Source organism: Falco peregrinus, chromosome 1 (assembly GCF_023634155.1).
Source record: "Falco peregrinus isolate bFalPer1 chromosome 1, bFalPer1.pri, whole genome shotgun sequence".
NCBI lineage: Eukaryota > Metazoa > Chordata > Aves > Falconiformes > Falconidae > Falco > Falco peregrinus.
The window spans coordinates 69,459,335-69,530,720 of NC_073721.1; the positions used below are offsets into that span (position 1 = coordinate 69,459,335).

At 45.7% G+C, this 71,386-nt stretch overlaps 1 protein-coding gene across 1 annotated transcript; it reads left to right on the forward strand.

Moving 5' to 3' along the window:
* Window positions 1-13,763: 13,763 nt before the first annotated feature.
* On the forward strand, window positions 13,764-45,332 carry EGLN3 (egl-9 family hypoxia inducible factor 3). The gene is made up of 5 exons (XM_055815767.1): window positions 13,764-14,507; window positions 35,208-35,327; window positions 39,359-39,495; window positions 40,195-40,268; window positions 41,618-45,332. The coding sequence occupies exons 1-5, from the start codon at window positions 14,151-14,153 to the stop codon at window positions 41,653-41,655; spliced, it is 726 nt and encodes a 241-aa protein (XP_055671742.1). The 5' UTR covers window positions 13,764-14,150; the 3' UTR covers window positions 41,656-45,332.
* The last annotated feature ends 26,054 nt before the right edge of the window (window positions 45,333-71,386 follow it).

A 71,386-nucleotide genomic window follows, 5' to 3' on the forward strand; every position in this document is an offset into this window, starting at 1 on the left:
AGTGTAGCAGCTCATAACATAAAAAGCCTTTTAATGTCATTAGGACTTTGAATTATGGACAGCAGCATTCAAAAAGCTTACCGGACACTTGACTGTGTGAAATTCCACTGAATGTGGAACAGACCTGCATTTAGATGGCTGTATCGGTGTGTAGGTCACCATTTCCATTGCTCTGTGTGGCCTCCTGGGAAGGGTTTGTGCTACTAGAAAGAAGTGTGCTAAATTATCAGCAGGATGTGTCAGTGCCAGGTAGATATGGGCATGGTGCACACGTGTCTCTACAGAAGCCAAGTAAATTCTCACAGCGTAATTCCTGTGCTTAGACCAACGGTTCTGTCGTGATTGCATCTCTTTCTCAGCTGTGACCCAGCAAAGCAAACTTATTTTCCCTGACCTTCAAGGCCTTTTGAAATTCACTGTGGATCCCAAAGCACAAAATAATACATAGTTTAACCATTATAGATCTAAATATACATGCACATAAGGACCCAGATCTTAACTATGCTCTTTGCTTCTTGGTGCATGCTTACTTTTATCTGCACTAAAATGTGTGTTATTAATGGGGTGACCCACTTTTGTCTGTAAAATAAGCCTATCCCCATCATCAATGATGTAACTATTCCTGGTCACATATTTAATAATACACATACTCTCAGACAGCTTGCTGCTGAAACAGCAGCTTACTTATAAGATGATCTTTAAAATGTCTGTTTATCTTTTCTGTATTTAATGGAGAAGGCATAGGAATTTTTAACAGAAACATCAAGAAAAAAAAAGAACATGAATCAATCCACTCTATGATCAATATATTATAAACTGTTGAGATTCTGGCCTCTAAAAAACTAATAACTCTGCCAGAAGAGAGATTCATGTTTTTCCCAAGAGTTTACTGAGGTCACATGCGAGATTTCAATGGGCTTTTTGTCAGGCAGTTTGTTCTTACATTTAAAAGGCAGAGTAGCTCCTGGGATATAACATGGCCTTAAGAATAGACTCCTGGTCCCCCAGGACAGACTCTATAGTACCTAGAGCAAGCCTAAAAACCCCAGTGTAATCAGCCTCTCGAATTACAACACAGCGTGGCACAGGTATTTGAGGTGGTTCCTCACCCCCAAGCCAGAAGACATAATCACATAATAATTCCTAGGTAAGCGAGGGTGCGGTCATTTGCTAAAATCTTTTTTTGCAAAACATAAACAACTTTTTCTTCCTTAGGGAAGAGAGAAAAGGAACAATTTTAAGGCTGGTGTTGGTTTTTTTTTTTCTTTCTTTCTTTTTTGTCAGGTCATAATGTCAGAGCATTCAGAGCACAGCAGTGCAGATAAGAGCCCAGATGAAGTTTCCGTTCACCACGAGACAATGGGGAGACAAGCTTAGTCATGAATGTTCTCGCAGTGTTTTTCTCTTCCTTCCATACACCCAGAAGAAACCAGATATTTTTCTCTGAAAATTGCTGAAGAACGAATCATGTAGAGGCTCACTTACTAGACAAAGCCTTGTACATGGGCCTAGAGCTCCGATCTCTGGGTATGGCAGTTACTGGTACCTGCTCAAACTTCCTTAAGTCAGGGTAAGACTTCACTGAAGATACTCGCTGCTTCCATCTCGTTTGAGCACCCACATTCCCAGAAGTGGTGTTGCTCTGTGATCTCCAGGCTTGACCTCCCTTGAGGTTTCTATTGAACCTCCACTGGGTTTTTGGCAGTAAATAGCTCCTTACCCTCTGACTTGTAAATCCTCAGAAAGGCAGTGAAGGAACTGCAAAATAAGATTGATCTGTTTATTAAGTAAGAATGACATTTTGAACTGAGCCCAATTACTGCAATTTCTGTGCAGGAAAGGCAGCTCAAAAGATCCCTGGTGGAAAAAAAAATTATGTTGTGGGACAAAACCACCCCTCTTCAAAAGCAGATTACAGTAACCATGTCTAGGGTTTTTATTTGGACATATCAATGTCCTGACATGCTAAACTTTTGTAGGCAAAAAGACAGTGAAAGAAAGAATTTAACATCAGCCTCTATGAACAAATTATTAAAAATATGAATTAAGTTCAATTAATCTGTTGTGACAGTGAATTAGAAGTAACTGGAACCTTGCTTTGGCCACAAGATGAGCTGTAGGAACATTGGCTTGTCTACCAAATTAATGCTTTAAATGTATGTGAATTAAATTATAAAAAACCCAACCCAAACAGCATTTTTAAATAAATGCTGATCCTCTTTGGTTAAAATATTTTTCACTCCTTTTGCTTTTATAACTAATTAGGCCAGACAGTTATCCCACAAGGTCTTTCTCCATTAAACCCCCTTAACTATCAGTGACGTCACCATATTGTGGCTGCAACACACAGACTCCTTTTCAGTTTTCCCATAGGACATCATAAACCACAATAAAAAATAATTTCAACAACTCTTATGAGAAAAGATATCAACACTATCTTTTTTTTCCCCCCAATACTTAAAATTCTTTAAAGAGTCTGTTTTTCCTACACACTACATGAAATTTTGGGTTTTCTTTTCTGCATTGCCTTCTGAAAGGTTTGCTGGGGAAATATACTACTCACTACTTGGAACAGCAAAGTATGTTTGAAAAAGCAAGTTTTAATTACAAGTGCAGTTTTTCTGCTGAGCTGCATGTGGTTTGTGAAAGGTGATGTCATTTGGCCAGCAAAGAGACTGGGAGCCCCATGTCAGAGATGGTAAAGCTGTGTCCACCCTATTCAAACACCAGGACAAGGACCTTGACGTTTAAGAGGAATAATGCAGTATTTGCCCAACGTGACCTGAAAGCTGTGCAAGTGTGATTGATAGCTACTGTAAACTCTGCTGTTAATTTTAAACTTATGATAATTACCTAATAACATTGATTTTTGTTGCTGTTATGTGGCCAGATAGCTTGCTGTCAACTGTTGAGTCAGAAAAAAGTTAAAAGAAGGCAAAAACTGCTTATCAGAAAATCAGAAATCTGAGCAAGAGGTAGCCACCCAGAAGATCCTCAGAAGTGCATGAGTATCAAGATCTTAATTAAGATATATTTACAAAAAAAAAGCAAGTCATAAAAGCAAGTCATATTTTAAGTTGAACAAAGTGTATGAGTTCTGCCATGAGTATGTTTGGAACTGTGTACAAACTCCTGACTGTAGTTTTATTTTAAGGCTGGCACTGCAACTATTTATATGTGTAAATTATTAATTTTATAACTTGATATGAACATGTATTTTACATTTTATGCACTCAAAGTAATAGGCAGTACTTGCTCAGAGTAACATCTGGCAAGAATCCTACAAAATAGATGAGTTTTATTAGAAACATTAATTTAGGAGAGGAAAACAAATCTTTGATACAAGTTTTATTAACAAACCATTCAGAAGAGAATTTAGGGAACAGTACTTTCATGGTTCTGCATTAGGAGGAAAAATTGCTTTAATTAGATATGGTAAGTGATCAATTCTGCATGCTACGATTAGGAGGACAGCTCTAGTAATTATATATACAGTAACGTGTCCAAGTCCATGAACATCTGTTCCTAATCATCAAACTCAGAATTTAGAAAAAGCTTACATTTATATTCATTTTGAATCACACAAACCCAAATCCAAAATATCTTGTTGTGATCTTTATGCAATAATGTCCACTCGATTTTTAATAAAATAAAAAAATAGCAAAGTATATGCCATATTTTAATTAATATAACCAAAAAAATATTTATGATACAGATTACAATTTAGGTAGGCAGAGGTACCACATTATTTATGGCCTGGCTATACACAACATGTATAATCATTAGTTGTTAGATTTTTTTTTTGACAGAATAATCATAAAATCATAGAATGGTTTGGTTGGAAGGAAATCTTAAAGACCATCTAGTTCCAACCCCCTGCCATGGGCAGGGACATCTTCCACTAGATCAGGTTGCTCCCAGCCCCATCCAGCCTGGCCTTGAGCACTGCCAGGGATGGGGAACCCACAGCTGCTCTGGGCAACCTGTGCCAGTGTCTCACCACCCTCACAGTACAGAATTTGTTCCTAACATCTGATCTAAATCTACCTTCTTTCAGCTGAAAGCCATTGCCCTATCGCTACATGCCCTTGTAAAAACTCCCTCTCCAGCTTTCTTATAAGCCCCCTTTAGGTACTGGCAGGCTGCTATAGGGTCACCTCGGAGCCCTCTCTTCTCCAGGCTGAAGAACCCCGACTCTCTCAGCCTGTCTTCATAGGAGAGGTGCTCCAGCCCCCTGATCATCTTCATGGCCCTTCTCTGAACTCGTTCCAACAGGTCCATGTCCTTTTGTTGAGGGCCCCAGAGCTGAATGCGGTACTGCAGGTGGGGTCTCACGAGAGTGGAGTAGAGGGGCAGAATCACCTCCCTTGACCTGCTGGTCACGCTTCTTCTGATGCAGTCCAGATTAAGGTTGGCTTTCTGGGCTGCAAGCTCACATTGCCAGGTCATGTTGAGCTTCTTGTCAACCAATGCCCCCAAGTTCTTCTCCTCAGGGCTGCTCCAAATCCATTCTCCACCCAGCCTGTATTTGTGCTTGGGATTGCCCTGACCCATGTGCAGCGCTTTGCACTTGGCCTCGTTGAACTTCATGAGGTTTGCACGGCCCCACCTCTCAAGGCTGTCAAGGTCCCTCTGGATGGTGTCCCTTCCCTCCAGTGTGTCAGCTGCACCACACAGCTTGGTGTCGTCAGCAAGTTGCTGAGGGTGCACCCAGTCCCAGTGCCCATGCTGCTGACAAAGATGTTAAACAGCGCCTGTCCCAGTACCGACCCCTGAGGAATGCCACTCGTCACTGGTCTCCACTTGGACATCGAAACATTGACCGCAACTCTTTGAGTTGAGCCAATTCCTTACCCACTGAGTGGTCCATCCATGAAACCCATGTCTCCAATTTAGAGACAGGGATGTCAGGTGGGATAGTGTTCAAATGCTCTACACAAGTCCAGGTAGATGACGCCAGTTGTTTTTTCTGTGCCCACAAACACTGTAACCCTGTTGTAGAAGGCCACCACATTTGTCAGGCACAATTTGCCCTGAGTGAAGCCATGTTGGCTGCCACCAATCACGTCCTTATTTTCCATGTCCCTCAGCATAGTTTCCTGGACGATCTGCTCCATGATCTTGCTGGGCACAGAGGTGAGACTGTCTGGCCTGTAGTCTCCTGGGTCTTCCTTTTTTCCCTTTTTAAAAACGGGGGTTCTGTTTCCCCTTTTCCAGGCAGCGAGAACTTCACCAAACTGCCATGACTCCTCAAATATGATGGACAGTGGCTTAGCCACTTCATCCGTCAGTTCCCTCAGGATCCGCGGATGCATCTCACCATGTCCCATGGACTTGAGCACATTCAGGTTCCTTAGATTGTCTTGAACCTGATCTCCTCCTAAGAGGGTGGTTCTTTATTCTCCCAGTCCCTGCCTTTGCCTTCTGCAGCTTAGGTGGTGTGGCTGGTGCGCTTGCTGGTGAAGACCAAGGCAAAAAAGTAATTGAGTACCTTAGCCTTCTCCATATCCCAGGTAACCAGGTCTGCCATTTCCTTCCAGAGAGGGGCCAGCTTTCCCCTAATCTTCCTTTCACCACCGAGGTATCCATAGAAGCTTTTCTTGTTGCCCTTGACATCCCTGGCCAGATATAATTTCATCAGGGCTTTAGGTTTCCTAACCTGATCCCTGGTTGCTCCTACAATTTCTCTGTATTCCCTCCAGGCTACTTGTTGTTGCTTCTACCTTCTGTAAGGCTTTCTTTCTGTGTTTGAGTTTCTCCAGGAGTTCCTTGTTCATCTGTGCATTTCATGGTCACTGCAGCCTAGGCTGCCCTTGAGCTTCACATTGCCCACCAGCCTCTCCTTGTTGGTGAGAACAAGGTCCAGCATAGCACCCCTCCTTGTTGGCTCCTCTGTCACTTGGAGAAGGAAGTTACTATCAACACATTCCAGGAACCACCTGGATTGCTTATGCCCTGCTGTGTTGTCTTTCCAACAGATATCAAGGTCGTTGAAGTCCCCCATGAGGACCAGGGCTTTTGAATGTGAGGCTGCTCCTTTCTGTCTATAGAGGGCCTCATCTGCTCGGTCTTCCTGGTTGGGTGGCCTGCAGCAGACCCCCACTACAATGTCACCTGTTCCTGCCCTCGCTTTAATCCTGACCCATAAGCTCTTTCCATCCCCAGGTGGAGCTCCATGCAATCCATCCATCTGGTCATTGACATAAAGGGCAACACCCCCTCCTCATCTCCCCCTGCCTGCCCTTCTTAAAAAGCCTGTATCCTTCCATTCCAACACTCCAGCCATAGAAGCCATCCCACCAAGTCTCCATGATGCCAATAAGATCACAGCCCTGCAGGTGTGCGTGCATCTCTAACTCCTCCTGCTCATTTCTCATGCTACGTGTGTTGATTTTGCACAGAGGCATTTAAGTTGGGCCCCCGATGAAGCTGACTTACTGGCTGGAGTGGCTGGAACTCCTCTGTGCTGCTTTTCAGGTGTTCTGCTGATGTGTGATTCCTCTCCAGGCTCTGGGAAGCTCTTGCTGGCACTGGCATCAAACTGGTAAGAGTGGGATGGATTGAAGTTCCTCTCCCCTGGCAACTTTAATTTAAAACCCTCTTCACCAGCTTGGCAAGCCTATGACTGAAGATGCTCTTCCTCTTCCCTGACAGATGGACCCCATCAGCCCCCAGCAGACCAGGTTTCTCAAAGCGAGTCCCACAGGCTGCATAGCCCAAACCCCTGGTTGTGACACCAGCCCTGTAACAATTTGTAGATTCACCAGATTCAACTGGTCCTTTCAAACCCCTTCCCTCTGGCTGGGAGGACTGATGAAAAAACTGCCTGTGCTCCAGAGTCCCTTACCGCCACTCCCAGGGCTCTGTGAGCCTTCTTGATGCTCCTCGGGCTGCTCCTGACTGTATCACTGGTGCCCACGTGAAACAGCAGCAGCAGGTAATAGTGGACTGCAGGAGGCTTGGTAGTCTCTCAGTGACGTATTGGTCAGAGAGATGTAACAAGAGACAGAATTCTTAAAAAAACCCCAAACAAACATAAAATCCACCAACAAAGAAAAAACAGAACAACAAACTAACCTGGACACCTCTGTTATCTCACTGACATTTCAGCAGGACAGTAAGTGCTAAAAGCCAACTGTAATCATCAGTACCAGCTAGAGATTTCCCAGAAATGAAGTTTGCCTGTACTGACAATTGCACAGTGGAGGCTTTAATTACAAACCCCAGATGATAAACTATTGCTCATTCATTGACTAACAGAACTGAAAAAGTAGAAAGTCTGATCCCTAAACTGTCCATTCCATCCCCAAAGAGCCCTTTTTTTTTTTTTTTTTTTTTTTTTTTTGAGAAAGGGGATTTTTGTTTACATCATATATTTATTGTTTTCCTTAGAAGCTGTGGGAGAATTAGAAATGTGAAAAATCAGCAGCTGCAAACCAGGAGGGAAGATATTTTAAACACTTTACCTCTTGCTTTCCTCCTCTTCACCTCTATTGACGCTAAATGACCAGTTAATGTCTTTGAGGAAGAAAAGACATAGGAAAGATTTCGAAGCCTGGTCTTTTCAGTAGAAATCTCTTTAATGTTAAGAACTTTGATTTCTGGTTAGGGCACTCTGACTTGACATCCTTGGCAATGCAGCTAACTCGGTTATGGCTTCAGTCTTCCGATCGGTGGATTATTGCTTTCCCAGACAGATTCCCTATTGTATTACAGTGCACCATTTGGGGCAGACTTATTTCTCTGTTGTCAGGATTTACTGTTTAATCCCAGAAACACTGAGATACACCTGGTAGCAAAGGATATGGTTTCTGGGAAGGAATATCTATTTTTAAAAGGTAATCATAATGGTATCTATGGTAATTTTCTATGTAATTTCAAATGTAAGTAGTGCCTTAGATGTAGTTCTTACCACTCCATATCAAAAGGGTAAGACAAACCCCTCTGAAACATGGAACCGTATATATGGATGTCTGTACGGTGAGATACCTAAAAGGGATGTTAGCAATTTAAATATCATTGAATCTTTGTTTTACAAAAATACTACGCTAGCAAAGTTTACTGCTTTCCCTTGTTTGCACTATTTACTTATGCCGTGACCCGGCAGGCTTCCCGCCTGCTACTCAGAGCAGGGAATCCACTTCAGCAGTTATGGGCCTGGGCGGCACAAACACATACTAGGACTCACAGAGTGATTAATACGAGTACTTTAATAAACACCATAAATCAATGCCCGCAAGCAAACCACCATCCTTATTAATATAATGCAGGCAGTGATCATATGTTGATCATCTTTGATAGGATTATAATAAGCAACACACAGAAAGGTAGGAAAAATAGACTACGGAGCTGATTAAAACTTCACAGTAAGCTACAAGCAAAAGAAAGTAAATAGACATACGACCTGCTCAGAGGGAAAGTGCAGTGTGGGGATGGTAGGGAATCTCAGGTGGGCTGAGAGGGCACTCCATCGAGTGCTCGCTGAGTCAAGATTTTATACCCTTGCAGTCCCATAGGCTTTTCCTATGGATAATTTCGATAAGCAAGACTTTTTTATCAATTTAGACAGAGCACAAGCTGTTAACAACACTGGATGTGTGCTCCCCCTGCCCTGATAGACAGTTTTTATCTCTTGGGTTTTGTTCCCTTTGCAGAGGGTGTGAGTGAGGCAGTGTTATCACATACGCACAGTGGGCATTGAGCCTCAGAAAGAAGTGACCCAGCCTACGCCCCATCCTGCTCCTTTCTCACAGCTCCAATGGCAGCTCCCTTCTTCAGCACACTTATTTTTTGTTTTTCCCAAACAGCAGCCTGAACCTTACAGCTGATAGCCATAAAATTAACTGCCAAGTGCTATATTGTCAGACCGTGCATTAATTGGGTGTACCATGCAACTTCGACTGTTCTACTTGCATTTTGCTCACTGGCTAACTCCCTGCAGGATGGTTTTGAACACCCCACAGCTCTTCAAACAGCTGACAGCTTGCCACAAACATCCATTCCTCCAGGAGAGATGCATGACAGGCCAGTAAAAGCTGCAAGCTTACAGTTCTGCATATCTCAGGGACTGCTAGAAGAAGATAGGGGCACTAAATCCCATCGGCTGGGAATCTCACTTCCAAAGGGCTATTTGTACACCTAGAAAGCTGCAGAAAGATTTTGAGAAAACACTCAGTTGTCACTGATTCTAGCTGAGCTCCCATAGTGCTAACAATGTCTTGGCTTTTCCCAAGACTAGGATTTGGAAGATAGTTACTGGTGCATCGGTTAGCGCGTGTTCACAGCCTACTACAGATGAGGCAATCTTTGGCAGATGTTAAGCCGAGTCAAAGCCTACCCTGAAGTTTTATCACACATTAACTGACTCTGAACCCCAGCGAAGAAAAGATGCCAGTGAGGGCTGAGGTATCAAATTGTTCATCCCTGCCCAAAGGGGTCAGTCCCGGTGGTCCCCATCCTTTCAGTGGATCTCATGGGACTTGACCCGAGGCGATTCAACTCCCTGACCTGGCAGACAGTGACTGGTCACTGTTTTGCTCAGGATTGCTTTTCTGCCACCTTAGCAGATGGGATTGGCCATGGAGGAGTCCAAAGTGTGCCAAAGCAAGTGCAAAGAGGGGTGTGGGGGAAGAGGCGCTGAGCGAGTTGCTAGATCAGCTCAAGCTGTGACACGTACTTTTGCCCTCACACCTGCTTTCAGTATGACATAATATGACAAAGGTGCTGACAAAGGAGTTCTGGCAAGTCTCACTGTTGTTGTCGGAGGAGACACCACACCAAAACACGGCTGCTCTGCCAGGAGCTGCTCCCTGCACAGCAGCAGAGGAACAGGTGCCAATGCCCCAACCGCTTCTGTGTAGAACTGAGCCCCCACTGAAGGTGGGTTTGAGGCTCTGAGCTTTGCACTTTTGAAGTGGCTGAGGTACAAACCCCACGTGTTCCCTTCTGTCAGCCCTGCGGAGGAGAGGCTGAAACCTGCAGCAGAGGGCTGGGAAGGGCAGGTGGGGTTGGTGGCCACTCAAGCAGTCACAGCAAGGTGTGCTGGTGTGTCATCCCTGTAAAAACACCGCCTGTCCCTCCGCCAGAGGGGTTGTCTAACCATACCAATGTTGTCAGAAAACTTCCTTCCGTAGGCAGGGCTTCAATTATTGTCTTACTAGATCTTGTGACACCAGCTCTACAAATCACATTATGAGCTTTAAAAAATACTATTTTTCAGTTTCTCGCTGCTACAAAGAATACACTTTCCTTCTTCCCTTTCTCTCGCTGGGGCCTTTGCAGTTGGGCTCTTGGCACTGAAGCAGTCTGGCTTTCCAAAAGGAAAAATTTGAAAACAAGATTCAAAATATTTAAAACTCACTGCCCTGAAGAAGTGGGAAGTGGTTCATCCGTAAACTCCACTGTCAAAATAAGTGTGTTACTGTGTAATAAGGTATCCAGGCTTTACTGACACTCATCAATTATTCTCATCCTCTGAAACAAACCTTCTTAAAATCATTCTGCCAGCACGCTAATGTCCTGGTTTAGTCTACTGAACTCTACTAATATGTACCACGGAGGCAGGTGGAAACAACAGGTATAGAGGACTCCAAAGTTTTGCAAATGAGATTCTAGAATGGAAAAGAAGAAAATATAGAATTAATTTTAGAAGGGAAAAGAAAAGTTTCTACAGTGCAAGAATAAACAGAGCTTTACATGGCAGAGGGATAGCTCATATATAATTGAATGATGTAGGATTTTTAATTAAAATGTGGTGACGTGACGCCTTTCATGGCTGTGATACACAGTAAACAAACTTTGTGCCTGTCCAAAGGTACAGGTGACATTGTGAGTTTCCTTATTTCACACCTTCATGCCTTTATTTGTGACCTGTGCAACACCCGTATTGTACGTGCTGCGTGATAGCTCTTGTCTGGGGAGCTGTGGAGTGGTCACAAGTGCTTGGGAAGGTTCAATGTCTGTTCCTGCTGCGCCTCTTCTGTTCCTCTGGGTGGTCCTTGTGCAGGATACTATACGTTGAGGAGTGCTTTGCCCCTTTATGGGCCATGACTTAGCTTGGGAGTTACTACAGTTGCAGCCCAGCACCTCTCTGCTCAGCATTGGTGCCCCTAAGGGGAATGAGAGAGCTCTTGCAGAGTGCCTGTGGGCTAGGCAGGAATTTGCCCTTCCTTGGCAATGAGGAAGGGGTGTGACAGAGATTGTGACCGCTTAGGTTACCAGCATAATGGCATGGAGATTGGTGCAACCTGTATGTGTGCTGAAAAGAGTTTCCAATCTAAGCAGTCACAATATCACACACCTTCATCATCATCACACTTCCCACAAAAGGCAGGGGCAAACAGATGAAGTAAAATAGCACAAGTAAATAAAAATAATTACAATCGCTACTTTTTGGGCTTGTTTATCCTGGTGTTTTATCTTGCTGTGGAAAAGTAATGTGGCTGACTGCTACTGCAAACGCTGGCTGTGAAAAACACATCCTGCTTCGAGGGAACAAGCACACTGTCCACCAAAAAACCCAATTTGCCAACAAAGGGCAGTGGATGCCCTCCTGAGGAAAACATGACTTATCAATGCTTGTGGAATAGAAGTATTTACAACACTGTGAACATCACTCTGCAAGCGGGGCTGTGGACTCAGCTTTCTTAGACAATCTCCAACCCTGTACTGTGGCTTTTCTGATGCAGATCTGCCTAACTCATTATTTCAATCTCTCAAAAGGAAAGAAATAGAGCTGTAATGACCAGATTAAGGTACAGCCAGAAGATATCCCTCTGAGCCCTTGACTTGTCAAAGTGGCAGGATTACCCTCGATAAAAAGGCTGGATGTTCAGGGTCTATAAGGAACTTGACTCTGGCACAGGACCATGTGCACGCATGTACATGTAAACAAGAAGGGGGGAGGAGGGGGAATCCAAGAAAAATCAGTGGATTTTGGCACATTATGGCTTTTACCTGACAGAAATGCGTGAACAGTACAACAGTGCAGCAACAGTGTTTCCTAATGCATCCAAATTTCATGACACTGACATTTTGCCGTTGAATTAATCTTGCACCCCTTGCTGATTATTATAGCTGCTCTTAGCTTACCATGCCTGACTGATTTTTCAGATAAGCATTAAGCGATTAATAACATTCAGAACTGTATCTTATTAATTATAACCACACTTTAATGTGAAGTGTGTACCTAAATCAAATAAAGTCCTTTGACAATCCGTATCTGACCACATATGAATTTATCTGATGTAAAAGTATTGCTTGGCTTGTGATGGAGCTGTCAGGGGGTGACTTTAGAGGACTAGACCTGCGCTGAGTGTGACGCACCCGGGGGCAGATACCGCTGGGTTCAAGGACAACAAGCGTGGGGGTACGTGACCCGCTTCTGCGTGTGCCAGCCCCTGGAGCTTGCAGCTCAGGCAGCATCGGCAACGCGGGCTGCTTGTGATCCCGGTGGGATTTGTGGCTTGAAGGGGAAGCAAATGACCAGCGTGGATTTGCACTTTTTGGGGGTGAGATGTGCTGGGTTCCAGCAGAAATGCCTGTAAGGCCGGTGCCGCGTTCTGCCGCGCCCACTGTGCCACAGCGCCGGCCCCCGTCGCACGGCCTGGCCGTGGGTGAGCGGCCACCCGTGGGCACGTCCCCCCCCGGGGACACGGGGGGAACACGCAGCCCGCGCCCGGCGGGGGTCTCGGGGCGCAGCGGTGGCGGTGCTGGACCGGGGGGGTGCGGGGCTGCGCGGGCGGCGCGTGCGGGTCAGCGCAGGTCGCCGCCGTGCGGGTGGATGCCCCGCTGGCGCGGGCGGCCGCGGGGGGGCGGAATTAGTGTGTGTAGGGGGTGATGTCGGTGAGTTCAGTGACAGCGAGCTGGGCAGGGACGCCTTGTCCCGCCAGGTTTGCAGCCCGGCCTGGCCTCAGGCGGCGTCTCTGCGCGGCGTGCCCCGGCGCTACCCCTGCGTTCTGCGGAAGCTTCGCGTGTCTGCGCCGCAAATCCGGCGCGCAGTGCGCAGCTGGGGAGTTATCCGCTCTTTGCTCTTCCTGACGCGTTTCTAACGGCACCCGTGCAGTTCGGCCGGGCTGGGGCTTGGCGGCCGCGGCGGCGGCTGCGCCAGGAGAGGCGCGTTTCCCCTCGGACGCGGGGGACGGAGCCCGCCGCGGCGTGGGACGGGCTGTCCCGCGTGGCACCGAGTCCCCGACAGCCCGGGAGGGGCCTCCCGCCGGCGGAGCCAGGCACCCCGGCGGGCCCGCTGGGGGTGAATCGTTCAGGGGGGCTGCTGGTGCATAAACCTTGTCAGAACCAGCGCATTCCTCGCCCAGAAGAGCGGTACCTGCCGCCAGCGCAGTGCTTCCGTCTGGTGCCGGAGCGGCGGGAGGCGGTGTAAGGGGCGGCGGGAGAGCGCCGGGGGGAGCCCATTTACAAACGTCGCTTGGGCCCACGGCGGAGCGGGGCGAGGCGAGGCGAGGCGGGGCACCGGTGCCCCCGGTCCGGCTGCGGGACGGGGCGGCGGGGCCGGGCGGGGAAGGCGGCAGGGCCCGCCGACATGCGAGGGGAGAATTCCTCAATGGCGCTGGCCACGCCCGCTCCCCGGCGAGGCGGGGCCGTAGGCCACACCCTCCAGGCGCACGTGCGGGAGCCCCCGCCGCTTGTTCCTCGCGGGCTGGCCACGCCCCGCGCTGGCCGATTGGCTGTCGGGGCGGGGGTGGGCGGGGCGGGGGCAGGGCGAGGCGCGCCGGGCGGGCTCCACCCACGTGCGGCGGGGCCGCGCGAGCGGGCGGCGGGGCGAGCACACATCCCGCACGTAGCCGGCGCATTAATCAGCGCGGGGCCATCTGCCGCCGCCGTCCATAAATCGGGCGGGGCTCCCGCGCGGCCCTGGGGGTCCCGGCGCTGCGCGGGCGGCGGCATCAGGAGCGGTATCAGGAACGGCAGCAGCAGCAGCAGCAGCTGCTGCAGCAGCAGCAGCGCGGGGTTCTGGCGGCACCGCCGCCCTCAGCAGCGCCGGGCCGGGGAGCCCAGCCCGCCGCGGCGAAAGTTTTGCCTCACCTGGCCCCGCGCGGCGGCGGAGCCCCTGCCCGGCTCGGCCTGGAGCCGGCGGGCATCGCCTCCCGACGCGGGCGCCGGCGGGGCAGCGGTGCGGCCGTCCCCGCCGCGCCATGCCGCTGGGGCACATCATGAGGCTGGACCTGGAGAGAATCGCCCTGGAGTACGTGGTGCCCTGCTTGCACGACATCGGCTTCTGCTACCTGGACAACTTCCTGGGGGAGGTGGTGGGGGACTGCGTGCTGGAGCGGGTGAAGCGGATGCACCGCGACGGGGAGCTGGCCGACGGGCAGCTGGCCGGCCCCAGCCGCGGCGTCGCCAAGCGGCACCTCCGCGGCGACCAGATCAAGTGGATCGGGGGCACAGAGGAGGGCTGCGAGGCCATCAACTTCCTTCTCACGCTGATAGACCGGCTGGTGATGTACTGCGGGAGCCGGCTCGGCAAGTACTACGTGAAGGAGCGATCCAAGGTAAGGGGCCGCGGGGCCCCGGCCCGCCTGCCGGCACCGGCTGCCTCCCGCCTCGCAGCCGCCCGTGGGACCCGGCAGAAAGTTTCCGCGGGCGCCCGCCCACCTCGCGTCCGCGGCCCCGGCAGCCCCGCCGGGCTTGCCCCGCCGCTCCGCTCCCGGTGGCGGGGAGCTGCCCCGGGGACGCCCGCGGCGGGCAGCCGCTCGGTAGACCGTGCCGCCGGCGGCCGTGTGCGGAGAGCTCGCTATAACCGCGGCCGCGGGGCTGCTCCGCCGGTGCCGGCAGCGCTCCGAGGCGGCACGCCGCCGTGCTGGGTCTCCGCCGGCCTCCCCGCCTACCGGCCGCTGGCCGGGCCCTTGCCCGTAGCCCCGTGTGCTACCAGGGATGACTTCGCAGGCGTCCCGGGAGCTCCCGACGGCACCCCGGTTCCCGGCCGTGGGGCCGGAGCCCGGCTGCGCCCCGCGGCTGGCTGCGGAGTAGGGGGGGCCGCTGCGGCGGGGCGAGCCCCGGCGGGGAAGCCAGGCCTTGGCCTTGGCCGTGACCGCCCTTCGGGGGATCGTTTCGGGTGGCGGGGAGAGCTCCCCGCCCGCTCCCCGCACACCCGCGGGCTCGGACCCGCCGACCCGGCCGCTTGCGCCCATTGACAGCGTTAGCCAAAACAGTTTCGATGGTCAACTCCTGCCAGCGTCCTACGGCTGCAGAGGTGATCGGTGCTGCCGGGGTTGGGCGTGCAGCACAAAGTAAGGGATGCTCGGTTTGAGCACGGCAAACTTTTTTTTTTTGTGTGTGTGTGAAGCGTGGAGCTGTTTTTTCTAGGCTGTATTGCTCATAAATGGAGAGGACACTTGTATTATAGGTTTCTGTCCCAGTGAAGTTTATTTGCACTTGTAATGTCATTACTTCAGTTTGGGACGACTTGGCTTTTCTTTCCTTGTCTGTTTTGTGGCGGCAAAGCAGACTGGTTTGGAATTGAGTTTGCCTCATTGTCCTGAATGCTAAAAATGTCCCCGCTTCTTTATTTCTGACTTATAAATTCTATAATATGTAGCACATTTTCAAAGCATTCACTGCTTTAGAGCTATGCCAGGAATGATAAAACTTTTTTTTCAAATAATTACAGAAGTGAAAAGTCAGGCATTTCTTGTGGTCCTAACTTGTACTGAACTAAGGGGATGTGTGAGTGGTACTGAGATATCTCCCCCCCACTCCCCTTCCCCCCAAAACAAAGGAAACAATATGGTGATATTTACCAGTTGCTTGGGAACACCTTAAAACCTGTGCATGCAGCCCCCCCCCCCTCCCCCCCCCCCCCGCCCTTCCACACAGTAGTGGGAATAATAAAAGGTTGAAACATTGCTCCTGGGCTGAGGATCTACTGATCATCAATTCAGTTAAAGCTTGGGTAGATCTGGTTTAAAATGTGGGTAGACTGGATTTCACTTATTCCTGCTGGGAGCCTGGTGTTGGGAGGTATAAATAACCATTCTGCTTTGGCATGGCTTTAAGGTCATCCTAGTTCTTTCTTTGGATGACTTCTGTTTGCCTGATTACTGCTGGAACTGCATTGCTGCATTGCATTGCAGATGACCTTGGGGAGGGAAACAGGGGCTTACATTAAAGCTGGCCTGGAGTAAAAGGAGGCTGTCCCCTGCTTTTACAAGGTATTTGAAGAAAGAGTCAACTGGATGGGTAAAGGCTGTTGGCACCAGCTGGGAAGAAGGGTCTTTTGGAGGGTGACCTTGCAGTGTATAGATGACTTTAAAAACTGAGTTATGGTGTTCTTGCAGTCATTTTTGTACAAATAGTAATAACAGACAAGACAGAACTTGTTTTATAAGTTAGATACCAAGCTACTTGCTACAAAGACTTTTGGCCCTTGTCTTCAGCGTGGAAGACGTCAGATTCTAGATAGCACATGGAACAACAGTTCAGGCCTGAAAGGCACTTGGTATTATTTGTAAAACTAAACGCAGAGAAATTTCCATCATAAATTAATAGTAATCAATGCCTTTATTATAATAAGTACCATGGATATGTGAGGCCCTGGAATAGCAGCTGCTGTCCGTAACTGAGATGTGGGATGCCTTCAGCAGGAAGATTATTTCTGTGACTAACGAGCTGGCTACTGCAGTGCGTGCAGGTTCCTACATCACCTATAGACATTTTCCTTCCACCACTATACCTGCCCATTTTGCTTATCTAAAGTCTTGTGAATGCATGCACAGAAATCCTAAATGTAAATTCAGTGTGTTTTTTATCTGCTACATTATACACATAAATGGATGCCCAGTAAACTTCCACAGCTTAACATTTGGAGGAACGTGGGGTGTTCCTGAGCAACTGGACCAGAACTTCTTACCTGGATGTATGCTATTATAACTTATTGTTTTGGGATATTAGGTATTAGATGGAGCTAAGTGGCCCAAGCAATTTGTTTAAAGTGTAAGCCTTTGGCTACATGGTAACTCTTCTTGTCATGAAAAGGAACCTGTGCAATATCAGCCTCATCATTATTTAGAGGTTTATGCTTTTAAACCAATAGTATGACTTTAATCTTCAGCCCAGGTGTTGGAAAAGCAGGAGAAATTTGCTTTGTAAATGAATTTGTTAGCTTAATGTCTGCTTACTGTGAAGTGCTGCTGCACATTGGTTTTGTAGCTACACAAACATAAGAAGTCAAGAACTATTTTTCTCCAATAAAGGAGTCTTTCATTGTAGCTCCATGAGAGAAATGAGTCAGTTAGGGTTTTGATGTTTCCAAATGAATGTCAACAGCTTTGCAAGGAAGTTAAGATCGCATCAAAGAGAACGGACAGAAGTAAAACTTCACAAGGGTACTGGATACTCTGCGGAGCTGTTGGTTGACACTTGAGGGCTGATAATGAAATGTAACCTTCCATCTCTGCAGACCAGTGATCCAAATCTATCATTGCAGTAAGTCATATTTTAAAATATTAGTTGACATGGTTAAACAATCAAAAATAAGATTCTTCTAAAGGACTCTCTGTCGACAGACAAAGTGTACTGCTTGTTGGCTTCTGCGCTCTCCTCAATGAGAGCTTCCATTTTCTAGTAAAAATAATAAGTCCTTCTCCTTTTCTAGTGAGTAAATGGCTTAAAGATATCACTGAGGCATTGTTGACCTGGGTTCAGTTGTCTTAGAATGAGAAGACTCACGTCCTTGTGCATAGGGAGGCCTGGCTGGCGGACTAGGGTCACTGGCTTTGAGGACCTGTGTCCACTCTGCTGGAGTGCTGATGCTTGGTAGAGAAAAGCTGGTGGGTGGTTGGGGCTGGGAAGCAAAGCTGCCGCTTGGTCTGTGAGGCCAGTCACCTGGAGTGCCCCCAAGTCAGCTGATGCTCCAGGGACCAGGGTGAAAGGGTGATGTGCTGCAGCTTCTGGCTCCTCAGGTCCCAAAGTCCGTCCTTGGGGTTAATTGGTGCTTGAGGGAGTGCCCTGTAGAAAAATCCCTGTATTATAAGTAACTAAAAGCAACAGTGTGTTGGTTTTTTTAAAAAAAGGCAGGAAAATATTCCAGAAGAAAAGCCATTTGAGAAATGTCTCCTTCAAGACATAAGTGCCTTTAAATGCTACTGCGCTTTTTTTTTTTTAATGTAGAAGCTGCAGATGTGCCAGGTACTCTGGAATTTGGGTTATCCATCCCTTTGGCAGGCTCAGATGTTGTAGAGCCTGGGAAGCCCAGGGCCCTGGAAGTCCCCCCTTCAGGGAGGCAGGGGCTGGGGGCTGGCTGGTGTGCGGACATGTGAAAGCTGCGTTTGCAGCGGGATGTCTGGGTAGCTCTTTGGCTGACGAGAGGCTGTGGCAGTTCCCCCTTTCTCATTTTGCCTCTGCCAGAGAAGAGCAGGTCTCCCTGTGGTCAGGCAGGGAACCAGAGCGATGCCGGCAGTGCCTGCTGCCCTGGGCCACGTTGGCTAGGTCAGTGCCTGACGTGCTGCCAGCAGGCTGCATTGGTCCTCAGGGTGAGGGGTGGAAGGTACTTTGAACTGGTGTGGCTGTGCTCCGCAGGGACTCTGCACCCTGGTCCTGACAGGAATGTATCCTACTGTGAGTGACTGGTACCCTCTTGGGTACCATCGTGGGTTGAAATCTATGTCAGGGCTGCCTTTGGGTACCTTGAGCTCGTCTTGCACCTGCTGGGCACCAGTGAGCCCTGCTGGTTAGAAAGTAAGGCAAGAAGTCAGAATCCAAAGAGCTGACCTGTGTTGAAGGAACCCCATGACTGGATGTCTTCAGCTCAGAGCCCAGCTGCTCACATCCAGCATCATGTATGAAGTGAAATGTGTTTGCAATATGAGATTAGTTAGTTTGGAAGTCTCTGTGGGATGCAAACCCTCTTGAAAACTTGCTTCAAAATCTCTGTGTGGGCCTTTCACTATTTTATGGGATGTTTTCTACATCTTCCACTTGTAGCCGTGACACCTGCCTGCTCACCCCACCCTGGTGGGCCCTTTCTGACTGTCACAGCAGAAGCAGGTCTTTTGTGGTGGCACTTCAGCAGACACCCACTAGCCATGAAAACCAGAGCGGGTCCTTCTGCCTACCGCATGAGGGGTGTTCTTAGGTGGATTCTGAAACACGGTCTGTCTAGCAGGCTGTTAGCAAAATTTCTGTTCCTAAGAACTGAAAAAAAAATGCATGAGATGTCACAGGCTTGGGTTGAGTAGTTTTACAGAGTCCCTCATAACTCTGTTAATGAGGTGAAATAGTTTTGCATTTATGTATGAAGAAAGAAAAGTTCTGTTCTATAGCATTCAAATTCTATCTTTTGCAATTAAAGTACAGAGTGAAATGCTGAATTTTCTGATGCGAGTTGTGGATGTAAGGAGCGTGATAACAGAAAACTGGCTATAGAGATGAAGGCAATACTGCCTATAAAAATATACGGGTTTATTATATGTTACAAAGTATTTTTGATACTTGTGTAGCAGCATGCCTTGCAATTAGTTTACAATGGGAGGTCTGATGAATGCCACCATCTAGAAGAAATATGCATAATTTTTCTTTCTTCTAATCAAATGCACATGTTCCGGCATAATGGGTAAGTTCAAATCTGTTCTTCTGGCCGGCTGCCGGCAGAGTCCAGAGCCACTGGAACTGTAAATACAACAGACTAGTCGTTTTATGCTATCAGACTGAGGAATTCAGTGTTGGCACAGATCCTAGAGTGGTTGCTTTGGCTCAGTGTCAAAGCCGATGTTTATATCTGTGTTTGTCAAGCAAGATTAGTTAGCCTGGTTAATTATACACAGGAATGTATAATTTTTACTTGACAATCAGAGCATTAGATGAGTATAAACCTGGGCATATTAGCTCTTGTTTTTGTTCTTCATCAAATTATTTTCAATGACTTTTTGAAACTTTCGAAAGATACTTCTCTGCAAGAGGCACTCAGAATCTTTCAGATTGCCGCTTCACTCAGCAGGGACGGGGTATCGGAGAGACAGGTCAATATTTTACAGGCAGCGATGCACGTATCTGTAAGTGGGTAGCCTCTGTGGAATGGTGTGTGAGCTCATTAGCTGGGTGTCGCAGTTACGAGCAGCTTGAATTCTGTACCTGCTATGTGTCATCACTCTTAAGAACCTGACTGTAGTGCACTTATTCCACAGTAGGCAGTGGGAAAAAAAGTGCTACCTGCAGCGTGTGACACCAGAGCCTCAGGCAGCCAGGTGGCTGCTGTTGGGCCTCCTTTCCCTCTCCTGTGCAGAAGTCTGGAACCACCCAGCGACCTCTCTTCAGCTGCGTTCGGAGCCTGTCCCTGTGCTTTACGGTCGCAGTCACAGAAGGGCAGAAGGTGGCTGATCCCGTATGAGAAGGGAAGTAAGTCTGAGCTCTCAGGCGATGTAAAGAGCCTGTTTATCCTGAGTTTGTGCACGTGTTTGTGGCATTAGGGCAGGTTACTTGACTCTTTTATATTGTCTGCAGTTTTGCAGCCAAGAAGAGCTTAATGAGTCTATTAGTCTCTGGAGCTACACAATGATGGCAAAGCAGTGAAGTTTTTTACAATCTGTCCCATACCGGTAGTGCATTTCCCTCAGTACGTTCTTACGCCTTGCCATGGACTGCTCTGGTACCGCTCCTTCCCAGCACCACTACATCAGCTCTTAAAGCTGGAGACTTGCAGTGGTAGCCCTGCTGGCATGCCTGCCAATATCCCTATTACTTGCAAGCCCTAACTATGTGGCTCTCAGTTTGATTTTGTAGGAGGGGTCATGAAATGTTGGTGTGAGCCTTCTGCAGCTGTGTGGGTGGGGAGGGACACTGTAATAGAGGTGGCATTAGTGCCTCTGGGTGCAGGGAGCGTTTGCCCTTTAGACTGGCAGGGGTGTGTGCAGCATTGCAAGGCACAGTATCTTTGGGAGAGCCACCGGGGAAAATGGCAAGATTCAGAGTTCAGTGCCCCCTCCCACTGAGCCTGCCTTGTGGAAGGGAGGGGAGCTTGTCCTTACTATTAATATTTGTGCACAGACTCTTCCCAAGGTAGTTATTAGTGAATAGTTCAGTTCATTACAGCCCACTGCTAATAACAGTATATGTTTAAATGGAGATGCATTGATGCTCATAACACTGATGCAAGGCAGCATGTACACAGTCAAAGTGAACTTATTTCTTTGCATTAAGGATTCCAGTTGTCTGTGTTAATCCCAGTGTCTTTACTTGATTTCGCAGTAAACTCTTCTTTCTTTGACTTCAGAACTTATCTGGATGGTAGCTCAGTGTAATACAGCCTTACCCTGCATATTGCTTCCTGAGCAATTTGCTTGATGTAGTACGTGGAAGCATCTTCTCCCTTTTTCTCCTATGCTGCACAGATATCTATCTATCTGTCTTTTTCCGGGGTGTGTGTGTGGGGTGATGGTGGTGGTGGATGGTTCAACAGTGTCTGTATTCCCTCAGCACTTCCTTTCAATATGTGGAAGGGTTGGGATAGAGGGAGAAGATAAAACCACAATGACCCAACCATGAATGCATTTTGAATCAGATGAAATCTTGATGTTTGCTGAACAGACTTGAAACACTTGCAAGAGATCAATACTTTTATCAAATGTTTCAAGATAACTCCTACAAAGTCAAAGTACTCTTTAAAATGTGAATATCTAAAAAAAAAAAAAGTGTTTCTCCTGCTCCTGTTTCAATTGGATTCCTGTTGTGTAGGTTAGGGGCAAGTGGTCCTTTGGCACCAGCAGGCCACATCTGCCTTACAGTGGATGGCTTCTGAGAATGAGGAGGTCAGAAAAGGAAGCCTGTGACTAAGTGTTGCTGGTTTTAGACTGATGGAGAAGGGGGATGTGTACATACCAACTTGAGGGAATTTGAAGCCCTGGATTTGATTTATCGTGACTGTAATCCTTCTGTCACAAAGCTGAAGACTGAAACAACGTTGTTAGAAAGCTGCCAGCAACACAAGGCTTCATAAGCTTCTGTGAAAAAGGTTTTATTGGATTAGGAGAGGAGGTCTTGGGTAGAGGTGCTTTGGGAACTCCTTCTGGTACCTGCGCCTAGGGCAGCTGGTGGGCCCTGTGGTGCGCACCAGGGTGAATAACTGATGTGTTGGCACAGAACGTGGTGGGGCTTGACAAAAGATTTTGATTGATGCCTAACATTACATAGCAATTTGTTTTAGACCATAATTTTATTGCTTTGAAAAGAGGTGGCAGGGAGTTGGTCAGAAAAGCAAGGAGAAGGTCCCTAGCTGTTCAGGCAGTGATGTGGAGGCTCATGCCAAGTAGACTATCTCCTACTGCTTAAACTCTTTGCAGGCATGTCGTCCCATCAGCATACTACTCCTGACCATTCCTGCAAGTGATTTGGAGAGAGCTGTAAGCCCCATTTCCCCTCTGACACTCACACACATACATGCATCTGCTATCTCTCAGTGACAGAAAGCTTTTCCCTACAGTCATTTTTCTCTTGTCATTCTGTTTTGATAAGATTAGTAGACAAAGAAACTTAGTGCCACCATGCAAAGCACTTAATAGAAAGCAGTTGATTAAACAAGCTACTTGTTGCTCTGATTTTGCACAAATAAAGTAATGCAAGAGGATTTTGCTGACCATAATGGTTCCATGGAGGCTTATAAATGTTCGTGCCACTGGCCAGCTGATTTAAAATGAATAGTATAAATTGCAGGAGTACAGCGTAGCACGCTATCTGCACAGCCTGGAAACAGCTTGTCCAGAGCTTTGTCAGCTGGAAATGGCAGGGTGGCTGCACCTTTTGCCAAACATTAGGGAATTGCATCCGACTTTGTAGCAAAGATAACAATTTTGAGCCTCATATATCTAGTTCATATGAATCCTTTGGTCACAATAGACTCTTTTTTTATGCTTTCTTTTTGGACCTGAAAATCCAAAGAAGAAATGTGTTTACATTTTTCCTGTCTGTAAGTCATAATAATAATTCATCATTGCTTATGTCATCTTGCACTGTAATTTTTTTATACAAATTGATAAGGCAATTTTTTTTTTTAAAGTTTTGGCCCCAGTTCAGCAATTCACTTAAGTACTTTTTTTGTTTTTAACATCTCTTTCAAATCAATGGGACTGAAGCACATCTTTTGGTACTTGGCTTAGACTACGTTAGGATACGTTTAGAAAACATCAAGGAAAGTTGCAGTGACTTCTTGTGCTGTCTCTGGTATTTGTCTACATTTAGTCTTAAATTTGAATTACGGGTCATCTTTTACACGGTGCCTTGGCAGGGAGCAAGGTCCCTTAGCTGATGGAAATTATAGATAGCAGCTATGATTTGTAACTGACCTTTGCAACTGACTGTCTTGCAGCAAACCTGTCCTATAGCATTATCGGTAGCCATTATTCCAGTCATGCATACAGGGAGATAGATAGGTGCCAGTCAGGGCAGGCTGGGGAACGCAGCCCTGAGTGGGAAAAGCCTGGGATGCGAGGCGCTGTTGGGCAGCGGGCTCCAAGGCTTCGTGCTGGCATCCACTGCCTCCCTGCTGCCCCGAGGCCCCAGAGAGTGAGGAAGGGATCTTGCACACAGCCCCTTGCTGGACCGTGGGGGTAGAAAAAGGATGCAGAACTAGGGGGATCTGGAAGAGGAGACTTAAAGAGGGGAGGGAGAGGGGAAGTGTCAATTAGTCCTCAACTTGCCTCTTCCTAGGTTGTTAAGTCTTAGGGTGTTGTGCTTGCTGCTGAAGACTACAATGTATGACTGCACCTTCCCCTTCTGATTTCCCACAGGGAATCAGGTGGAAGTGGTTTGAGAAGTGGAAAAAGGAGAAGCTTCAGTGTAAATACTCTCACCTCTCCTGCTGTTCAGACATAACAAGCCACAGCATCTGACTAGGTGTGCACAAACAGAATGGGGTCACCCGGGATGTATTGATAACTTTGTTCTTTACAGTATTCACCAATGTTTCCGCTTCCCTACGTTAACTTGTCCTCTGCCTTCCGTTGCCTGCGGCACATATGCGTGGTGCCACAGCAGCAGGCGGGCAGGAAGGGTCGCTGCCTGGTTAACTGCTTTACAGGCTTCCTCTTTGCAGGGGAGCAATGAGAGGGTTTGCGGATGTTGGTCCTCATTGCCAAATTTACTATAATTCAGCATTTGGTGGTGGTCAAAGGCTGACATGTCAAAGTTGTGCATTTTACCATTATATTTCTTGGTGCATAACTTGACATCTAACTGGTGACCTAAAGGCTCGGTGCCAGAGTGACACTGACAGTGATTATTTCTTGGCAAGGATGAAAATGTAGTTGACTTGTGTTTTTTTGTTTCCTTACACTTACCTAAGATGTCTGCAACTGAAACAAATACATTTTTTTTTCTTTCTTTCTTAGTTTACTTTTGTCTTTTGCTGGCAGTCGGTTAAAAACTTGTTTTACAGCTTACAACCAGTAGAAGCTATTGCTGCTAATTGAGCTGTGTTAGTACCATGTCTTGGCTGTGGTTAGGAAAGGCACCAGTTGCACCGATGGTGACCATAGCTATGGGCAGACACAGTACCTACTTCACCCCCACACATAAATATGCATATATACCCCTATAGCTCTGACTTGCCACCATGTATCTTGTGCCACACACCCCTAGTAAAGCCAGCTGTAGCGCCTCAATGGGGGGTTTCTTACCTCCACTCTTTCCACAGCCTGTTGTGCCTGTGCAGCCACCGTCTCTCCTCTCCATCCCAGGCAAGAGGAGAGACAAGGATGAGGGCTGCTTCCTCCGGCTACCCAACTCCCTGGCATCCTGGGAGGGCAGCTCCCGTCCAACCTCCAGCTTGGCTCAGCCTTGGCCACCCCTGCCGTGGCTCCAGTGCATGCTGCTCTTGTCACACTGGCTGCCAGAGAGGAAAGGTTTTGGAGAGGAAGAGGAAAATAGAGGGAACAGAGCCAGAAAGACCACTGCAGGCTTTCTGCATCCTCAGGAAACACCCTGAACCCACACCAGAGAGACCACCTCCCTTCTCAACAGCTGCTGTGCTTCCTGCAAAAGCTACCTTCAATGCTGAAGAGCATTATTACATTAAGACCCGGTCCTGGACTGGGTCTTGAGAAACCTCCCAAGGACTGTTGCCTCACTGAGTTGCAGTGGGAATGGCAAACGGGGTAGGGCTCCCGAGGGGACAGCGGTGATGCAGAGCTGCCGGTGTGGAGGGGGAGCTGGGCAGGGGACCCCTCGGGCGTGGCTGTGTCCCCTGGCCGGAGGTCGGAGCCCCTGGCAGCCGCAGCGGTGCAGCCAGCCTGTAGGGTTGGGCTCTTCTGTCGGCTGGTGGCAGCATAAATCCGTGGGAGAGGCTTAACCAGTGGAAAAAGAAGTGGGAATTCAGCAGCCCCTTCAGGTCTGGAGTCTGATATTGCCCTGCAGCTGGGTTTAAGACCAGGCTTCCATGTCTAGGAGTTAAGAGCTTTTGTGAATAGCTTTAAGGTGTGCAAATGTAAGGCTTGAGCTCAGTTCGTTATGTGCGTGCATGCCTGTGTTTATGCATGGTTGCTTTGTTCAGAGTTGCCTAGTTTCTGTCTACACACACCTTACTGGTGCAAGTACCAACTGTGTAGGTGGTAGGGATGACAGGCATTACAACACTTAATAGGAGGTTTTTTTTTTAGTGATACATTTTATTGCCTAACCTTAGAACAGGTGTATAGTTATTATTACAAAATTGCCTTGAATCTGAGGAGCTTGTTTCCCTTCCTGTGTATACACGTTCATCCCCTTTAATTGCACCCACACTAGAGAGCTTGCACCGTTGTAACGTACACGTGTAGTCAGAGCAGTACAACTTCTCTAAGGCTTTGCCTGCATGTGGTAAAGACTACACATGTTATTTAAGCATAGCAGAAATTATTTCTGATGGTAATTTATTGTGGGTAATCTTAATGAGTTTTATCCATAAATATTCATTTACACAAAATCCTATGCAGGAATGAATGCTCTGTTAACTAGGCAAGGTCCTCTGAAAAGGTGGTGGGGGGTGAGTGAGACAGCTTCCTTCCAGAGTTAACGTCGGAGATAACTGGTCTCACCAATTAGCCTTAATTTGGTGCTACTGCTGTGATAACAAACACTTGAGAACGGTTCATCTCTCTGTGTATGCGGTGCAATAGTGTCACAGCAGCCTCAGAAGCCCAGACAACTCTGACAGTTTTGGAAGGACCCTTGAGGCATATTTGGGGTACCCGCCAAGTGTGACAGCACTAGTCTGAACCCAGCCTGCCTCTGGCAGCAGGGAAACTTTCACTGAGCCAAAGGGGACAAAGAAAAACATCTCCCTGGTGCAGCACTGCCCCTGCCACGGTGGGAGCATGCGAGGCCACGGAAGGTGTCCCAGCCGCTGGCCCCAAGGAGGGGCCGTGTTGGGGCCTCCCTGTCCCCATGGCACATCTGCTTCAGGGTGGTGGCTTGTCACCTCCTGTGCCTGCGGTTGCCCAGGGCTGCCTGCTGTGAGCCTCTGAAGGGGAGTGCTCAGGGCGCGTTAGGGGTGCTGCGTGCCGGCTGTGAGCTGGTGGAAGTCTTGCAGGCAGCGTTGCTCACTCTCCCTGAGCCTGCGGGCTAAAATTAAATAAATAATAATAGAAAAGGGATGTTGGCCAGCTCGGGCAACTCCAACACCAGCAAAACACAGTTTGCCTGTGTTGTGGGTGCGTTGTTAAAGGTCAGGAAATAAGGCCACAAGACCATCAAAATACATAGTTCTTTAAATGTTGCAGGAAATAAAGTGGTGTAATCCTCTGGGTGATTAGTAGCAGAATTGGAAAGGTCTTAACTGCTGACAAAGAATGAAAGGCTGGAACATTTAAAGAACTATGAAATTATCTTTCTACCACACAGATGAGGATATTCCACAGAGGATGTCTGTGCTGGTTACCATGCCTTTATTCCCTGCTGAGAACCTGAACACACAGGGGATGGTCCTTATAGATTTCCTTGATGAGCCTGCACTTACTTATGAATTTGCTTTTCTGCTGGGGTGGCGCTTGTCACCGTGTCCCCTGGGACTCATTACAGGGGACACTTTCTCTATCTGCATTGATTGCTTGGGATGCTTTCTTGTTAGTGCAGCTCGTCCAGGTTTGGCTCTTGAGGGAGAGGAGGGGACTGAAAGAGTTTTCTGGGTGATGAAAGAGGGCTTCAAGAACAGGCAAAAATAATGCTAAAATTTAATCAAACAGAGTATATTTTTTTAAAAAAAGTGTGGGCAATAAGCATGTGTGCTCAGGCGTGCAGCAGGAGGGGGAGGGAGACCAGTAAGAACCAGAACAGAGAAGCACTTTGAGCGTCTGTGTGCTGCAGGCGTGGGTTTCCCCCTCTTCCCTCCACAGCGTCTGTGAAGTGCACTCTGGAGCAAAGTTTGCGTTTGATCGCCGATCGCCTCACGCTCCGCACGTAGCACTGTCGTTAAGCCATCATCTCACTGGCCCCAAGCCAGGGCTCAGTGGCGCAGGGGCGGGAGGTCTTTCTAAACTGAAACAGCCTTTATTGATACATTGATGCACTGCGCATGTTTACAGCTGCTAATTGGAGACTTAATTTGAATATCCTTGACTGAACTAATTCACTGGCAATAGCCTTTTAAATTTCAGGTCCTGCTGCGATGGCATGCCTGCTCTTCACAGCACACTAATCTCTTCTGAAACTGTATTGTCTCTGTGTGCATGCAAGGCACAACAACCGAGTAATGTTGCAGCCTAAAATGCAGTGTTAGGTCAGAGGAGGATGTAAAATAAAAATCTTACCTGATTTTACCATTGCAGGAGATCAGAGAAGCACTGGGGAACTGGAGAAAAGCGTTAATTGACATACATGCAGAAATATGTAGATTAATTAAACGTACAAGGAAGAAGGTTAATCCTTTTAACTATTAGAAGAAACAAAGATGCTCGCCGCAAAGACGGTTGCGATCCTATGGTAATTCTGGATTGGTTTCCTTCAACTTCAGCCTCTGGGCACGGCCAAGATGAAATGGAATACTGAACATGGAGAATTTGGTTGGTGATCTGAAAACAAGAGGTGGTTTTTTACTGGCCTTTAAAAAAACAGATGCAATGTAGACAGTATACAGTGGCAGATGAACGCCTGGCACTCTTCTTGCCCAGGAAACCCCATGGGAGGCTGGAGAACTCCCTTTTTGCCCAGGAAATCCCAAGGAATGCTGGAGAACTCCCTTGGTCAGGTTCCTTCACAGCTTCCTGAATTGCCTCTTCACTTCAGGATCCCAGAGATCCCCTTCGCATTAGGATCCAGCAACAGGGACAGCTCAACAAAACTCTCCACTGCCTCCAAAGCTTGGTTCGCAAATGCTCCCTGTTCTCTTGGCAGTCGCATACCACCGACACGAGGCATGGCTGTTCCATGCCTTCCCACTTCACAGCAGCACTGCCCTGGCAGCCAGCTTGAAATTGAAGGGCATCCAGATTTATCTCTAAGTGGGTGTTCTGCTAAGAAAAGAAATAAGTCACAGGCTGAAGCTGTCCTTCATGTTAATGGGACTCTTCAGGCCATGAACTAAATTTTGTTGCCAATCATTAGAAAAGCTTCCTAAGCCCCATCACAGATTCATTTAATAGGGAGCTCATTTTTAATGTAGTATCAATCTGTGATTTAGCTTCCTTACAGACAGATTCCATAAGATTTGAAAGCTTATTATGGGCTCCTTGAGCTACCACTAGATAACATGCCAGTCATCAACAGCTGTGTGGCATGGAGATAATTCATAAAAAGATCTTTCATGGGTAGTTTTTTGTTTCTACCCTTAGTTCTAGAAGATTTTTAATAAGCAGGAGCAGTTTTCTACTAACCAGTATCTTTCCATATCTTTCCTGCAGATGAGAGCAGTAGCCTTTCCCACAATTCCCACTCTCAGGCTGTTCCTCAAAAAAATTCTCCAAAGTGTGCCTCTCTGTACCTGGAAACAATAATCAAGCTGCAGTGGTACATACGAATAATCAAATAGAATAAAAAGGGCGAGACGAGATTTGCAGTTCTTGGAAGATCTGAATTGGATGATCAAGGTCGCGTACATGCAGGGAGAAGCAAGTACCAGACCACCTGGCTAAAATGCTATCCATGGAAACATGGGTTTTGTACACTTATAAGTACTTGCCCAGCAGGAGGGTATTGTTAGAAAGAGGTGGTACTGGGCACTGCAGAAACAGCATTGTGTTCCTGAGAACTTTTGAGCATGACTGTATCTTTACTTGTGTGGCTGCATCTCTGGCCATAGAAACGCCTTCTCCTTTCCCCTAAAATTTTCAGGGTTACTGATACAATACAAGAGCAAGAAGCAAAATTAGCTGTGATCGTCGCAATCTAGTGTAGTGCTTCAGAGATGAGTCACCTGCTGGTACAGGGTCCTATCAGTCTTTCATATCTTGTTTGCCATGGCTCATTTGGCCCTTCAGCAGACAGCTGTCACCTGCATCCAAGGTACCGTCCTTGCGTGGGTCTGTTCCTGCAAGCTAATGAAGGAAGTGTTCAGCAAACTCTGCTTGTGGCTGAGTTTGCGGAGTTTGATCTGCTTTGTATTTCATGAAAGACAGTAACTGCCCCAGGGTTTCTATTGTTACTTCTGTTGGCTTTTTTGCTTTTTAGATGCCTTCCATATGGCTTCAGTTTAGACCTCTGTATGAAGATGAAAGTTGAAGTGGAAAGGTGCAGGTGTCTTGCCCTGCCAAATTCTAGCACTTTCCCCAGTGTTTCTTAATGTCTAGGTACAAACTCCTTCCTTATGTAACTCTTCCCCTCTCTTGCCTCCACCTCTGAGCAAGAAGCTGATCAAAGAGGGTGGAGGTGGCTAGGTTTAGCTCTGTAACAGCTGCTTGTTTGAAGACTGATAACCAGGTTATAGAGGAAGAAAATGAAGTACTGGTTTCTCATGCATTCTCACTGCTATAGTAGCCCACTTCATGTTTTGTGTGACTGAAATGAGCAGGGTTTTACCCCTGCTTGGAATTGGTGGCTCCCTTTCCAACAGGCGTGTTTGTGTGTGCTGATGTCTCTGATTTTTTTTTTTGCTGTTTTAACATAATTTTCTTCTCTCTGTTCCCTCCCATCTCCACAGAGTATTAAATTAGACCAACCTTCCTAGGTCATGCTTCAGTGTAGCAGTTGAGCGTTTTAACTTTTTCATTAATTCAAACAAACTAATATTTAATAATGTTCATGAATATTTTATACTTAACCATTATAAGCTACATAGTAGAAAACACTTGGGCACAATTGGGTGCAACAAGAAAGTACTTAAACACCCCGTTGTGCCTGTGTGTCAGACAAGCCTCAACTGAGAATCTCTTGTCTTTGATCGTGAAATGTCAGACTGCTCATGTTCTTTTATTGTAGAGCATGCTGTGTGCCTTTCCCTTTCTGGCTGTACAGACTGTGCGTGTCTGCAAACTAAAATCAGGTTGAGCATGATATATGCTCAGACCTACATCAATCAGGTGAATCCTTGTAGTCCTCATTTCCTAAAGTCTGGTCAAGTGTGGTTTTTTGTTTGTTTTGTTTGTTTGAGCTCAAGTTCAGGACTGAGAACCACATCTTGGACTGAGATTTGGGAAACTTGGGAGTGTGCAGCAAAATAAATGTATTTGAAAGCTGCAGTGGTTAGACCACCATTAATTCTTAATACCATTGTTTTCTAGACAACCATGACAGTGATATTATAGATCAGTGTTGCCTTGTGTCTGTGTAGTACCTGCCTTTCATCTAACAGACTTTACAAATTTCTGAATTTAACTGCTTGATGTACAAGCTGTACGCAGAGATGATCTACACCAGGGTTCAAAAGTAGGAGCTGTGCAATAATATATAGGACAAATCAGGTACAGAAGGTGGAAAAGCATATTGTGGAGTCTTTAGCTTAATCTGGAAGGGCAGTTGGTGTTGGCAGGGTAGAGTTACAGAGGTCAAAGTTTCCTCTGCTGGTTGCTAAGGTCATACTAGTTCTGAGAGGAAAATACAGGATCAGTATAGGGTTTCAATACCACCTATACGGTCTGCACTAGGAGTACACTGGGGCCCTGGCTTACTGCTAGTAGGCACGGAGAGCATCTCCTGACCTGCTGCCATCACTGCTTCCTGTTAAGCACTGTTCATTTCCACTTAGGAGCATCTGCTAGCTGAGGTATTCTCTGAAGCGTTTTGTTCCAAGTATCAGTCTACTCCAGCACTGCTTATTTTATGAAATACAGCAGAATGATGCCGCACAGCATGGTCCTGGCTATCAGCTAAAAGGATTTGTTTTTCCGCTTGCTAGAGGCACTAGGAGGCAAGGAAAATTCCTCTCTAAGGAACTGTTGTTTTTTATCCACCTCCAAACTTTGCTGGTGTCTTGCAGTTTGACTTGCAGATTTCTCTGGCTGACTTGAGTGTAATACTTAAAAACTGAATGATGAATAACTTATTTTTGCAAGCTTCCGTGCAGCGCTGAATTTACTGATGATTCTTGGTTCCTTACTAAAGCTGGTAATTACTGCTTGTTTAACTGGTAGTTGATTTGCACCCTCTTGGGAAACCTCACGTCTCTGAAAATGACAGTGCAGAAACTGCAGTCTTGATTTGCTTTACATTTTCCAAGTTTTGTAGGGTTTAATTTATGACTGTTGACTAGACCACCAGAGCATTGGTCTTCAAACTATGGGGGTATGTGCGACTGCAAAGGCATGCATCTGTGTATCAGAATTTTTGACTGTTCAGCTGTTTAAGACTACTTTTTTTTTTTAACTTATAATGGGGGTGGTGGTGTTGCTGAGCTTGCTCTTGAGTGCTTACACTAGGAAATTAAGCCAACTAACAGCCATTGTAATGGGTTGTATTGTGAGGAAGAGAAAAGTTATGTACATTCCTGCTTCCTACTGCCTGCTATAGCTAGTTTAAGTTTGGAGCTGGTTAATGAAGGGAGGTGCTTCCAAAACCAGAGTGTGCTCTTCTGGGAACAATAGTTGAAAGTATAGGAATTTTTTTTTTTTTGTTCTGACACTCAACTTGCTCACCTGGTAAATGACTTGATTATTATGATCTACCCTCTGGTTTTTGTAGCTAGTCCATGCGCTGAACTGGCAAATACCAATTACCTAAATTAAGTCTGGGTCACGCATCTCATCTCCTGTTTCTTGTTTGCTTTGAATGAATCCAAAAGTAGTGCTAACAGCTGGAATCCCTGCTGAGGCCCGCTTGATCTGCTCTGGAGCTGCTCCAGCCAGTGCTCTGATAAAGCTTGATATCATTTCAACAGGCTCTAGGAGGACCAGAATGATTTCCCTTCATTGTTTAAGGTTTCATTCAAATATTTGTCATGCCAGGAAAAAGGATATTTCACTTTGCTTTTCTCCCTTCACTGCTGCTACTAGAAAACTTTTTTTCTCTTTTTTTAAAGTTAAGCTAGAGTGTGGCCAGTGCTGTTGGATTCTATGGGGAATTGTTCTACTGCTTCATCCCCTGGGACTCTATGTCGCAGTTGCAAAAGGTGCACGCTGTAAATAAATAATGCATAAATATCTGAGTCAAAGCACATATTCTGCTAAGAGAACATATTATGTGGGGGAGGCTGGGGAAAACTCTGGCCCTCTGCCCAGATTTTGGTAGTAAGTAAAACACCAAAGTCCCTTTAAGGATCTGGCCTGCAGTCTGTTCTTCTTTCAGCAGCTTTTTGGTTGTGGCATTAAAAAAATTGTAGTAATATTGGATTGATTTTTAGGCAGTTCAGTAATCTTGGAGTAATGTCTGCTCTCCAAAGAGACCTCCTTTGAGCCTCCATAATTTTGTCTTGTACATCAACTTAAAAATGAGGTATTATCAGTCAACAAAGTTTTATTCCTGCCATGCATCATCCCTCTGGTATGATTAGCAGAGTTGTGCTGAGGCGAGCCTCATGCTGGCTAGGTAAGGCGTGCGTCCCCTTGGCAGCAGCCACGCTCCCCCGGCACAGCTCTCCCTGCCCGCCTGTCTGCTGGAGTCGCTGCGCCCTCTCCTCTGCGCTCTTGGCTCCCAGGGTGTGTTGGGGTTGCATGGCACCCCCATGTTTTGGTAGTGGGGGGCTATGTGGTGGCTTGTGTGAGGAGCTGCTGGCAGCTTCCCCCATGGCAATGGAGCCGATGCCAGCCGGCTCCAAGACGGACCCGCCGCTGGCCAAGGCCGAGCCCGTTAGCGACGGTGGCAGCGCCTGGGGGTAACGTATTTCAGAAGGGGGGAAAAACCTGCACAATAAATCGCAGCTGGAGAGAGGGGTAAGCCTATGCGAGAGCAGCAGCGGCACCCAGGGCAGGAGGAGGCCGGGGGGCTCCAGGCGCCGGAGCAGAGACCCCCTGGCAGCCCGAGGTGCAGCCCCCGGTGCGGCAGGCTGTGCCCCCAGCCCACGGAGCCCACGGGGGAGCAGACACCCCCCCGCAGCCCACGGAGGTTCCTAGAGAAAAATCTGTTGCCTTTAGTAAAGCCTCTACTGTCAATCTCGTGTGCTGTCAGCTGTGCTTGGCAGGTTATTGTGGGTGGATCATGCAAGTGGTGCACAATCTCATCCTCGTTCTGTGGGACAGGTGTGTGCAAGACTCTTGTATCTGAAGTTAGGATGTTATGGGCTGGCTGGGTGGATGGAAAACTAGATGGGTAAAAAACTGGTTGGATGGTTGTGCTTGGAGGGTGGTGGTTAATCAGTCATATTATACCTAGAGGCTGGTAACAAATGGAGCACCACAGGGATCTCTCATGGAACCCGGCCTGTTAACCACCTTTATCAGCAACACAAAGCAAATGGCAGAGTGCACTCTCGTCAAGTGTGGAGATGGCACCAAACTGAGGGGGACCAGTTGATGCACTCAAGGGCAGGGCTGCCACTGAAAGGGCTGGAGGAACGGACCGACAGGAACCTTATCAGATTAAACATGGACAATGCAGAGTCCTGCCCCTGGGAAGAAAGAGCCCCCTGCAGCAGTACAGGCTGGGGAGCAGCTCTGTTCCCTGGGGACCCTGGTGGTCTTGGTGGGCAGTGAGCTGAACATGCCTGCAGCGTAACCCTGCACAACAGCATCCAGGGCACTGTTTACAGGAGCACAGCACATAGGTTGAGGGGAGTGATTACTGCCCTCTCCTCAGTCCTGGGGAAGAAACTGTATCTGGATACTGTGTCCAGTTTTCCAACCGAACTTAGCCCTTCATCTCCCATCACAGTTGTTGCTAATACTGTCAAGCAATGAAAGTATGTGTCAGAGGAGTGGGAACAAGACTTCTATTGCCACAGCTCTGTTGGAGTAAACTCCATGGAAGGTGACTGATATCACTTCCAAGTAGTCCCAATATTAAAGACGTGACTGAGACAAATATCAGGTATCCTGCACCAAGCAGTCTCACTTTCTCTTCCTTGCATCCTGCTTAGGCTGCAAATTGTGTGAACTCAAGTTTAATAAGTTTTTGCTCTAAAAACCCTTTTAAGACCTTGTGACTGTTGTGTGGTTTGGAGTAATTCATGTGAGGCTCGTCTCATCATTCAAGGTGAAAACTAAACAAATTATGAATTATGTGATTGTATCAGCAAGTCTGGAGATGATCAAAGAGAGAAGTATGCTTCTGAAAGCTGTTTGGTTAGTTCTGTGGTTCAGTCCATGAAAGCAAACATGCGCTGCCCTGTGCAAACACAGCACAAAGCTGCAGACTTTTGCAGACTTTGCTCTGTGGACTTCTACCCACATCTCCTGGGGACCCTCATTTTGTGTTGGACCATAGGGTTGTATATGACAGGGACTGAAAGATATGAATAGAGGAGAATGGTGGTGGTAAAGCAATCCCAGGATGTCATGCCTGCTACTTTCATTATGACTGGCAAATTGGTTTAGCAATGACTGCTCATCTTTAGAAACCCAAGCAAAATTTAGGTGAAACTGCCTTTGAAGTCGCATAGCTTGTAGAGAGAAATAAGCTTGTATCATGTATACTAGTGTTTTAGTTTAATTCAGTATTTTTGTCTCCTACTTTATTGTATATATTGTGAAATATAAAAGATATTTATTTCCAGTTTGGAATTTCACACTGGCTGACTCATCCAGTGAAAGAAGCTTGTGCAAAGATACCTTTTGTTGGTGTCTGCTGCAGGTTTTGCATTGATCATCTCAAAAAATACTGAGGCAAACTGGTGGTGGGAGAATGCTTAGCAAAGAAAAACTGCAGATGGGCAACCTGTAGGATTTGATTTTTATTATTATTTTTTTTAAATTAACGATCTTTTTATCTTTCAGGCTATGGTTGCTTGCTATCCCGGAAATGGAACTGGGTATGTTCGTCATGTGGACAATCCAAATGGCGATGGGCGTTGCATCACCTGTATTTATTACCTGAATAAGAACTGGGACTCCAAGGTGAGCAAGCCACAGGTTTGAGGCAGAACATGAAGGAAAAACTACTTCAGAAACAGAGCTCTGGAGCTGTCAGTTGCTTCTGTGACCTCTGTTGAACTTTCAAACAGCTGGTCCATTCTTCATTTCTACATTTATTTTCTTGGTGTTTATGGCAACCCTTTGGAAGTAAGAATCTGAACTGTTCCCTTATAATTCTCTCTCCCATCCCACACACATACTGTTTTGTTGCTATAGAATGAAGCTTCTAAGCACTGGCCTGCTGGCTTTTACACTTTGTTTAGAGGAAAGAACAATGAACCACTAGAAAAGAAAACATAATCCACTAAAGAATAAGTGGATTCTGGAAGCAGAATAAAATGACAGCCCAGACTTGGGGCTCTAGTGTTCTTGATACTGTTCCTTCAGGCTAACATGAAGAAGATCTTCAAATAGTTACCGTTGTGGCTTTCTTATTTCTGAAGTGATGGGACTTAGTAAGAGCATCGAGCACATGGCTTGGTTGGTCCTCTGCATCTTTGACTCCACCAGTGGGTCTCCTGACAGAACGGTGTGCTTGTAATACAGGGAGAAAGAAACTATAAGGCAATAAAGTCAGCCTTGAATTTACCATACCTTTACGTTAGAAACTGAATAAGGGTTTGTGAAATTACAGGATGACTCTTTACACTTTTATTGTCATAATGCAACACAAACCATTCATGGGGATTATCTATTAAAAGTTGCCAAATGTTTGTTTTGTCTCTAACCTGTCGTGGCCACTCTAGTTCGGTGCTCATTAAGCACATGTAAATACTATGAACCCCCAAAAGTGAGTTCAGATTTAGAGGCAATGTCAATGAAAAACACGCTGTTTGTGAAAAACACATTCCTTTATCGAGAGTACGACAGTGAAATACCTCAGTGTAATAAAATGGAGGATATGTGGGAGAATATGTGAATACCTAATTTTGTGCATTGCACTCTTACTCTAATAGTGAGGAAGCACCCAAGTGGATGAAGAAAGCTAACTGAAATCCAGGATGCTGGTGGAGAGTATTATATGTGTGTGATGGTAATCTTATGCAAATGCTGGAGGAGATGCAATATAACCATACCGGTCTTTGAAAGCAACCATGTTGCTTTAAACCTGGCCTGACAGTTTCTTACTGAGGTTTGCATGCCATGTGGAGGTGTGAAGTCGGGTCAGTGCTGGGCTGACAGCATCTTCCCTGCGCTCTGTGGTGCAGCATAAAAGCCTCTAAAGAGCTCTCTAACAGCAGCAGGGAGGAGGCAGAGTTCACCTGCATCTTTTGAAGTTCTACTGTGCGTTCAGATCGCCAGACATTTTCCCTGGCACACTCGTGGCATGTAGAAAGAGAGAAATGATGTGGTAGAGAAACCAGGCTATGCCGTAACTAGGGAAAAGACTGGCTGGGAGATGTAACAAACATCTCAGAAATGCATTATAAATCCAACAATAGAACAGACTTCAGTCTTCCCAGGGCATAAAAATTAAATCTTATGTGATCAGATGCAGGCTCTGAGATACCATAAGGAGGATCTAGCAATTGCTGGGATGAGGTGGAGCAGCTGGGAGGAGGCTGGGCAGGTGGAGCAGCCTTACCTGCCTTCTGGTATTCCCTGGTTCTAGAGATGTCACTGGGAGCTCAGGAGTTCCGCAGTGTTTGTTACAGGTCCAGTGTTGTCTTTATCTTGGTTCATTTACTTTAGCCAGATGTTTATCCTCATAGAATCATTAAGGTTGAGAAAGACCTTTGAGATAAAGTCCAACCATTAATCCAGGGCTGCTAAGTCCACCGCTAAACCACATCCCTAAGCACCGCATCTGTGTTTTTTAAACCCCTCCAGGGATGTGATTTCCCCCACTTCCCTGGGCAGCCTGTTCCAGTGCTTCACCACTCTTTCAGTGAAGAAATTTTTCCTAATATCCAATCTGAACCTCCCCTGCTGCCGCTTGAGGCTATTTCCTCTTGTACTGTCCTTTGTCTGGGAGAAGAGGAAGAGACCGACCCCCACCTGCCTACAGCCTCCTGTCAGGCAGCTGTAGAGAGCGATAAGGTTCCCCCCTGAGCCACCTTCTCTCCAGGCTAAACAACCCCAGTTCCCTCAGCTGTTCCTTGTAAGACTTGGGCAACAAAGCTGGTGAAGGGTCTGAAGCACTTCTCTGGACATGTTCCAGCACCTCTATGTCCTTCTTGAAGTGAGGACCCCAAAACTGAACGCAGCCTCACCAGTGCTGAGTACGGGGGGACAATCACTGCTCTTGTCCTGCTGGCCACACTGTTTCATGTAGCAGCCAAGATGCTGTTGGCCCTTTTGGCCACTTGGGCACACTGCTGGCTCATTCAGCCAGCTGTTAACAAACACCCCAGGTCCTGTTCCCCCAGGCAGCTTCCCAGCTGCTCTGCCCCCAGCCTGTAGTGCTGTGTGGGGCTGGTGTGACCCATGTGCAGGACCCGGCACTGAGCCTTGTTGAACCTCATATAACTGGCCTTGGCTCATCCAGCCTGTCCAGATCCCTCTGCAGAGCCTGCCTGCCCTCAGGATCAGCACTCCTGCCCAGCTTGGTGTCATCTGCAAACTTGCTGAGGGTGCACTCGACCCCTTAGTCCAGATTGTCGATAAAGATACTAAGCAGACCTGGTGCCAATACTGAGCCCTGGGGAACACCACCTGTGACCAGCCACCAGCTGGGTGTAACTCCATTCTCTACCACTCCTTGGGCTCAGCCGTGCAGCCAGCTTTTTACCCAGTGTAGAGCACACCCGTCCAAGCCACGAGCAGCCAGTTTCTCCAGGAGGATGCTGTGGGAGATGGTGTCGAAGGCTTTACTAAGTTGCAGGTAGACAACATCCACAGCCTTTTCCTCACCCACTCGGCAGGTCACCTTGTCTTAGAAGATCAGGTTTGTCAAGCAGGACCTGCCTGTTATAAAACCTGAGCTGGCTGGGCCTGAACCTTCAGTTGTCCCGCACATGCACTCAGGATGATCTGCTCTGTAACCTTCCCTGGGACTGAGATCAGGCTGATCAGGCCTGTAGTTCTCCAGATCCTCCTTGCATCCCTTCTTGTATGTGGGTGTTGCACTGGCTAACCTCCAGTCTGCTGGGACCTCCCAGTTTGCCAGGTCTGTTGATAAATGATGGAGAGCGCCTTGACAAATTCCTCTTCCAGCTCTCTCAGTACCCTCAGGTGGATCCCATCTGGCCCTATAGACTTGTGCATGTCCAAGTGGAGCAGCAGGTCACTAATTGTTTCCTCCCAGACTGTGGGGACTCATTCTGCTCCTCCTCATCCCCACCTTCCAGCTCAGGGGGCTGAGCACCCAGAGGGTAACTGGTCTTGCTATTAAAGATTGATGCAAAGAAAGCATTAAGTACCCCAGCCTCTTCCTCATCCTTTGTGGCAAAGTTCCCCCCCAACACATACATACTAAAGGATGCAGGTTATCCTTGGCCGTCTCGTGTCTAATGTACTTGTAAAAACTTTTTTTTTTTTAATCTTTTATGGTAGTGGCCAGCCTGAGTTCTAGCTGGGCTTTTGTCTCTCTAATCTTCACCCTGCGTAACCTCATGATGTCCTTATAGTCCTCCAGAGTTGCCTTCCCCTTCTTCCAAAGGCAGTAAACTCTTCCTTTTTTTTTTTCCCCTGAATTGCAGCCAAAGCTCTCTGTTCAGCTAGGCCGGTTGTCTTCCCTGCCAGCTCGCCTTTTGGCACGTGGGGACAGCTTGCTTCCACACCTTTAATGCTTCCTCCTTGAGGAACATCCAGCCTGGGCCCCTTGGCCCTTCAAAACTATATCCCAGGGAACTCTGTCAGCCAATGCTAAAACATTATAAACTCTTTGGGAAAAACAAGGTGGCCAAGAGATTTAGTGTGTCATTTTTCCGGTGTTGTCATATAGCTATCTCTGTTATCATTAGATGTTTATTCCCCGTTTGTCGGGTGCTGAGGAGGGAGAAATAAGTAATTGTTCACATTGGTGTGTGGGTGTTCGTAGGTGTAAAATGCAACCTTTCATTTTCTTTCAGCTGCATGGTGGAATACTTCGGATATTCCCAGAAGGAAAGTCCTATGTAGCAGATGTTGAGCCAATTTTTGACCGATTACTTTTTTTTTGGTCAGATCGAAGGAACCCACATGAAGTCCAGCCTTCTTATGCAACCAGGTAAGTAGCATATTTGGTATTGATATTTGGCCGGGAGAAAACAAACCATCCATTTTACCAATATTTGTACCTAAAATTATGGCCATCATTTGTTTGTTTAAGTACACATGTGCATTAAAAATAGATAGTTGGATTTGGAGTATTTTCTGTTTTTGAGTTACTGGGGATTCTCTCTTCAAATGAGGAAGAACAAGCTTGAATGATAAGATTCCTTGTGTGATGGAAAAAAAGCTGTTTTACCATTGACAGGAGAAATCTTCCAAGCCAGGCACAGCTATTTAGCTGGGAGATTCTGGGTTATACTTTTGCCCTCATAACACTATAGGGATTCTTGGGGCTACCATCTGTCAACAGGCTATGAAAAGCTGATGTGACGCAGGGCAACCCCTAAGTTGCCTGCAGGCGTCCCAGAACAGAAAAACCAGGCAAAGGTCAGTAAGCTGCTTTTGCCCTCTGTAACCAGGGGCTGTGCATCTTTTATGCCTCCAAGCAGAAATTCTCACCTATATTTCAATCTTACTTAAGAAAACACATTTCAAATGCTGTCTGTATGTGTCTATAAAGACGTGCCGTTTGCATCTTGTTTTTTTATCTTCTAATTGAGTTTTGGTTTTTTGCTTTCTCCATGAGCGTAGAGCTCCAGGACTCTTACTTTAATAGTGAAAGTTGAAACAAATACAAGATTTCTTTCTTTTATAGATATGCCATGACTGTGTGGTATTTTGATGCTGAAGAAAGAGCAGAAGCCAAAAAAAAGTTCAGGAACTTAACTGGTATGTTTCTTTTATATGTGTTCACCAGAAAGAATGTAGTGCATTTTGATACTTTCGAAGTCAGAGACAGACTGGGAATAGCTCTGTAGCTAGATGGGTGGGACATTCATTTTCAGAAAGCTCTTTCATCTCTAATCACTAGTCAGTTATTTTATGTGAAGTAGAGAAATAGTGACAGCAGAAGATTCAGGCCTGTCCCTAGTATCCATGATGAGTGTGATGGGGAACACGGGAGAGGTGATTTCTGATTTCTCTCCCAAATGGGCTGCTGAGACCGAGATTTTGTCCCACCCCAGGTGGCTGCTCCAGTCACTGGGAATCTCTAAGCTCTTGTTATTTGGGAAGTATATTTTGTCTCCTCCAAACTTTGTTTACAGAAAGTCATGAGACTTGCACCATTTCATAATCATGTCCTGGCCGAATAGGTCCTGTCTTCTGTATTAGTGAAAGGCAGCTGGGGCCTGCAGTAGTGCAAAAGGGATTTGTCTTTAATATAAAAGTAATTTCTGAGGGAGCATATTCATGATGACCTTGGAACGTAGAGATTATGAGTTGGAAGGGAACTAAGTTTAGAATATGTAAGTTCGTCTCTTGGCGAGTAGTTGCTAGAGTGATCATGGTGGACTTCAACAGCTGCCTACATTCAACTGGGTCTCACAGAAAGCTTAAAGTCAGCCCAGAGGCATTTCTGCAGAAGCCTGGGAAGAGGTGACCTCAGCTTTCCTAATAGCAGCCACGCTGCCATAGTAATGGCATGAGTAATGGACTGAGTTGTCCACATGTGCTTCAACACCCTGCCTGGGGCTATGCTCCAAGGTTTGCTGTTTGGAGGTGTTCGAGATCTGGTCTTCAGGGACTGCCTCAGGCAGTTCCTCAAAACACAATGTGGAAGGCACTTGTCTCTTAAAATGTGTGCTAGGCAGCTGGGGAGCAGCAAAGTCATAATTAGTCAAATGCTTTTCAGAGCAGAAGGTTGTTATCTCTCTAGCTGGTATGCAGAGCTTCAGCCTTAAAGGGGATCAGGAGCAAGGGGCCAAGAGTGGAGGGGGAAAGCATCACAGATCTAGAGTCTGAAAGTTCATTGGGCTACTTAAATACTTCATGAGTTACCTTCAGTTTCAACAAGGCAAACCCACAAAACTTTGGCACGAATATCTTAATTCATACATGCATCATACGTGGATTCCTACAGCATCTCAGTCCATGTAGTGAATTCATATCACAAGTCTGAAATAGAAAGTGCTGACCACTGAAAACAAACCAACTTTATTCTGTTTCTGAATTTTCCAATGAATGTTGTCAGAACCCTCTGGCTAACTGCCTCTCCTTCCTTCATCTTTTTGATGTAGATGCAAGGAAGAAAGAAGCGCCTCTTAATGAAGACTAATCAACAGTTCCTGAGCTCTTCGTGAGGAATTAAGATCCCAAAGATGACTTCCGTTTCCAGCAAACATGGGCAAATTCTTGTTATACACAAGAATGTGCTGGTTGTGTCTAGCATGTGCATTTTATATTGATGGTACTTAAGGCAGCCTCCTGTCATGCGTGCATCTGGCAGAAGAAAAACTTGGTTTTGATTTGCCTTTTGCTGGAAAAAGTTACCAGGGTTTAAAAAAAAAAAAAAGAAGGGGGGGGTTTCACTAAGCCTAGTGGTAGTGGCTCAGCCAACTGGCTTTTGATCTCTCTCGTAACCAAGATAACGATCATTGGAACTAGTGGTAAAAACCTGAGTCTTATTTGCACTTTATGGGGGAAAAATAATCTAGCTCAATGGGAGGGAGTTTTACAAGTTTAGAATTTGTGGCAGACTGCTAATGGGCAAGGAGAGGTATTGGCAATGTGAAATTAAACTGGATTGTTGTAGAGTGTTTTCTTATGGTCTGTCCCACATGGGCCTGTCAATGTACTGTTCATCACTCTGCTGCACAGAACATTGGCTCAGCTCTTCAATACCACGACTTTCCAAACAGATTTTTGTCTACACAGTCATTGCATTTCCTGGAGACTGTCTGCTTTTCAAGAGTCAAGTCCTAGCTGTGCAGTTGCACTGCCCTTTCTGTCCCAGGACCGAGGGAGAAGTAGTTGTGTATTTGTCCACAACTTTGTTAAACCATTTCCTTTCTGTTCTGAGCAGGATGGGCTGTACTTTTTCTATTTTCATGGTTTTGTAAAGCAGCTGTTTTCTCCCAAAAGTTTGGTAAACTTGGAAGGCTGGTGGCACACAATGCCTTGGCACTAAAGGCCAACACAACGGTAAAGTTAAGTGTTCCTTTTGTGACTTGTCCATCTGTTTTGTATGACACAGATATGAATCTGAAAGGAAAAGATATGTCTGGCAGTCTGACAAATGTATGATAAATAATGGGTAACTCTGACTTGATTTCTATTCTGGTTATCCTTAGTTAACACACTCATTTAACTTTGCACACATATGTAATTTGAATGAACCAGCAATTCAGTTTCAATTGATCTGTTACGCCAGGTAACTATTTCTGCTGTGCCCAAGCCACAAGATCAGAGTTATTCAAATGGCAAAGCACCTTTTTTTTTTTTTTTTTCCCCCTCTCCGTTTTTTTAAAAACTTATTAGACTCAATGAGTAACTGGTAAGCTATCTCCAATCTGCCTAATCTTCTACAACCAGCACTTAACTATGCAGTTCAGAATAGCTCTTAATGAAGCTGGGAGCTGGCAGTGGGTGTATTTATTACTCACGCTAATTGTTCTCAACCTAATATTCTCACTTGCATTCATTTTTTTTTTCTGGCTTTGTCAGTGTGTGTGTCAGACCCTACTAAATGTTCCAAATAGGTGCCCTCTTCAGTGTCCCATGTTGTCTGGTGCCACTTGCCTGCAGCAGTGAAGGTGATCTGAACCACCGGCCCCTGCACCAGCTCACCGTGCTGTGCTGGGCTGTCATGCTAGTGACGGGTCCGCGGGCCAGCTCTGTCCCACTTGAGCTAGGGAACGAAAAGGTAGTGTGCAATGGTAACTACTAAATGTCAGTGAAAGAAGGGCAACAACTGTATAGGACAGAAAAGAACCAACTTTCATGACATAAAAATGGTAATAGAAATGGAGCATTTTTAAGCAGTTCTGTCTCTTTATTTAAAAAAAAAAAAAAAAAGAAAAGAGAAAGCTGGGCATCCTTCAGCCTGCCCTTGAGTTCTGAATGTAAATACAATAGTGCTAACAAATCCCTCATTCTCTCTGGCTTCTCCCAGAGATCCAGCTATGGTCTTATGGGCTAGACTTTGTTTAGCCTGACCACCATGCACCTTAAGAGAGGATTATGAGGGACCACGTGTGAGAACTATTCTTACAACTCAAGACTAAAAGACCCCCAAATAATCTGATAAATGTCCTTTAATATTAGAAAAAAAACATTATTCCACTACGGTTGCTTCTGAGCAGCACAACATAGACTTGAAGAAAACTTCAGGGTAACTTGAAATTCTCATTCTGTAGCGTTCCTATGGGAGGAAAATGAGTTAGGGCTCTTCCCAGAGAGTGAGAGGTAACCCTCTGAAAAATGGGAGGTGTAGAAGAAGGGGGCCCACATTATGATTATTTAAAAAGGAAGGGGGGAACCCAACCTGTTGTACTACTATGCAAAATTGATAACGGCATGTTAATTTGAAATTCTAACATGATTTTAAAAGGGGGTAAAACAGCTAAAACAGAGCAGAACAAGTTTTGCCTTTAGAAACTGTAATCTTAAAACAAATGCACTAGAAAGAGATGTTAGCATACATCTCATTGGAGGCCAGAACAGTAGAAAAACTATAGGGTCGGAGGAGAAAGGCTTTGTATAAAGGTTGGAAAAGAAAGGTACTTTGGTTACCGCTATTGCTACCACCTGGCTTCAGCAGAGGTCAGCAATATGTGTGTGATGGATGGAGCAGTATAGGTGCATTTATTGTAAATAAAGTACATATTTTCATTTTTAGCCAATATCTTCCTGACCGAGATAGAGCAATTATTCTGTGGCAGAACGCATTGTCTTTTTCTTTATTAACACATATAATTAAGTACAAAAGAGGTTGAGGGCACAGGATTTTGAAACCAGTTCCAGGCCTTTAGCTTGTTTCCAAATCGGTGAGGTGATCTCCTGGAAGATGCTGTGGTTTAATTAGGGGGGAGGGCATTTCAAGGAGACTTTTCCCTTTCCTTGTTTTGTCTTCATGGCAAACACTTGGAAACATCTATGGCTCAACAGTGCTTGTCACCCGGTTGTGAAAAAGAGTGTTGTTATCTCTAAGACACTTTTAATTTTTAGTCCTCCAAAAGCTTTGCTATTTTTTGGTTTTTGTTTTTTTAACCTTTAGGTAATGTGCCTTCACCGTTCATATCTGTGAAGATGTTACATGCCACATGTGCATGTGATGCAAGTTTTTCATGGCTCTTTAAGAAATATGGTTGCCTTTCCAAATGCAATTGCATTGGCAAAATATGCAGAGCCACTAAGCCACAACTTCCAGCAGGTGGTTTTTGTTGTGCAGGGAGGAAAAAGGCCAGGAGACAGTACTGAAAATCAAGAGACTATTTTTATTCTTAAACCTGTAGCCACTGGCCTTTTGAGCAAAGTAGCCTCTAATAAATCTTATTTTCTCTAGATTACTTCTGATTCTATGAGGAATGGCCTCGGCAAAGTAGTGTCTAAAAAGATCTGTTCTTTTTTCCTTCTCTCTTTAAACGGTTTTAGTCCTTTCCTATTGTATTTTTAAAAATGTTGGAATATATTATATGTATTTTGTTGTTGTTGTTGCAAAATAGCTGGCTCTAACACCACTTGCATCTAGAAGAAAATGTATCTATTTGCAGGCAAATAACTAGTTCTACTTTGACTGTGATGTACTCCCAGCAGATATCTGAGAGTGAGTTATGACTACATCTTCTCTTGTCAGGTTGTATGCTGGTCAACAATGCTGGCACTTTGCATCAGATTGATATAGAAACCCCTTGTAGTATTTTACCATACATCACATTTTGTGTTACTATTAAAAAAAAAAAAAAAAAAAAGGCAAAACGTGGCAGGAGTCAATAAACACTGGGTCATGTTAAATGTTGTCCTGTGCAAATCTCTTCGTCTTGTGTCTCACCATAGCTAGGGTTGCAGCAGGTGGATGAAGGGTGGTGGTGATGCACGGAGGTGACACCAAAGTCCCCAGCCACCGCTGTGCTCCGCTGCCAGGGAGAGCTCTGTTTGTTGCCATCAGCTTGGCATGTTTCCTTGGTCGCTTCCTGCTATTTTGAAGTTATTTACCTTGCTAGTGACCCTCTTCTTGAAATGCCCATTTGTTTTCACACTCCTGTTGAATCAGATAACATTATCGTGATTTAATTGTTGTCTGGTAAGTTTTATTTTTAACAACATTCACATCCTCCTCCTGCTACTTTTCCAGCCCAAATCCCACAGTTTTCTCCTGCAGTCGTGGGCCAGGCTTCTCCCTACTCCCACTAACATTGCAGTTGAATGAAAGCCAGGACATTTTTTTTACTGGTCTGTTAAAATGCTGTGAACTTTTTTGATTCTTTTGCAATATTGTGAATAGTGGGAGTTTCCCCCTCTATGTAAAAGATGCTTTCTGTTGTGGAAGGCTTGGATTTAATTTTGCTGTTGTTGTTAAAGAGAGGAGAGAATTGTAGGTAATTTGCCACTTTTTTAAGCATTTCTTTTACACCAAGGAGTGCCTAGAGCACGTGGAGAAGACCTAAGGAAAGCAGAGGGGTTTCTCTTCTGCGCATGCTCCTCACCGACTAAGGGTTTGTGGGGACAGCTGAAGAAGCAGCTGGTCATCCAGCTGCCAAGGACTTATCTTTTCTCTGAACTCTGACTAAACTTTCTCTAAGCAAATGTGCTTGCAGTAATTGTTATCTTACAGCTATTTAGGGGTCTTTTTCCTCCCCCACCTACCCAATGGGGCATGGCTAAATATACTTGCACTGACAATTCCCATGACTCTTGAGAATGCATCTGATATCAGAGGTTGCACTGAAAATTATGAAGTAGTGTGACAGTGGGAGAGGTTAGTAAAAATTGATTCTCCTTTTCCCACATAATTTCATCTCTGTGGAGTACTTCCACTTCAGAGAGTGGGTAAAACTCCCATCCTCTTTCACAAAGGGTAGATGGACGTTTCTTTTTTAATCTGTCTTGTGGAAAAAGGAGCTAACGTCATCTGCATGTGTGCTTATTTGAAACAATGCTGGAGGTGCTAAATAAACTACACTAGGCCAACAGCAATTCTCATGCGGTGGCAAACCCAGTCCTTGCCAGCATGCGGGTCTGCTCCTTTGCTCGACACCCACAGTGGTAAACCTTCCTTCTAGCGGTGCGAGAGGAGGTGGTTTGTGGTCCCTGATCTTAGCCAGCACCCTGGAGACTGATTTAGCAGGAGAGGAGTCAGAGTGTGGCTGCCTGGTCCTAAAGGTTTTGGGAAAGTGTTAATCTGTCTGGCTTTTAAAAACCTACTGTATGGCTGGCTGGTGAGAAGCGTGGGAAGAAAAACCCTGTAGTCTAAGCTAACAGAGGTCTGAAGATCACTTGTGGTTACATGTGGCTGCTCTTACTTTAATTTTGACGTTTTTCTCAGCTCATACCTGCTGAGTGTCTTGTGCTAAAACACCTCAGAATAGCAAAATTGGAATGGGGGTTTGAACTAGAGCACTTAAGGGGAAAGAGATCTCCAAACAGTAGAGTCAGTACATTTAAACAGAAGGGTTTCCGTGCCTGAATGTGTCTCTTTTTTCCCAACTCTGTCAGTCTGATTAATAAAAAATACTATCTCCCCTTACAAGCCTTGCCTCTCTGATACAGCTGCTACTGTTTAGTAACTTCCAGAACTGTGGACTTAGAGCATTTTTCTGGTCCCTGATGCCCCATGAGCTATGAAGCATTGCTGCTACATGATCTTTGAAACACCATAATGCTGTATGCAGCACAGATTTCTCAACTGAGAAATCATCATCCTGTTCGGCAAAGAAGCAGCAGAAGGGACGACTCGACTCAGAAGAGGTCTCCTTTGCCCTACGGAGCTGGTGGCACTGCTGTGGCAAGGTGGTTTTGTTACACTTATCCGTTAACAGGACGTATGACAGCAACAGGTGAGAGCAGACCTGGGCTAGCACAAGACTTGACCACAGGGTTGTGGTGTGGGCTCCGGAGTGGGATGGACAAATTTGCCCGGCACCCTGGGAACAGCAGCCGCTGGCACTGAGCTGTGCTCAGGACTAGGCATGTCATCCTGCCAACCTGGAAGAGCCCAGGAATCGGCTGAGGAGTCTGATGCAGGAAGCTGGGAGTGGGAACCCTAGCATTTATGCATTTGGGGGTTAAAACGTGGAACTGTGACCACCCTCCACAGGCTTTGCCCCCTCCTGGCAGAGGGGACCGACTTCACAGCTCCCATCAGGATGCTGGGGGGAGGGAGCAAAGCCATCCTCCATCCAGGCTTTTCTTTCTGACCAGAGCATTACACAGGTAGGTATGGGAACTGTGTGAGGGATCAATCAGCAGCGAGTTAAATACCCTGTCCTGGGAAGCAATGAATCTCAGCTTTGGAGCAGCGCTTGTCCAGGAACTGCAGATTGAACTGGGACTGTGCAAAAAGGGGGCGTTTCACCTCATCTTCAGTGTTTGTGGTGGCCTGGCTGAGATGTTTGTGTGCCTGGGCTGCTGGCTGATGTAGCGTTCAGAAGTGCGTGTCTCTTAGATGTCGGTGCTAGGGAGGGAACTGTAAATGCAACCTGTGGGGGCTGCAGCACCCAGTACTGCACCCTGCATCTTGTAAGTAATGCCTACATCTTGTAAGCAGTTAAAGAGTCAAATCCCTCCAGTGCATGGAAGCAGTAAAAAAAGAAGTTTTACAAAAATATTAAAAGATTTAGGATGGTGGCGCATATGGGAACTGGCAGGGGCCATTTCCCCTTCCATGACAGCTGTTGCAGCTGGAGTTGGGAGGAGAAGGATCTCATTCCCCCTAGGCACTGGGAAGTCACTCACACATCTCCAGCCTCCCAAGAGAGTGCCCGAGTGCCTCGCTCGGTGGGGAGCACAGGCACATCCCAGCCCTGGCTACGTGGGGTGGTGATAGCATTGCCAGTGCTGGTGAGCTTTACAGAAGGCTGGGTGAGACAGACTCCTGGGTGTAGCCGTTGGTGTAGACAGACTTGCCACCCCTCACTGGATGAACCACGTGACCACCCAGTCCCCTCTGGCCACCCTTCTCTGTAACTCCTGTCCCACCTTCCTATGGCAAACAGCTGGTTTTGTCCCACTTTTATTTTCTCTCCCTTTCTGCGGAGTGAGGCTGTCTCCACAGCTCCACCACCACGGCTCCTCAGTCGTAGCCACAAATTTGCTTTCATGGCAAAGAAAAGTTGCTTTTGAAACCAAGCCCCAGTTATCCCAGAGGAGAGCGCCCGGTGCCGAGCATACACGCGGCCACGGGAGCCCGTGCAGAGGCCGGCTGCCCAGCCCTTCCCTGGCAGAGGACATCGAGGCAGTAGCATTTATGAGCGATGACATTTTACTGTCACCGGTCCCTCTCGCTTGCTCTGATACCGGTATAAGAAAACAGCTACATCTTGGCAGTGCTGTAGCAGCGACTCAGCAGCTGTGGGAAGAGAAAAGCATCTGAGGGTCCGTCGGTCTCGGTAGGCACAGGTATGTGTGTGTGTGCATGTATGAGCATGCGTGAATGTGCGTGAGCGTGTCTAAGTGTGTGTGTGCATGTGCTTCTTTCCCTGTGCAGCTAGAAGGAAGCTGATTTCCAAGGGAAATTAATTTGAGAAAAATGAAAGTTGCTCCTCTGCTACCAACTAATGTCGGTAATATAAACCAGTTCTTTTTCCTAGAAGGACTGCAAAATGAAACCACATAAGCGTATCTTTTGAAAGCGGAATAATTTAGACTGCAGTAATTTTTACCATCAAGCCTTTGTTACGGCTCAGCTAACCTCCCAGGCTGCTTCACTAACTACTGTTACCGGAGGAAGGATACGTTGCGTTTCCAGTGCACAGGAGGGACTCATTCCCTCTGCCAGGACTGACATAGGAAGGGATCTATAGTTAAAATATTTACTGTTCCTGAAACGTGTTCCTGAAAGTTATCTCTTTTTTTTTTTTTTCTTTTTTTTTTCCCCTTAAGTAAACTGAAGGAGAGGCAGTTATAAAAACATCATATAACATCTGTTCATGACTCAACTAACACTTACTAGCAGCGGTCCCACGAAGGAGCAGGCTTCGGCTGGTCGGCAGCACTGTAGTAAAGCACAGCAGCCCCCAGCTCTCCTGCCCGACCTCTGCCAGCTGTTTTGCACCATGGCATTGCTGCATGTCAGCCAGGAGCATGGAAAGCAGGAAATAAGGTAGGTGCTACGCTGCTGTCACACTGTTGCTGGCCCTGGGTTTGTTTAACTCAGTTGCACCTCATCTCTCATTAAATGCCTCCACGGGGCAAGGCTGAGGGCTGTTTTACAGGTGCTGCCTGCAACAGACCTGATAGCTCTGAAGAATGTCTCCAGAGGGGTATTCCCAAAAGGTGTAAAGCTCTTACCTGGGACTCAAGGTCTTTGCCCACCTCCCTGCTGCTGCCCACCCCTCACTGCCGGCTGCTGAGCTGTGGGGGCTGAGCCCCTGTGCACCACCCTGTTGGGGCAAATGGCCCAGGATGAGCTTCAGCAGCCTCAGGCAGTGTCCTGCATCACTGCAAGTGTGTGTCCGGCTGCTCCGGGACCTCAGTAGCTGGAAGGGACCTCTGAGCCCGTGGCCAAGCTGTTGGCCAGACCTAATGGCAGAGATAAGAAAGGACCTTTAGTGTGGAAACCTGAAAACAAACTTAAGAACTTTTGAAATCCAGGAAAACTGCATAACACTTCCATATTTGATCTTAAAGGGAAAAGGAAAAAAAGAAGGGAAAAGAGAAAGGGAAAGAAAAGGGTACTGACACTTCACATTTAGCCAAAACCTCAGGCTTGATCAACCTGTCAATCATGCTATTTCTAACTACATGCAAAGTACCCAAGAGCGTGGTATTTCCCTGTAGCGGTAAAGTCTCCTGATCACCTGTGGGAAACACCTGCCTTCCTCCTCAGTGGCTGCTGTTACCCCAATAAAGTATTTTTCCCCCCAGAGACAGAGACAAATTTCACATTTTATCTTGAAACTATCTTCATTTTTCAATATACGTTGTAGTCATGTGAAATCAAGGAGAAAATAATCAAGGCTTGGTTTTGTTCTTGAGCTTGAATCAAAAATACCTCCAGAAAAGTAAGAATAGAAGATTGAATGAAGCTTTTCTGGCAGGGAGAGAAACTGGATTCTTAAAGCAAGGGGAGAATTAGAGCTCCCACGTTGTATTTAAACATTCTGTCTTGGCAGCTTGTCCATACAGAGGGCAGAAAGTTATTATACAAAATTATTATATGCAGTATACAAAGGGGATAAACTGGCAGCATCCTTGCTGTTTCAAACCCACTGCAAGTGGTAGGGCCTTTGAGTGCGTAGCTGGGGCTGCAGTGAGGATGCTCGTGGCTTGCAGGTGAGTGAGCAAAGGGAGGACCACTTAGGCAGTGGAGCCCAAATGATCTCAGGAGCTCAGATGTCAGCTGCTGGGCCCTACCAAGATGTGGGCAGCGGAGGCACTGGGAGAAGTGCAGATCCGATGCCTGAAGTAAGTACTTGGAGAATAAGGGTTCTCAGGTGTTAGGTTAGGGGGTAATTGGCAGAGGGATTACAGGAGCTCCTTGTGGATCGATGTATTTTAAGTGCCACCATTCTCTGGCCCCTGCAGTGGACCATAGGAAATATAGCCAAGTTCACTGATTGCCCAGCAGACTAGTCAGAAAGGTACCAGTAGATGGAACTGGGCTGCAAAATGTTCAGCTTCTCCACCTGCATAGACAGTTTTAATTTCCACTGATAAAAGACATCCCAGCAAGGGGGTGACCAAATAGGCAGGGAAACTTGGATGAAAGTTACTCCAAATGTGACCAAAAAGTTGGTCAGCTTCTTGAAAGGGACTGGGCATCCCCTACAGCACCCAGAGGTTGTCTGTGTGACACAGGGAGGGCTGATCCAGGCGGGCCAGGCAAGGTGGATGTGTCTGGGCAGGGTCTGGTCAGAATGTAACTTTGGAGTGATGTTGTGGCATGCAGTGACAGTGGGTTGCTTTTTATTTACTAAATGTTGTACTTCATGCCAGCCTGGTCAATTGTCCCACATTAATAGTGGTTCATGGATGTCCCGTGTTCATCACTGTGTTGTATGGTTGCACATCACTTTGTGCTCCAAGCAAGAAAGAAAATGCCTGTTGTTAAGAGGTACCAGGGGTTTCTCTTATAAGAAGAAAAAAGAAAGAAAGAAAAAAAAAGACATCTGAACAGACATTTAATAGGTGAAGGAAGAGGCTTAACAGACTTAAGCTTGGCTGTCTTTAGAGAGCTTTCAAAAGCTCACTGCAAACACTTCTGTTTCAAAGCTTATGCTCCTTTATCTTTGAGAAGCTAAACACTGGCTAATTCTTTAATTAGTTCCCAACAAGATGTTTTTCTCTGTAGCCAAGGCTTGCAACAGGATAATTATGTCTTTAGTTTAAAAACAAGTGTCAATACAGAAAGTTGTTTTGATTTCTCTTTCTTCAGATGTTTTATTTCCCCTTCTACTTAGTTCCCGCTCCATTGGTCCTCACCTGCAATATCTTTCCTTGATTGGGGAAAGGCTGATTACTTATTTTAAGCTCCCTGTGCTGCAATTCCAATGCATGGTCAGGACAGGGCTCGAGCCAAGCCGGTGCTGTGATCGGTGGCGCAGCGGTGTGAATGTAGTGCTTGGGCTATGAATTGCTCCCGGGGCTGGGGAGATGGAGGGCTCTGAGCCACCATTAGCTGAGCAGCTCATCTTATTAAACTGTAATAACTAATTGTCATCCACGTTCCCCTGGGTGCCCAAGTGCTACCCTCCATGCCAGAGACCTACATTTGGAGCTTTCCAACCTCCTGCCTACAACCACAGTCATTGACATTTATTGTAATAAAGTTCCCAGGGCACTCACAGATCTCCTTTTAGCTGGTGGAGAGCTGCCTCAGTCTTCACAGTGCTGAGCGGCCATGAATCTTCTGGGCCTGGATCCCATGTGGACCACAGCAGGAGGGAGAGGAGCTGCCTGCCTCTGCCCGTCGCTGGTCCCCGGCTGTCAGTGCTTGGAGGGAGATGATGAGGATCTCACACCAGGCTTACCCAAGGAGATTCAAACTGGCCTCAGTCACCCACTAGGACAAGATCCTGAGTATTAAGTTACACAGCATGTCCTTGTGGTGAGGGAGTGTGACCTTTCTGGTTAACCCATTGAAGCTGTTCCAGTTCCAAGGGAATAAATACATTTTCATGGATTCAAGAGGAAATTTAGCTGAACTGGAATATTGTGGCTCAGCTGTCTTCAACAAAGACATGGAAAAAACCTGTTCCTCTATCAGTCCACTAGAAAGAACGAGTATGATCAGAGACCTAGACAACATGACCTGTGAGTACAAGCTAAAAGACCTGGGGATGTTTCTTCCAGGGCTACAGAGAGTGGGGAGAGGAGCAAAGGAGGAAGTAAAAGCACAGTAAGACTCTTAAAATACAGGGAAGGTTACTGCAAAGAATAAGTAGTTTGTTCTCTATACTTGTGATGGATGACACACAAATTATGGGATAAAATGGCAGCAAGGAAGTTGCCAGTTAACTTTCTTATGGCTGGGAAACTGAATGACCAGAGTGCCTGAAGTTGTGGAGGTGCCATTACCATGGGATGTGGTTGGAGAAATGTCTGCCAGGAATGGTGGAGGTAGAAATAATAATTATTTTTTTTCTTGGAGCATAGAGTAGCGACTGCCCAGACTGGATGACATGTCCTGTGTCATCGTAAGTGTGATATTGGAGCCTCAGTGGGAGAGGTACTCCATGGAAGTGAAGAGGTTTGGGGTTGTCCTAATCCAGGGAGTGGTTATGGGGACCACTAACACTTGTTGGTGTGGGACCAGGCCAGTGCTGCCCTTCCTGAGGAGTGAAGTTCAGCCCAACACTGTCACGAGTGGTTGTCCTTCCCTGCTCTCTTCTTTCTGGCCCAGCACGCTCGCAGGTACTCATGCTGCACTGACCATGCAGCAGGCTGGGCATGGTAAGCCTGTACCCTAGGAGGACCCTGCAGCCTGGCACTGCTCTGTGTGAGCAACACCTCTCGTCTTCCTACACAGCAAAGAGCTGAACCCGCATCTTCCACAGGAACAAGGTATCAGTAGCTCCTTTTGTACCCTCTCCCTGTCGGATGGTTCATGCAGGTTACACTTATCCTATTATTTGATGCCCAAACCTTTTGATGTGGTGGATTCTCCACCTCTTCGTCTTGTCTCAGACTCTGGAGATGCAGTTCTGAGCCTGATGCCCCTTTGGATCTAGCCTCTAGGTAAAGCTGAAACAGATCTCAAGCAAGGAGCGCATCCTGCTGTCCCTCCTGTCCGGAGCAGCCATGCAGCTGGCTAGGCTCTCTGTTTTCTAGGAAATCTTTAATTACAAATGGAAATAATACTGGGGGAAAGAAAAAGGGAATGATGAAGAAATATACAGTAGGGTATCAGAAGTTAGCCTTTGTGAGCATATGGGTTTTGAAGGCAGGAACCTCTGCTCCCTCCCCCAGTTCATGTCCCGATTAAAGAGAATGTGCGTGTGTACATCCAAAAGTCAGCATTTGCTACCTCCGTTGAACATTTTCTCCCCTTTGCAAAGCTGTGTTGATTTCCGAATGTATTGTAAGTAAATTCTCCGTTGAGTCATTAATTCTTTCAACACATCTGAAAGAACTTAACTAATGTGATTGTAAATTCAAGCGCTTGGAATGTCAGTACTTGAGCCTAGATGTGTTTATTATTAATATAAAATACCATGGGTAGTTCTTGCAAACTTTTTTCTTTCACTTTTAAAACTGGCAGTCCATCAAAATTTTATATAAGGTTGAGACCTATAGTATTCTTGCTGCTATAAATATGTTAATATCATAAGCCAAACATTTCCCCCCTTATTGTTAGTGTATTTCCTTTGCTGAGTCTCTGCGAATATGCCCAGGGAGCACATGAAAATTGTTGGAGTCTCAGCTTCCTTTCATTCCCCTTGTCAGCAAATCAGGGCCAGAACATGTAGTGAGGCCATTTTGGAGGAGGTGGGGGCTTCCCCAGCCTCTGCAGAAGGCACGTCCTCTCCAAGCTGGCTCAGCACTTTGGAGGGCCTGGACCCCTCCGGATGGAGCAGCCATGCCAGGAGCCTGCCAAGCGTGACCCTGTGCGGCAGGCACAGAGGGCAAGGGAATATCTAGGAGACTTCTCCCTTGCAGTCTTAGGACTCAAACAGTCTCCATTTGCTGTGTCAGCTGCTGATCTCAAGGACTTTGTGTGATGACATTTGAGCTCTGTCTCCTAGCAGGTGAGGAACAGGTACCTGCAGGTGCCTTTTCCATTGTTGCTGTTCTGCCTGAGGGTAGAGCAACCCGGGCTGGAGGGCACTCCTGCAGGCTCCTGCAGCACGTGAACCTCACCTACATCATCTGTGGACTGCTGTGGTACCCAGAAAATCTGCCTGTGGCAGTGAGCAGAGACCCAGGAGCATCCCCATTCTCAGCACCGCACCTGGGCTGCTGCGTGACTTTGGGCTGCTTTTCCCGGAGCTATCCTGCCTGCCCCTGGACAGCCTTGGGGTGACATGTCACTGTGGGGGCACCTGGCAGAACAGGACACCGCAAGCTGCATGTATGGGCCCAATGCCGGTGAGTTTGTGCATCCTGCAATTTGGGAAATTATTGACATGGATGACACTAGTTGTCAGGTTTAGCAAAGTGCCCGGACTCAGGCAGGTGGGGACACTCAGTGATCTTTGCTTGGAGAATGAGTCTTGCAGGTCTAACTTCAACTGCAAGAGCGAGCCATGGCATGGCTGTTGTTTGGGCACCATGCAAGGCTACAGCTTGCATGCCATTTGGATGCGCACCTGCAGTCTTAAAACACACTTGCAATGGAGAACCTTGCACAGTTGTAGCCATCTACCCTGCTTTTCCAGAGCACCTGCTGCTCTTGCAAGCAGTTGGTCAGCACTTTCTTTCATGGTTCTGGTTGCACATTGGAAGAAATTGTTTTCTGCCGGTATTTAAGATGAGATTGCTGTACAAGGCTGCTCAGTGACGTCTCTGTGGCATGTGAAATTTTCCTATTAGAAATGTTCCAGGACCTAAAGCAGCACGCTCTTGTAAACTATTTACTATGAATCCTGGACAGAAAGTAGCAGCAAAGCCATGCAAAACTTTTCTTTTTATGGTCTGCGGTAATTAATTGCACATATCAGGGCCTATACTTGTCCTTTCAAGTATCAAAAGAAATATAACGAGAAAGGTTCAATAAATCAAACATGGAAGTGTTGCCACCAAGTGGTGTAAGCTGTGTTAGGCAATGGCTCATCACAGTGATGTATCTGAGACGCCCTGATGTATTTATAAAAACATTCTTTTTTTTGCTTTGTTCAGCTATCTTTTTCTTTTTTTGGTGATGCATTGTACTTCCCGTGGTGTTAAACGATCGTACTAGCACCCATCTCTGTGCAGTCAGGGGGTGTAGTACAAGTTGCTTTCAGCTTCTTCTGGAGCTGCAGGCAGCGGGGAGGCAAATACAAAGGGTCTCCTGGGTGTATGGGGCTGTTCAAACTGGTTTTGACACATTCCCCTGTCTTGTTGGGATCTGGCATATCCTTCCCTCTGCAACCTCATGTTCGAGCAGAGAGGGTAACCCTGCAGGGGGACGTGTCCCCCAGGCCCTGATGGCTGGCTGAGGAATGTCCCAGCCCGCCCCCGACATTCCCAGTGCAGCCATCCTAAGTGACTTTGACACTTTTGAAACCATCTGCAAATTTATATGGTTTTTCAATGGCACTTATGCGTGTGCTAAGGTCTTTTGTTTTTCAGCCAAAACACTCAGTACACTGTACTTTAGCCACATGCTTTTCTTTACTGTGCAGGAGCTGAATAATGGCCTTTGCTTCCCAGTTGTATAGAAAGCCTAGATTTAACAAAAAAAAAAAAAAAAAAAAAAAAAAAAAAAACCAAAGAAGAAGAAAATTTCTGTGGAAACAAGACTGAGGCACTTTGTAATTTATATTGTGATGCACATAATGTTATTCTTGAGAAGTGCCTCTCCCATGGGGACAGGGCTCCCTGGAGCTGCCCAGGGCACGAGGCAGCAGCAGGCAAAAGGAAGGATAGAGCGCCTTGTGCACATGCACACATACGTGTGCACACGCGGGTCCCACCTCTGGGCGTGCACGTTTAAATCCCAGCACATGCCAGGGGCGCGGAGGGCTCTGCCTCCCATGCAGCATGGCTGCCATCATGGCAAACCCTCTGGCTGGGTGGTCCTTTCCCTTCGGTGGGTGGAAAGGTGCTGGTGCCGCAGGAGCCCAGCGAAGGGAGAGCCGTGGTGGGTCCTCACACAGCGGTGGCAGTGCCATGCTGGGCTGGCCACCTGGGTGAGCTGAACGCCTGGAACAGGAGCCCAACGGGAAAGATCTAATTCAAAAAGATGCTTTTTCAAAGCTGACATCTTTTCTCAGCAGACACCGCTTATTAGGTTGCTTTCAACAACCTCTCCCTTTCTCTCTGGCTTTGGATAATTGCCTTTTGTTTCTTCGAGTGAAAGCCTGAGGTACACCTTTTTTTTTTTTTTTTTTTTTTTTTTTTTTAACATTGTCAGTGTTGTCACCATTATCTTCAGACCAAGCAAGCGATGGCAAAAGGCAGAGGTAGTCACGAAGCTCCTTTTATTCCAGGTTTAGTCTCTGTTAACTACAAATCGCAGCAGAGGAGTTAAATTAATGCAGCTGATCTCCTGAAAGGAACCACTAGAAGGGAACTGGCAAATATATGTGTTACTGAAACCTGACAGCAGAATAGGTCTCCAAAAATCTTGCTGTATAACTCTTCCAAGTCTGAGTGTGCATACATTTCAATTTTATTTTTTCATATTATAAAGAGAAAGAAAATAAATATAAAGGGGGATGTTAACCTGAATAACACCTAGCAATGTTATCCAGAGGGAAAAGATTCTAATTAGGATAGCAGAACTATTTAAAATATGTCTTATCAGGAGCAGGGGAACTTGCCTGAAAGGCTTATGTTTTACTCTGTTATACAGAGTAAGTTCAACTTGACCATTTAGGAACAGCTAATTCTTCTTCAATATGATGACTACTCATTAGACATCACACTTGCGTATGATTCTTCCACTTACTTCTACTCCTACTTCTTTAAAAATAATATAAAACTACAGATAAAACAGGCAGACAATTTGATATAATCAACTTGCAGACAAAGTAATTATTTTGGAAATTATTATAGCAAAATTAGGTTCTCTTTACTTTCCGGTGAGGTTTTGCAGGTGGAAGAGACCAAATCTTTATGACACAGTTGTTTGTATATGGTGCTATCTGTCGTACATCTGTATCTCTATTGCACCTACATGGACAACCTTCTATGACTTCATTTAAAACTCTGTTCATCAACAAGGAACAGGTTTAAGCAAGGTGTTTGATAACTATTTAGAACCATCTTGTTTATTCTTGAAAGTTTACAAGGGCCAGGAAGCTCTCTAGTTGTTTCTACCTTTGCTTATGGGCTTAACAGTGCCTGCACTGGAGGTGTTAACTCTAGTGAATAATACTGTGTTATATCTCTTTGACAGAAACAAACCAAACAAAAAACCCTCAAGTACGTTTGGTTGAGCAGGGTGTGTACATTTTGGTGAGCAAAATGGTAGACCACATGTTATAGGGCTACAGCGGGTTGAGAACAAACTTGGAGGCAATTGACACAAATTAAAATGGGCCATGAGCAATAAGCAACCCACTAGCAGCAAAGACTTATTTCTGAGGTGGTAAAGGACAGATGTGGCACGCAGTGTGCCACATGCCAAGATCATCATCTTCAGAGATGCATCCCGGTCCTGCTGGATGCTGGAAGCAGCCACAGGCAATCCATTGGGGATGAGCAGCTGGAGGATTAGGTTTGCAGCTGCTGGCTTACATGGGGACTGTATCCAGTAAATACTCTGCCAAGGTAGCCTCGCCGGGTGTCTGGAGATGGACACCTCCAGAGCACAACCTGGCTGGAATCACCTCCTGCGGTGCCAGCTGTTCCCCTCCCGGCAGTGAGGGTGCCCCCCTTCATCAGGCAGAGACCTTCCGCTAAGGCACAGCCCCAAGCCCTGGTCCAGCACGGCCCATGGTTTGCTCGTCTTCCACAACTGCAGGTAAGGATCACACCTTGGTAATGACCTCTGAGGACCAGCAAAGAGAAACAGCTGCTGGCCCTGAATGTTTCACTTTGTTTTGCATTCATTTTTGAAGGAAGGGGAAAAATTATGAAGAATTAAAGCTAAAGTACCTAGACTCCCCGCTTCTTTGGTATGTTAGAAAAGGCTTAAGAATTTAAATAATTGAGCTATATGGCTAATCTACTGTCAGCTCTGAACTTTAAATTAGTTAAAAATATATTAAAGGATTATAAAATAATTGTCATATTAGAATTACAGGGCATGAACATCGGCACAAAGAGACCTTTCTGCACGCTACTCATGCACCCTCAGAGACCAGGCATGCATCGGGGAGCCCCCTTTCCGCACACCTGGTTTCACCACTGTGGCACCTTCCCCTGCCACGTCCCTGCGATACCACACAGCGGGAAAGGACGTGTTCACACAGAGCTACTGCTATTTTTTAAGGTATGTCAAGCACTTGTATTTGGAGGAAGAAATGGCTGCCATTCATACATTCCTGAGCTTCTGGTTTTTATTTCCCCTGTTATTATTTGCATTAGGAAATGTCCTAGTTTGAAGTCCCCTACCCAGAAATCTCTTTTTCTTACTTTCTCCACCATCTTTCTGTGTCATGACCTAAGAAACATCTTTGGGGTTTGCTACTAATTAGCTGTGGCAGTGCCCTGGTTAATGGTGTCATAGGGCTGCTTCTCCAGCAATAGCTACTGGCACGAGCCGACCTTGCAATATTCCAGATACATTTCCTCGGTTTGTGTGGAAGGACACCAGGAAAACAAAACAGCCCTTGCAAAGAACAAGTACAACTGCAGTGCACTGTAGCAGTTCAGTACAGAGCTGTGAAAACCCCTTTGAACATGTAATGCTCCACTAGAAACCAAAGCCTTTCTGCTTGCAGTCTGTCATTGGTGCCATCAACGCATTTTGCCCACTCCACACGCCTCCCCGTTCGCTGGAGCTAGAGGGTGCTGGAAAAGGCTGGGGCTCTTGTTTAGGCACATTTCAGCTGCTCATCTATCACAGGAAGAAGGGGGCTTGTAAGGGATCCCAGGTGTATCCACGGCAGTGGGGTCAGGCTTTGAAACACTTGCTCTGTGGCACGGGGACTTGCTGGAGGAGTGCTATTGATTTCAGTGGGACTGTTCCCGGGAATATCTGCTCTGCGAGGAATAGAGTTGTTTTGTCTTCCTCCAGGATAATACGGGTCAAGTATTTTCTGAACAAAAAGGAAAACCTGGGTGTAGACCCACTTTGATGCAACTGGGGAGCAGGGTATGGAGGTGCCAGGGTGGCACTTTTTCCTCTTTGCCCCACCCCTGAGGAGCCTCACAGCTGCACAAAATCTCACTGGCTTCAACCAGGCACTGTGGTCAAGAAGGCGGTGGAAGGACGGTGGTTGTATAATGAAGATGTTGCTTCTTCCCACTCTCTTCCCAGCCTCCGGGGCAGTGGGGCCCAGGAGCCTGGTACGGTTCACATATATAACCTCTTATTTTGGGTTTTTTTTGAGAGATGTTGATGGGTTGTAACCATGACACGGCACTCGTCTGTACACAGGGACACAACATATGTGCCAGCTCCACAAGTGCAGCACTTGGGAACACAAGGGCTACTGTATAGAGATAAATTAGATATAGATAAAATGATTAAATGTAGATTAAATTTAGACAGACTAACATGTAAATAACTTAGGAGAAATGTTTCCTCTGTTTAAAGGACAAATGAGATGCACAAATGCCCGACTGACAGTGGAACGGAGCCCATTTACGTTGCCTATGTATATGTCTCTGTGTTTTTCCTCAGAGATAATTTTGACATTACAAAGACTATAAATAGAGCATCCAGAGCAGATAAGTACAGGAAGGAAGAGGAAACCTCTAATAAATCATATATCTTAAAAGGATCTGAGTAGAGTGAGGAAAAATATACCTCCAACAACAGGAAAGTTTAAAAGAAGCTTGTACTGAACATTATAAATTCACATGAGAAAAAAGGTTTTGACTTCTCTCAGTGTGGGAAGACATAAAGATTTCAGTACTTAAGTGGGGAAAAGGTTGCGACTGCTTTTGCCGTATTGTGATTAAAAAATCATGCTGTTAAAATTGTATTGAATGGGACTCCTGCTCTCTTGCAGCCACAGATTTCAGAGCAATTGCTTCTCATTCAGTTTGTCCAAAGGTTTGTCTACGAAGAACCTGGCAATAAACTAGACCCAAAGTATTGTTTAACTTATAATAAAATACAGCAGTCTCATCCCAAATGCCCACTGCTGTGAGTTGCAGACAAATCAGGGATACCAGGTCCCATTTGGGGTGGGGTGGGGATAGGGTGTGTGTGTGGAACCTGGGGGATGTTTTAAATACATGCTATGATTTGGCTTGTGGTGAGTTGTTGCAGCAATCCAGGTTCCCCATGAGTGATGCCAGAGATGGCAAACGCCCCCCAAACAAGCAAAGTGTTGGGGCTGTCACTCGCTGGGGAGCGTGGGGTGTCCTGCAGAGAGCTGCCCCCCCCCTCCCCCCCCACCCAAAGAGTCCTCCCCAGGCAGCTGCTGTTGGAAACAAGCCCTGTCATTACCTGATGGCTTTGCACATGGGCTGTGAAAGGATGCTGCTTGCCCGGTGGTTTTGCTGGTGGACTGTGGAGCATAGGACCCAAATCTGAATGGAAGCTGCGATAGCATGAAGATGAAATTGTGTTTTCCAGCCTCCAGCCCAGTGTTTCAAAACTCTCTTCTTCCCTTTCTAGTAAACATGAAGAAAAAAAGACATGCAATATAAATTCACATGCACACAGAGTGAAGGATCATGCAGTTTTTACAGTCAAATTTGAAGATGAATTAGTCTTTGAGATACCGTCTGTTTAAGGATTATGTTGTTAATAACCTAAATTTGACACACATTTTTTTCCCCCTTCAGTCACTACCTGCAAAGCCTCTCTGAAAATTATCTCTTATAAAGCTGTGTCATTAATGGCTTCCTGCGAGGCTTCTTTTGGAAGCGGTGGAAAGGTAAATAAAAATGAATTAATACAGCATTTTGGGTTTGTAGGCAAAATATGCAAATATCTTACTGACAAAGCCTTAGCAGTATTAAAGGCTTTCAGATCCTATTCTCTGAGGCTCTGCTTGTGGAATCAGACGCCTTTAGGCAACCTTTAACTTAGTTTACATGTAATACACACACACACACACACACGCATGTGCACTCTCTCTCTCTCCCTCTTCCTAACGTCCTTTTGGACCAATTCCCTCTGGTGCAGTTTTCAGCTTCACAGTTCATGAATTTTATTTTCAATCAATAAATAAACCTATTATCAAGTTTTGTATTCTCATCATATATCGTCATTTCTCATAAACCATTTCACTGTACGGGTCAGCTTCACCGAGCACGTGCCACTCACCTTTATGTCTCAGCAGAGGGCTGTCAGGTATACAGATGGGATGTGTGTGAAAAGATAATCAGATTGCAGTTCTACCTACCAATTATGAATAACCCTGTGTAACTATTATTATTATTATTATGTAATATTTATTGTTATTATTATTGTTATTGTTATTATTATTATTATTATTATTAACCCCTGTTGAGTTATTGATCAGCATTTTGGTACTTTTTGAGCCCAAGTCTGTAATATGTTCTTTTACTATGGAGCAGAGGATTACCTTGCAGTTCCCTAGACTCACCCATAACATCAAAGAAAATGTTATTTTTGACATATAACATCACAGCATTTAACAGCCGTTTTAGACAACTAAAGAAAAGCTTCTTGCATGCCCTTTACAAGGTTGTCAAGTTCCCACTGTAGCAAATTATAAAGGGAATCATTTTAAGAGCCAGTGACCCACCATGATGAACCCCTCCGAATTGCTCATATTAGTTTGGGCATGGAGTGAGAAGGCAGGCCATCTTCATGGTGATCAGGTCCTTGGACAGTTACTGATTTGTGCCTTGAATTTTATCTGTCAGCCCAGACACCGTATTAAATGCCAGTGTCATATGCAGTTATCAAATGATAGTATTACAAGGTCAACTGACAAAATAATATTCCGAAATGAAGCCTCCAGATTGCCTACTTTGCTAACCTCTGACAGTGTGTAATCTTGTACACAAATGAAAAAAATGAGTCTATCCGTGACCAAAAAGGGTAGAAGCAAGCACAGAGTCAGGGAAGGTGGAAATAAACATTCCCAGTTAAGTGCACTTTCATAAGCACAGGAAAATCCAGCCAAACTTTGAATTTATCCTGATAAGACCTCAGTTATTTAATCGTCACTGCTATCGTTACCATGGGATAGCAAATGTGATTGGTACTACTGCTACAGTACAACACCACTACTACTGATGCTAATACAACTACTACTGCTATAGCAGCGGTATCATTACTAAGTAGTATGACTATACACTTCTAGTTAATTAGAAGTGACGGTTTTCTCTCTCCAACATTCTTTCCTCTTTTGGATATAGCCAAAACAGCCAGGGAAGAAGATATTTTGAGCCAAAGCAAGAATCTCTCAAAGGAGGCATTTGAGATTTCCCAATTTTAAGGAAGTCATGTGTACTCCAGGGAGAGAGATCTTTCCATCTGCAGCAGTGGGTCAGTTACAGAGAGTCTCTGTGAGTAAAGAAAGTTTGTGTTTGTGGTCTAATTAAGGGTCTAGGGTATTGTAGTGAGTTAATTTAGTTTGAAAAAGACTTCATCTGTATCAGAAGATGAATTTAAGTAATGGGAATAAATGCATAGCTAGGTGACAAAAACCTGGGTCTCATTGCAGCACCACAAAGCCGAAGTTGGAGATGGTGCACACCTCAGGACCATGCCATGAAAGTGATGGAAGTGGTTTTGAGCTTTGGAATTTTTTTTTTTTATTTTTTTTTTTTTTTTTGAGTCTGATATTTAGCCAACGGTGAAGTTAATACTTGTGAGGTTTGGGAAAATTGTTTTTATGGTGTGATTTCTGGTCATACAAATATTAATGTTTTAAGCAACAATTTAGATGGCCCCAAGCGTTTTTAGAAATTCTGTGCTGTGCCTACAGACACCCAAGTTAGTAAATCCCTTACACTGCCAGCCAGGAATGACAGATAGGAGGGACAGTGTGCCGAACGTGCTGGCTGATGGCAAGACATGCCTGTGGTGGGTCCCCCGGCCCCTGCTGCGGCTCCACCGCATGGTGCTTGAGCTGTCCCACCAGTGTGAGTCCCTGCTGCCATGGGAAGCTGGTTCAGTTTGGGTGTATGGAGATGTCACAGCACTCTCCAAACTATCAAGCTGCAACAAGGTCTTTTACCATCTCATACCAGCATACTCTTCATGCCAGTCCCTCTGCTGCCTTCTCCTCATCTTGCCTCATCCAGGGCGTGTGTTCTCTCTTTTCTCTCTGCTTCTTCCTCCTCTCCTTCCTCAGCTGCTCCCTCTTCATTGGCTGCCCAACCCCTTACCAGAACCAGCCACAGCTGCACCTTATCTACATCGGCCAACCTGACACCCCTGAAGCCAACCCACAGTCGTATATTATCAATGCTAATTAGCCCAGCTACATTACTCTGCATGGAGATGTTCAAGCTGTGAACCAATGGAGACACATAATGCTGCCGTTGTAGGATATCTCCTAGCTCAAATGTCCGTTCCCACCCCCCCCCCCCCCATGGCTGATTTCTCTGAAGTGCCCAGATGATTCCTGTAAGCCCAACTCACCTGCTGCAGGAGAACATGGAGCCAGCATAATACTGAAAAGGTACTTTCAATCCTTCACAGAACTTCACTATTTGCTCACAAAAATGTGCTGGAACTCATAGGCAGAAACTTGTAATCATGACAAATAATTTTGATGCTGTTTGGTTTTTTTGTTAATTTTTTTTGCTCACAGTTTAATGTTGCTAATTTGCCTAATCCCTAACTATACAAATTGCACAATTACAGAGTTTTTTTTACTAGTGTCAGCCAGGTCACTAATTCAACAGGGTCTTATGGTCAGAAGGGATGGTTACTATCATCTGATCTGTCACACATGATCAGATTTGTTCAGAAAAATAGCTATACAACTTCTGCTTGAAGGCTACAGTATATAACTTGCTGTCTGATGGAACTTTTTAGGGTGTGTGCTTATCCAATAGCTGATCCCTTAAAGAAGTTTGGTAACTTGGATTGTATGTATAACTTTATATGATGCCCCTGCTATAAAACCATGTTTCTTTGCCTGTGGGACTCTATACAGCTGTGATGTATCTTTATGCTAGGACAAGACTAGATGTTTTAGCTGCAGATGTTAGCAATGTGATAACTCTAGGAACTTTATTTAGTTTTGTGTTTGTGGGTTTTTTTTTTTTTCTTTTCTGCTTTTTTGTTTGTCTAAGAAATACTTGATAGTTTTACTTCCTCTTCAGAACTGTTTCATCATAAAGCATGTGAGCAATCTTCTCTTCCAAACAGGGAAGACATGCTCCGACTCTTCTTTATACCCTTAGAACCCTTATCTTTAAGTTATGTTTCTCTGTATTGACTACTGTTTTTTGCAAGTTATTTTTCTGAACATGTCTGTACTGGCTGTTACAAGGTCAAGATCTTGAAAGCAAGCCAGACTGATTTGGGGGCCTCTTTCCTTTGTTTCAGTGGATGTTTGCCAGAATATCCAAGTCCTGCAGCAGTACTGCCTGTGCTGAACTCTCCCAGAACATCTCTCCCACCATACACAGACCACTGCATTTTTGATTTGAAGGCATCAGGGAACCATACATGTGTATGTATGTAGGATATAAGCAATGAGCCTCCGCAGGGTGTAGATGTGAAGGCTCCCCGTGTGCACCTTGGTGTGCTGTGAGGCAGGAAGCCAAAGGTTTGTTTCCCAGGGGATGTCCTTGACCTCCTCTGTATCTCTGTGTGTTTGATGTATATGCTGTCAAACCAACTCAAGGCAGGCTGTTGGGAACAACTGGTTTTTACCTGCCCAAACTAAAGAGACCTCAATTACGCTTACAGCACTCAGGGAGACATTTCCAGTCACAGAGGCAGAAAAACTAGCAAAATGTACCTAATTTATACTTAAAATGCTGCCAGGAGTCACTGCCGAGAGCCTCTTTCCTCACCCTGCTTCTGTCGGCTTCCACCTTTATACCCCAGCAAGCAAGCAAGGGGACGTGGTGTGCGATTCACCCAGCTGTCCCTCACGGCCCCTGCCCGTGCTGCCTTTTGACATGCACCTTAGGCAATGCAGATACAGCTCTTCTCTGAAGCTGTAGGCCAGCATTCTGTTGAAAATGAGGTTTTTGCAACATCTTTGTGATTTTGACTTAATCCTAGATGAGTAAAAGCAGAACCCAGTTCTCATCCTCAGTGATTACATTCACTTCTGCAACAGAAGCATGCTAGGCAAATGCAGGTAAAAGCTTTTTGTTTTCTCTGGAGGAGTTCTGGTTGCGATCCTGGGGAGGGATCTGGCCACTAATAAGTTATAGGCAAACCATCAGACCTGGTACTGTTAACTTCAGGATGTCAGCGATTCTCATCTCCACAAGAAGCAACCTTAGGTTGCATTTATATTGCAGGCCCCCTCTGAGTCTGTGTCCTGATTTAATATCAATCTAATATAGATTGGTTAGAGATAGTCAGCATGGATTTACAAAAGGGAGGTCATGCTTAACAATCCTGATTCATTTCTCTGAGGAAGTGACAATGAAAGTGGACAGGGGTGAAGAAGGAGACATAATTTACTTGAACTTGAAAAGGCTCTCAATACGGTGCCACATAACAGATTAATTTATAAGGTTAGCCAGTATGGGACTGATGGTAAAATACTCAATTGGATATAAAATTGGCTTGGCAACAAGGGCCAGGCAGTGGCAGTAATGGTTATAGATCACGCTGGCGAAGTGCTGTGCACCCAGGGGTGTGTCTTTGAAGACATTGTAAAGCTTAAAAAGGATGGGCAAAGTCAAAAACAGCTGGTGGAAAAAGGACGAAAAATGATGCCATACAGAAAATGTGAAGGCTACAGCCTCATGGGAAGCAAATGATCACGTCAATATGCAATTGGAAATTTCAGGTAATGTCCACTGAAGAAAATTATCTAGGAACTGAAGGGGGCCAAGCCAGACCCATCAGCTGCAGGTCTTGCAGTAGAGAGAAGAACATACAGAGCAGGAAGGACATTTCAAGTGGGGAAGAGGACAAAAATCAGAGCTTGTTTGAAGTGCCAAGGAGCAATAAATGGAAGGCATCTTCACAGATCTTACCCTGCAAAGTCTAAGATCCCTAGGTCCTTGCTATGGGATGAATCACAGCATTTAGGGTGTGTTTTCAGCTTAAAGTAGATCTTTGGAGAATCCTAGTTCTTTCCATCTGTTGTAATCTAAGGAGACTGGACTTCCTGAGCTGGAATCAGCTTTTGCAACTATCCTGCAAGATGCTATCTTACATGCTGTAATAAAGCAGAGAACTGGCTAGAAGAAAGAAATGAAATTTTAACTGAGGTACAGGAGAGATGGCCACGGATGCTAAGTGGCCTCTGAGATTCACAGCACTGAACAGAAACTGGGAACTGGTTTCAGTGAACACTCACTCTTTACAGTGTGCTGAACTTTGCCATCTCTTGGATGATATTCAAAGAGGGTCTGGGAAAGCTGTACTGGTGATGTTGGCGCCGCCATCAGGGAGCGCTTCTGGTAGTTCAAGAAAATACAAGCTTTGATGTCCAGCAGAGTTCCTTCCACCTCAGAGTCCTTTGCTTTCATGTTAAAGGCCCAGGCACCAAAGCCCACTCCCACAGAGCGTGTGTGAGAAGGCAGAGTCTTTCCAGTCCTACCCGTGCCTCTGCCTCACTCCCCACCCGTTTTAAAGGCAGGAATCTCCAGAAGGATCAGACCATACAGTTTGGGAAGACTGGGAAAGACTTTTAAACTAAACAAAGAAGCTGCTCTCTTAGCTTGAGTCTTGTGGTACAGGATTCAAAAGGAAACTCAATGCACTGTACCCATTAGCCTGGCTCGCTTGCCTGCAGTTCGTGCTATAGGCTCTGCTTTGTTATTTGCTTATGAGTATTGGCTCAAAACTTCGGTCCTGTTCCTGAAGCCATTAAAGTCATTAGTCAAGCTCTCATTGATTTGAGCAGCACCAAGACTTGACCCTTTGTGGCTATTCAGAGGACACAGATAAACTTTTAAATCAATCAAGGGTGTAGACTAATTCTGCTGGGGTCATACGGTTAATACATCCTGTTCCTGTCATTTCCGCTATAAATCTGTGAATGCTTTTAAAGCAAGAGGAAAACCTGATTCCCTTCCTTTTGCGAGGAAATATTACATTCCCTTTTATTACAAACAAGACAGGGGTCCTTTTTTTCTCAGGGATACTTGTAATGGGAAAGGTAATGTCAATACTTTCCATGTCTCTGGAGTCAGTGAAGGGTACTTTGAGACAAAGTACTGGGCAATAAAGTCTCCTATCTGCAAAGCAATGCAAACCTTCTCCTGCTGGCTTCCCATAAGCCTTTATTGGGTCCCGATGCTCTTTTTGCCTGGGCATTATGTCAGTACTCGTTGTCCTGTCTGTGTCTATTGAAAGATCCCTTATTTTCCATATTGCATCTAGTCCACACAACTCCTACAAGATGGGAAAAATAATTAACTTCCTACAAACGGAATCAAACTCATAATTATTGACTTCATTTGCATGGCTTTGGACCTCAGTCACTAAGCTCTCTGGTTTTACTTCTAGAGTGGGATACTTCTAGAAATGTTACCTATATGAAATAATTTTGAACTACTCTGGGCTTTTGTTTTGCCATAAGACCCATCTCACAGCGATTATGGAAATAAAAGCTGTTCTTCCACAATATTTTGCTGAATTTAGGATTCAGAACAAAACTGTGGTGGAGAATACCCATCCTGATTCGGGTCAATTACAAGCAGAATCTCTGCATCCTTGGCTTGTCTCAAGTCTTCTTGCTTTCAGAAAGATCCTGTTTGATTTGGTGAAAAAACAGTGTGGATGTAACTGGACATGTTTTCCAGCTGCTTCCAATACTCACTCCTTCGGATGAAAAGATGAAAGAATAGGTGGAAGAGGGGAAGAAATGACCTTTATTATGCATATGTACATAGGTACGACCCAGCCCAGCCTGAAAGCCCACTGGTTTTCAGAGGCAGCAGATCTGTATCTCTGTGTGCATGCATGTGCGTGGTTTATAAATGGTTTGATCTTACCTGAGCATCTGTGGCTCTGGTGACATCCCATTTGTTCACATTTCTGTAGGCTCCTCAGTAAACTCACAGGACAGATGACAGTTCATTAAATTAGTTGACAATGTACACCCAGTCTTTCCAACCTCCTCCCCCAGCTCTAAAATGAAAATAAAGAAATTACAATGGCAAGAAGGAAAAATACTATGCAAATAGCTCTAAAAGCACTGACACATTTAAACTAATGCGGTTCCTAGAATCGTAACAGTAAATATGCTGTCAGGGGCATTACAGTTACTCCAGTGACATGACCACCTTGCAACAGCCCCAGCGCAAGCTGTCAGAGCTGGTTATCTAAGTAGTTCTGAAATATATTTCTATCACTGTAACTTCTCAGAGTCGTGATGCTTCAAAAGAGCCCTTTCCCCCTTGTGACTCTTCAAGTGGCTTTTAGATACCCGCATAAATCACCTTGTAAAACAAGCGGTTCAGGAACAAACCTTCCAGAGGTGGCAGTTACTGACATCAGTTGTTTTGGGAAATGCTTTTTCATGAAATGACAAAGTTTGCCCAACTTCCTGCATGGCAAACATTTTCTTTTTTATTTTTTTTTTTATTATAAAAACAGCAAGTAGGTCAACCCCAAAGAACCCTTTTCAAAGGGTTCCACCCTTTCAAACAGTTGTTTTTGTTTCTTAAAGTTGCAACAAATAATAATAACTTACAAAATCCAATACCCAGAGCTAAATCAATGCAACAGCATCACTATAAAGAAATTTCATGAAAGAGCCTTTCCATCATTTTCTTTAAAGCACAAACTTTCTTGTTCAACTGGGAGTCTTACAGCAGTCTGTCTATTTTGACCATCAACACTGTGCTCTGATGCAATGTATAGGCAGTATGGTTGATATTTAAAAAGCCTTTATAACAACTCAGAAATGTCCCTTTCAAGCCCCTTCTTGGAATTAGTGGCTTTAGTTAATATTAGTTAACACTTATTTGGAACAGGCATGTTATTCTTCCATTAAGCTTTATTCTGGTCATTCTTCCAATCTCCATTTAAATTCTGTTTTCCTCTTGGCTGGCATCCGTACCCTTAGCTACCTCATAAACAAGATGCATTGCCAACTGGAACATGCGAGCAGAGCTGAAAGCAGCACCACTAACCTCCGCTCCTTTCTACCCCCTGCAAGTTGGAGAAATATCAAACTCAGTGCTTGGAGCCTGGGAAGTGGGCATCCTGAACTGCTCAGAAGCTCAAAGAGCCAGACTTCAGGCTATTAAGCTATTGGGCTGGCTCACTGAGCTATAACTGCACATACATTTTTTGTGGTTGTTTTTTTTTGTTTGTTTGTTTGTTTTATCAGCCCAGCAAGCCAGATTCACATGCTCTTACTGCAGCTGAGTGTATCTTTTGCTGTAAAGAAATGTGCTGAAAACTGTGACACCGATTAAGACGGTTTGACCAGCATTAATAAGGCAACCCAGATCTGATCCAGAATGACTAGTCCAGCAGTTTTAACTTCTAAGTGGACATACAGAGGAGAAAAGATTTGGGCACTCAAAGCTGCTTACAGATTTTAGCTATGGGGAGCACTGTCTTGATTTTACATGCCCCAGATCTGCATTCTTAGAGGTTGCATACTCAGCAACAGCAAAATAAAATATGGAATCTTTGTCACAGATGGGGGAGGCACCATAAAGGAAGCCACTGAATGAAGGAGAAATGCAGAGACTAGGTGAGCCGTGGGTGAGAAGGCTCCCACTCCCCTCCCCTGCCATGCCCCAGCCCCTCCTCACGTGTGCAGCAGCCATCAGCAGCACACAGCGATGGGTACCTGGGGCAGCATCTCCCGAGTGTGGCTTTTTCCTGCTTTTCACAGCACAGACCAAACACACTTGCCTTGGGCCTTTTTTCAGAACTTATGCAAGCATAACCGCTGATGGCTGTTCCCTTTCTGGGGTCGAACACTGTGTGTGAATGTCTGCGTAATCAAAACTGTGTTTGACTTTTTTTTTTCCCCCCCTTCAGTTGTGAGGTCAAGGCTTTTTGCCTTGTTTTTTTCTACACTGGTAAATGTTTTGTCCTCAGTTTGCAAGGCAGAAAGTCTAGCCAGGTGACACCAACAACTTACAAGTTGCCAGTCTGGGGAAAGAAAGTACACATTTAAAAGAATCAGCAGCCTAGGTAGGATATAATGTTACTGAAGAGTTTCACTGTAACATTGTAGAGTAAAAAAATGAAAATATAAAGTGTATTTTACATGATTAATGTGCAAAAGCTGACCTCTTCCAGTGTGCATTGATCAAGAAAAAATGCACACTTTCTATAGTGGTTAATGTTGCAGGTCCATTATTCAGCTTTGATAATGTGCATAAAAATGCTCAATATGACAATGAGTTGGGGTAGCTGAGAATTTAGGATGGTGGCAAGTTTGTTGTAGTATTTGGATTAGCATTCTTAACCTACATCTTGACAGCTTCTCTTCTTCATTTCACAAGCATTAATAAAATCTAGCTTTATCCTCTTTGATTTTTGGTTATTTTTTTTTCTTTTTTTTTTCTTTTTTTTTCTTTTTTTAAACAATTAAAAAATACCT

What these genes read in the sequence shown, in the direction of transcription:
- EGLN3 (XM_055815767.1), top strand. Translation starts at nt 14,151, where the DNA reads ATGCCGCTGGGGCACATCATGAGGCTGGACCTGGAGAGAATCGCCCTG. An exon ending in ACGTGAAGGAGCGATCCAAG is followed by an intron (nt 14,508 to 35,207) that starts GTAAGGGGCCGC and finishes TTTATCTTTCAG; the next exon opens with GCTATGGTTGCTTGCTATCC. An exon ending in CAGCCTTCTTATGCAACCAG is followed by an intron (nt 39,496 to 40,194) that starts GTAAGTAGCATA and finishes TTTCTTTTATAG; the next exon opens with ATATGCCATGACTGTGTGGT.